Here is a 72,089-nt window from a genome sequence, read left to right as displayed (position 1 = left end):
AACCCAGGCACAGCCAGACTGTGCTGAGGAGGAGAAAGCTCAGATTCCAGGAAGAACAAGGCAGCTAGATTTCTCAGGACAGAGAACTGGAGATGAGAGATCTGAACAAAGCGGAAACCCCCAAGATCTAAATATATCTTATGCATTCAGTAGAGTACTGATTATCAAATACGTATGGGGAAAGAATTTGAGACTGGGGAAAGGTCTGTCCTATCTGAAACAATTAGAAAGAACAGTACTCACTGTTCACACAGGGCAAGGAATAGTGCCCTGACTGGAGCCACCACCCAGACTGGACAATCTCAAAATTGATAAGATATTGGGCAGAGGGTTCAGAGAGGCCATGCCTCAGTAGGAGATAATTAGCCCTAGATTATTTCTCTGGTTCTACCTAATTTCAAGCAAGACTCAGAAGGATTTCAAGTAACTTGTCCCAGGACAAAGCTCAAGAATATTTACAGAAATAAAAATATATATATATTCAATACCCAATAATGTAAAATTAGCAATGTCTGGCATTCAATCTGAAATTACTAGGCCTGGTAAGAAGCAAGAAAATATGACCCATAAGGAAGAGAAAAACAATCAATTAATTAGAACTGACTCAAAACTTTCATAGATGTTAGAATTCTCAGATAAGAGACATTAAGATGGTTATTATAATTGTGTTTCGTATGTTCAAAAATGTAAATTAGAGACATGGAAGATATGAAAATGAAACATAAACTTTGAATATGAGGTGAAAAATACACTAAATGTGATTAATAATAAATTTGACTTTGTGAAAGTTCAAGTTAATGAACTTGAACACAATTACAATAAAAACTACCCAAAATAAAACACAGAGAAAAAATTTAAAGACAAGAGCATCAGCAAGCTATGGGACAATTGTAAGCAGACTAATACAAATGTAATTGTAGGCACTAAAAGTGGGCCTCGGGAAGGAAAAAAGAAGTACTAATAGCCAAAATTTTGAAATTATAAATTGATAGGTCCAAAAATTTCTATGAACCCTAAACACAAAAAAGAAGAGAAAGAAAGAGAAGAAGAAAGTATACCAAAGCACACCATTATCAAATTGTTCAAAAACAGTGAGACAGAAAATCTTAAGAGCAGCCAGTGGGGAAAGCCCTATTATACACAAAAGAACAAAGATTAGGATAATGCCAAATTATCTTTTTGGAAACAAAATAAGTCAAAAGACAATAAAACAACATTTTTAAATGCCTGAAAGAAAAAACTGTCAACCTAGAATTCTTTTTTTTAATTTTGAAACATTAAGGGGGTACAATATTTTAGGTTACATGGATTGCTTTTGTAATGCTTGAGTTCCAGCTAAAGTTGTGCCTATCATCCAAATAGTGTTCACTGTACCTATTAGGTAGGCTTTTCCTCTCCCATCCTCCCTCATACCCCCTGGTTGATTTCCACTGAGTTTTACTTCCCTCTGTGTACATGTGTGCTCATTGTTTAGTTCCAATTTAATAGTGAGTACATGTGGTATTTGTTTTTAAACTAAAAAGCTGCATAGCTAAAGAAACAATCAACAGAACAAATAGAAAACCTGCAGAATGAGAGAAAATATTCACAAGTTACATATCTAATAAAGAGCTAATAACAGAATTTACCAAGAATTCAAGCAAATCAGCAAGAAGAAAACAAATAATCCTATTAAAAAGTGGGCAAAAGACATGAACAGAAGCTTCTCAAAAGAAGAAAGACAAATGACCAATAAACATATGAAAAATGTTCAATGTCATTAATCATCAGGGAAATGCAAATTAAAACCATAATGAGATATCACCTTACCCCAGTTAAAATGGCTTTTATTAAAAAGTCCAAAAACAATAGATGCTGGCATGGATGCAGAGAGAAAGGAACACTTGTACACTATTGGTAAGACTGCAAATTAGTATAATCTCTATAGAAAACAATATGGAGATTATTCAAAGAACTCAAAGTGGACCTATCATTCAATACAGCAATCCCACTAGAATTCTATGTCTAGTCAAATTACCTTTTAAAGGTGAAGGTGAAATAAAGACTCTTTCACATAGAAAAGTTCAAAGAATTCAGCACTTACTGCAGACCTGCACTAGAGGAAATGTTAAAGGAAGATTTAAAAATATACCAGATGGGCCGGGCACGGTGGCTCACGCCTGTAATCCTAGCTCTCTGGGAGGCCGAGGCGGGCGGATTGCTCAAGGTCAGGAGTTCAAAGCCAGCCTGAGCAAGAGCGAGACCCGTCTCTACTATAAATAGAAAGAAATTAATTGGTCAACTAATATATATAAAAAATTAGCCAGGCATGGTGGCGCATGCCTGTAGTCCCAGCTACTCGGGAGGCTGAGGCAGAAGGATCGCTTGAGCCCAGGAGTTTGAGGTTGCTGTGAGCTAGGCTGACGCCATGGCACTCACTCTAGCCTGGACAACAAAGCGAGACTCTGGCTCAAAAAAAAAAAAAAAAAAAATATACCAGATGGAAATATGGATCTACACAAAGGAAAGAAAATCACTAGAAATGTAACTACATGTATAAATATATAAGATATTTTCTTATTATTTAAATCTCTTTTAAATACAATCGTTTAAATAATAAGAGCAACCAAAGGTTTATGGCTAGTAAATTAACAAAAATGATAAAAATGGCATCATAAAAATATGTCATTCATCCAAAGGAAGACAAAAAAGAGGAAATGAGAATTAAAAAAACAGGTGGTACAAAAAATAAGATGGTTGACTCAAGTCTATGTCAATGTTATAATATGTAAATCTATGTTTTATGTGAATTATATGTATATCAAATGTAAACATATTCTATGTAAATGTGTTATTCATAAATATATGTGTAGCACATGTAAATATGTAAATTAAAAGATATTGTCAGATTAGATAAAAAAAAAAACCAAGACCAAACTGCTGCCTAAAGCAACACACTTTAAAGACATAACTAGGTTAAAAGTAAAAGGAAAGTAAAAGATATAGGATGCAAACAGTAAAGAAAAGAAAGCTTGAGTAGCTATATTTAATAGACAAAATAGATTTCAATGCAAAGAATATCACCAGGAATAAGGAGAATCATTTTATGATGACAAAGTATCAGTTTACCAAGGGAACATTCTGATTCTAAATGGTTTGTACTTAATAAATGAGAGGTAGCCAAGAGTTATAAAAATTGGGTGAGAGAATGTTTTCCATTGATTGTTTTGTTAGATGAAAATAAAGCATCCACATAATATGTATAGGATTCATAGTATCTGTTAATAACTCACTTAAATCCAGAATTGCCATCCATTGGCATTTCAAATACTTAGGAAAGACTTGAAATTTTGGGGATCAAACAAGAAAAAAAAGTTTTATTCCATGTAACCCAAGATAGCAAAGATAGAATCTGATTGAAGTTAGAGGCAGATATGACTTCACTGAAAATGACAGCTCTCTAACAATGAAATCTGATCAGAAATAAAGCCAGGTTTGTCTTAGGGAGGTTGTGTTTTGCACCTCTGTAGATAGAAGAAAAATTATAGCTGCTACTATGGATCCTGGAAATGGGCTGGTACTATCTGAGCCTATGATGGAATAAGTAGATTTTAAACTATAAACGTCAAATGTTATATAGAAATTAGCTAAAAAAAAAAAAAGTAAACATGAAAATGCTATAAGCTTAAGAAAATGTTCAACACGAATATTTGAAATTAAGCACTTTTCTCTTATACTCTAATCAGCAAGGATTAATGTCAATCAAAAAATTCAAATCAATATCAATTTATAGGATTGATGTTGAATTTTATTCATTGAAAGCTTGAAAACCCTAAGTATGGAAGGTAAGGAGAGAAACAACAACATAAAAGATTATTCCACCCTAAAGAATCTACCAACCTGGTGAAGAAGATAATATTTGTTTCAGAAAATAAGTGATTCAATAGAAAATAGTAAATGTCATAAAAGAAGCACAGATGAAGTGTCCAGGAAGGATATATGATTTCTAGCTGAGAGATTAGCAATGACATTTTTTTGGAAGATGTGGTTTTTGAATTGGGCCTTGAGGCTTGAGGATATTTGAACATGGGATGGGAATGTGACTGATATTTCAGCAAAGGAACAACATAAGCAAAGACCCAGGAATAAAATGTGGGGCCTCCATGACAGACCATGTAGTACCTTTCAACTGCAATGGATATATAAGGGAAAGAGTGGAAAATAATTTTTAAAGAGTAGAATGCCAGAATTGCCAAAATAAAAAGAATAGGGACTATACTAAAACCTGGTAAGGATTTGGAGAAACCAAATCTCTCATCTGTTGTCGGTGGTAATGTAAAATGGTACAGCCATTCTGCAAAATAGGTTGGCAGTTGCCTAAGAAATACAAACAGGTATCATACCACCCAGCGATTGTACTCACGGCTATTTATCCCAGAGAAATGAAAACTTATATCCACACAAAAACCTGTACACAATTGTTCATAGTTGCTTTATTTGTCATAGCCAAAAGTTGGAAACAGCCAAAATGTTCCACTGCATCATGGAATCTTGTTTAGCAATAAAAAGGAATGAATTATGTATACGTGCAATTACTTGGATGAATCTCAAGTGCATTATGCTGACTAAAAAAAAATCTCCAAAGGTCATATAGTATAATGCAATTTGTGTAATATTCTCAAAGTCGCAAAACTGCAAGCATGGAAAACAAATTAGTGGTCGTCATGGGTTAAGGATGGTGGTGGAAAGAGTGTTGGGTGTGACTTTACAGGGTTAGCATGAGGGAGATCTTTGTGGTGATACAAAGTTCTATAACTTGATTGCAAGGGTAATCATGTAATTCTATTCATGCAATAAAATGGCACTGAATGTATACATGCATTGAATCAAAGTCAGATTCCTAGTTTTAATATTGTACTATAATTATATAAAATTTAACTATTGGGGGAAACTGGGTAAAGAGTACACAGAACCTCTTTGTAACACCTTGAAAATTTCTGCGAATCTATAATTATTTTTTAAAACAAGTTTTTAAAAAGTAGATTACACAATCCTATGTACATTTAGCATAAGATCTAGCAACCTAACTCCTAGGTATTTATCCAATAGAAATTATGCCATATGTCCATACAAACCCTATAAGAGAATATTTATAGCAACCTTATTCATAATCAATAAAAATCGGAAACAATCCGAATGGACATGAACTGATGAATAGGTAAACAAACTTCGGTACACCCATACAATGAATTTCTACTCAAAAATATAAAGAAATGAACTACGATACCTGCTACCCCACGGATGAACCTCAAAAGCATTATTCTAAGTGAAAGGAGTCCAACTGAAAAAGTTACATATTTTGTGATTTCATGTATATGACATTTCTAAATTGACAAAATTATAGGGGCAGAAATCAGATCAGTAATTGCCTTGGATTAGGGATCAGGAGAGAGAGTGACTGCAAAAGTGCATATTGGAATTTTTGGGGGGTGATGGAACTACTCTGTATCTCCATTATGCTGGTGATTATATGCGTGATTATGTCTGTCAAAACTCATATAATGGCATACCAAAAATTGTGAATTTTGCTATTATAAAATTTATCTCAATGTACCTGACTCTAGGAAAAATGTATATTTAATATTATACTATTTTAAAGGATTTATATATGTATAATATGTATTAAGGAAGACAGAAATAGATTTTCCAAAAAAAATCCTGGTATTTTTTATCTCTGACTATTGGGTAGAATTATGATTTTTTATGTTTCTCTTTGTACTTTTCTTATCTGATAAATTTCTTGCATGTACTAGATATTATTTTTAAGAACAAAAATGCTATTTTTAACAAAGTAAATAGATATTTTGAGGGATGCATAGGACATTGAAATTCATCCCGCAACCCTTTTTTTAGTTTATAGATGAAGATAGGAGAGCTAAAACAGTGACTTTTCCTAATTATTTTAAATTTAAAAATAAGCAACACATGCCCTAAGTATCATATAGCTCTTTTCCTGAGCTATATGATTCAACTACTAAAATGTCATAACTTGTTTTAAGTGGGGCTAGTTGTGGTTCTCATCCTTCCAAAATTCCCACTTCATAATCCCAAAGCCAAGTACAGTTGACCCTTGAACAACATAGATTTGAACTGCTTACGTAGGTCTACTTTTACACAAATTTTATTCAATCAAAGGCAAATTGAAAATACAGTACTCAATGCAAAAACTTATTTATAAGGAGGACCAACTTTTTGCACACATTACACAGAGCCAATTTCAAGACTTTGCAATTTCGGTATGTGCCAGGGACCTAGAACCAATGCCCCACATGTGCTGAGGGATGACTCTGTTTCAGGATTTTCCTAGACCATCTCCTGTAGGTGGATGGAGACAGCACCTAGACAGAGATCAGTTCCTTAATCTGTACCATAGAAGACCAATAATAGTTTGGAAATGCATGATTTGCTAGCATTTTGACTTCAGGCAAATCACGATAAGTGTATCACCCACTTGACAGGATTATTGAGAGCAGATTGGGATGGTTGTGTGAAAAAGCTGAAGCAACAGTAGCAGTTCAAGTCATACATAGTGAAGGCTACTTGAGAATCAGAAGGAAGTATAACTTAGAAGTTAAGTGTTTGCCTTTGGATCAATGCTACCTGGGTTTAAATACTGGGTTCTTTGCTGTATAAAGATGGGCAATTTACCTAAACTCTCTCTCTCAATTTCTTCACCACTAAACTGAGAATTATAATCGTGATTGCCATGAGGATTAAATGAGTTAATTCATGTAAAGCCTTTAGATGGTACTTGGTACATGGGGAGTGCTCATTGTAAACTGCTGTTAGAAGTCTCTTGTTAGCCTGTTCATTACATTGAATTAGAGATCATAATGGGGAAATTCACCTCTATGCTTCTTGAAGAATTGAAAATTTTGTGGGAAGTGCCAAAAAGAAAACAATGCTTAAGTGTGAGAGTACAAATTAATAGCAATCTAGGCTTAAGGAGTCATTTACTTGTTAGTGTTCCTTCCTTTGAACTGCTTATTTTGTTCCAGGTGGTGAGGCCTTTGCAAGGAATTGGGTAACCCTCACGAAAAATAGCCACACGTGGCTGAATGGACTGATAGGTCACTTGAGTCATGAAAAAGTGACATCTTTTTAAAGAAGTCAGAAAATCAAATAGCTCACTCTAAGCTCTTAAATGTTTGAACATTTTACCTTCTTTTAAAGAAAGGAAATGTGATGTCCCCCAGCTGTAGAAAAAAATATTTTTTAATGCTATTATCAATTGATCTTATTCCCTTAACTCACTAGCAAGGTCATGAATGTAGTCGAAATAATATTTCATGTGGAGTTAGGAAGTCTGTGTTTTAATTCCAGCCCTCATCTTTAGCTGAGGCAAGACTGTGAACACAGAATAAATTCCTAAATTACTCATGAGGTGAGGCACATTGGGAGATGGAAAAAAGGAGACAGAAAGAAGGCAGACAAATTAAACTGTACTCATCAGGTATATCAGCCAGTGTAATAAAAATATTGCCTTAGGAGGCAACAGTACCTGGAACATAATAGTACTCAATATATATTGAATTAATGGATGAGCTCTCTGACCAGAACATTCCACCATTAAGTTACATAGAGAACAGATAGGAAAAACAGTAGGAAAAGTATGACATTTGGAGTCAAAAGACTGGACCCTTCAGCCTGTCTGTGTGATTTTAGACATGGTTGTTGACATCTCTGATCCCATTTTTCTCATTTATGAAATAATAATACCACCTAAATAACAGCTTTGTCATGAAGATATAACTAAGCAATTTACGTGGAAGCACTCCATGCGCTATACAATACTAAGCAAAAGCTAGTCACTGTTCCTACTAATGCAAGGCCTGATTGGGTACAAATTGGTATTGTGAGCATCAGGCCATCTCAACTGCTGCCATTATCAGGTGTACTCACTTATAAGTCTAGCTCATTATATCTCGAAATATTTTTTTTAAAAAAGTTGGGGGGATGAGAAGGGGAAGAAAAGAGCTGACACTTTTCTGCCCCTAGATTAGTTAATATGTGTGATTTTTCATTAAAGTGAATCTTTAAAAAATGCAATTTGTTGTCATCTGGGTGTGGTTGCATTTCAGATGCCACTGCTCTGAGGGTGGCTGGCAGCGGCAACAGGCCAAATCCTCTGTGGGTGTGGAGACGTCCAGAATGCAAGTATCGCTCCACCCTGTTGTCGTGTTGCCTAATTAGCTGGTATGCTATGAAGTCAAACTGGAAAACAACTCCTGGGAGTCGAAGTAATCTCTCATCTAGAGTTGTGATGCAATGGAAACATGGCAGCCCACCCATGGTGAAAATGCCCACTGCCCTCTGACATCCCGTTTTCTGAGAAGAGAGGCACGTGTAGAGATCTGGGCTCTACCATTCCCGTGGACGTTTGCCCTTGATTCTTTGTTCACTTCGCTTCTACTTCTGAGTTCATCAACAACAAAAATGCTTGCATAACCAAAACTGTTTAACCCCGGGCCTTCTCTCCAGGGGAAAAAATGAATATCACTGTAGGAAAAAGTAGTTGCCTTTGCCAGATCACACCTTCTCCCTGTGTATCTCATTAAGCAGTGAGGATGGTTGTAGGAATGAGCCTCCTCATGACCCAAGAAAAAAAAGAAAGAGGGAAAACCTGTTAGGCTGGACTCTGACAAAAAAAAACACACTCAGCCCTTTTGAGTGTATAGTTTTGAAGAGAGTTTAATATCCAAACGACCAGGCATAGATCTATGAATAGTCACAAACTTACCATAGCTTTTAAGCTGAATGGTCCTTAGTGTATTCTAGTATGGGATACTCAAGTCCTTTCATTTTATGAATAAGCTCTGACAAGGAGAAGTCGTTGATGCAAGGACAAACAGCTAGAATGTAGCTGGAACTGATTCCATTTCTCCTGACTCCCAGTTCTGGGTGCTTTTCCCAAACTATAATTTCTTTTTCAATTACCCATTCATGCCTGATTTGGGGATTGACTCTTCTCTCATCACCCTATATTTCAGGGAACAAACCCCAAATGGCATCATATACAGCATTGTATGTCATGAGTTTTACCTCTAGTTGCCTGTTTTTATTAGCTTTACCCCATTTCTCAACTAGAGGCAATTTTGCCCTTCAGGGGATACTTGGCAATGTCTGGGGACATTTTTGTTTGTCACAACTGCGGAGGTGCTATGGCATCTGGTAGATAGTGGCCAGGGATGCTGCTAAACACCCTACAATGCACAGAACACTCCCCTATCCTTCAAAGACTCATCCAGTTCAAAATGCCAATACAGTGGTTCGGAAACCCTTCTCTATGCTTGCTAACCAGAATAAGCTTTCAAAGCTTTGTGAACTATTTTGGTGATTAGGCAGTTGATTCTATAACAAGAGACTCTGCTATGATACTCAGAGGGGATGTGGATATTTATTGAAAAAGCTAAGTAACACTTATTTTTGAATAATCTACTAGATTGGCCAATTTCTCATCTCTGATTTTTAATATCAGATCCTCATTTTATTGAGCTCAGGATGCACAAACGAATCTTGAATCCATCAAGAAACCATTTCAGCCAGACATAGGACCACTTTCAAGAGAAGATAATAGAACTCTGGACTTTTCACCCTGGTTTTTCTATCCCTCTCATCTAAGTTTTCCAAGCATGACTATATCTTCAAGCATCTCCAAGGCTGAAAAGCTCTGAGATCTAACATACAAACCCTTTCACTCTTATAACCATAGTCTATCTCAAATTTCTGTTACAAAATTTAAATTCCTAACTTCCTCGCTACTTGCTCCTTTGGAGTCTTTCTAGGTACTGTCTGGTCTTTCTCTGAGACCTGCAATGCTTCTGCTTTTATTATATCTAGTTTAATGCTTAAGCAACAAAATTTGCTTAAATAGTGTCTTGAATATAACTATAACATACATGATAGATGTAAGCATTTTGTTTTCACATAGAGGTGAGAGGAACAGGGTGCTTCATCCAGCCTACACCTTTATTAGAAGTGCGGGGAACATACATTTTAAATTGTCAGTATATATTCAGCATCTAGCACAATGGGTATATGCAAAGAAGTATATAAATATTTATTAATGTATTGGTTTATTGATGAAATGAAAAAGGAAATACATATAAACAATCTGAAAATTACAATGATGCCAAATGTGGACAATTTCTCCCTGCCCCATTTTCCTCTATATCTCAATTGTTCTGAGGTATGTTATGAAGGATTGTATCTTTCCCCACTGAACAGACTTGCTGCCTCCTTCTTCATTTTTAAAATCCACTCTTCATTTTCCATTATCTCTGCCAAAAACATTCATTCATTCGTTGATTCAGTCATTATTAAGCATCAATTTCAAATTTCTGTGGAAGTTACTAGAGATGAATCAGATACAAGCCTTGCCCTCAAGGAGCTTACAACCCAGTAGGATAGAGAAGGCATATCCCCAATACACTTGAATAAGCATAAGTAATAACTAATACTACGTTGAAATAAAAAGTTATAACTGCCAAAAATTAAAGTCCCATGGGATTTAGGATGGGGAGAATTTACTATCAGCTGAAAGATTTAAAAAAGATCTACAGGAGAGATAAAACTTGAGAAAAGCCTTAAGAGATGAATGATCTAGACACAGATATGTAAGTGAGGCTCAGGAGGAAGATATTTTGAGGAAAAAAGTGATATTGTAGATTTTAATTATATTATAACAAAGGTGAATGAAAATAATGATAGAAATACTTAGAAAAGGAATTTGAGTCCAAAATGTGAAGGATAAAACACCTGGATCATAGATCTGATCCTGATTTATTTCTTATGGCATTTTCTACCTGACATTTTCTATTACCAAATATCTTCTGTATAGGAAGTTAGTATATTTTACTAATGTTATATTAAAACAAACATCTTGGTTAACTTCTCTGCTTTGAGTATTTGCTGAGTGTGGTCAAATTTTGGCATACCAAATTGAAGAACAAACTTTGTAAGTTACCTTCATAAGTTAGAGAATATAATCAGTAGAAATAGTTATCAATTGTACATAATCAATAAGGATATATTATTATTAACGTTTGGCCAAAGTTAGTACAAATTATATCTTAAAATGCAACTGCATAAACAATTTTACTGAAAATAAGCCGTTATATGAATAATAATTTTAAAAAAGTAAAATGAAAACTAATCAACATTGTTTAAAAAGAATATGACAAGGTTTTCATTTTTAAGCTATGTGTCTACATGTGTATCTATATACATTTGTATCTATCTATCTAGTCAAACATTCAGTAGTGATAAAAGTTGCTATGATGAATGCAATAACAAACTGGCACTGCTCACGAAAAGTATTTGACACAGGCTAGTTTTTCTTAATAAGGCAGATCACCATGCTGATAGTATCGGGTATAGGAAAAACACTGGAAGTGGGAATCCAGAGACATGAACTACAAGCTTGGCTATGAACCATCTGGCCTTAGACAAACTGCATTTCCTCTCAGGAAAGATTCCTTATTATACTCTATTAGGAATAAACCAAGACTTCCATTTAGGTTATTAAGTATGAAATGTCCAATTTCCTTAAGCACTTAAGTTTGACAGTTGATATCTCTTACATTTCACTTTGACACTTCTTGTTTTATTTTTATTGTGAAGGTACATGCTCAAGCTTTCAAATGCACATTTTGCCTTTCAAAATTTTTATGAAACCATGGATAGGTCAAAAATGCATGTTATTTTTGAAAATAAGTTCTGTCGTGGAACCAATGCAGCCCAGGAAGCTCAAAAAATCAATGAAGTGTTTGGGAAGGATGTGGCTATTGAATGCACAGTAAATTGATGGTTTGAGAAGCTCCACTCTGGTGAATTTAATCTTGAAAATGAGCCATGTGGGTGACCTGAGACCAAGGTGGATAATGATGAGCAGAAAGCTGTAATGGAAGCAAATCCATCTCAACCTACACCTGAATTAGCCGCAAGGTTTGACGTTACTCTTCCAACGATATTGGACCATTTGAAACAAATGGGCAAGGTAAAGAAGCTGGATAGATGAGTTCTGCATGAATTAAATAAGTGTCAGAAGAGAAATCATCTCCAAGCTTGCTTTTCTTTGCTGTCATGACGTAAAGGTGAACCATTTCTACACTATATTGTATGTATGATGGAAAATGGATTCTTTTTGACAATCACAAGCATTTAGCACAATGGTTGGATAAAGATGAAATGCCAAAACATAGTCCAAAACCAAATATTCATCAGAAAAAACTAATGGTGTCCGTTTGGTGGCCCAGTGCTGGTATTATTCACTACAGCTTCATGAAACCTGGTCAATCGGTTATAGCGGATGTCTACTGCACACAACTGGGCAAAATGATAGGATGGTTGTGATCCTATCATGCAAGCACGTTCTTCGACCACGTGTTGTACAAAGAATGCTGTTCAAACTACAGCAGCTGGACTTGGAAACTCTGTCATCCACCATATTCACCAGACCTTGTGCCAACTATCACTTCTTGTGGGCTTTGGACCACTTTTTGCAGGAAAAAATATTCAATTCTCAACAAGGTGTGGAAAATGCCTTTTCCTATTTCGTCACCACTTGTTCTCCAGGCTTCTTCGCTGCTGGCATAAACGAGCTACTGTTAAGATGGCACAACTGTGTCAACAGTTCAGGCATACACTTTGATTAATGGTACTGCTTCTTGTTCGAGATATAAACTGCACTTTTGATTTGAAATCAGACATTTTGTATTTAATGACCTAATAATTTCAAGCAATGACAATAATAGTAATTTTATCTTCTGCAATGCCTGACATGCCTATGGGAAATTACCTCACCTGATTTCATTGATGAAAAAGAAGCTCAAGGCTGCTCTTTGAGCATAAGGATGACAGCCGCCAATTGGACTAGAGTGGAAACGTGGTCCAAGGGCAGTCTATCCATAGTCTGGGGATGCCATGCATAAAGACTTCTGCTTAATAAGGGTGATGCATGTTATTTTAGCTACACAATCCCTCCTGCTACAATTTGAGTAGTGTAATATGGAGAGAATCAAGTGGCAATGGAAAAATAAAAATGAGACTCAGAAAAGTAGCCGAAGCTAAGGGAGTAGCAGAGTCAGAACTTAGTGAAAGGTGTAACAAAAAGCATCCATTGCTCCCAGAAATGAAGGCAAGGGTTTTAAGTATTGCAAGTATATTGATATACCCCTCTATGAAATATGGAGCTCAAAATTATAAATTACTAAACAACAAAACACATATAGAGCAGCTCAACACGTTTGAGTTTTCCCTTCATGACTACACCCTAATCGTAATGAGATACCAAAACCTTTTTCAAAAAATTCTGGTACCTCAGCTTTGCAGGTTTTTAAGCACATTCTCAGTCTTCCTATTGGACCATTTATTTGAGCTGCTTTAGGTCTTGAACCAAAGTCTTTCCCCAGAGTTTCCCTAAGATTCTTTTTCCTTCTTCTTTCTCCTCTTCCTCCTCCTTCTCCTTCTTCTTCTTTCTTTTATTGTGGTAGAAAATACACGACATGAGATCTACCCTCTTAACAAATTTTTAAATGTACAGTACAGAATTGTTAACTTATAAGCACACAGTTGTATATCAGATTTCTAGAACTTTTCCATCTGTCATGATTGAAATTCTATACCCAAGGAATAGCAAGCAACTCCTCATTCTACTTTCTACTTTCTGTTTCATTGAGTTTGACTACTTTATACACCTCATATAAGTGGAATCATTGAGTATTTGTCTTCTTGTAACTGGCTTGTTTCACTTAGTATGATCCTTCAAAGTTCATTCGTGTTGTAGCATGAGAGAATTTCCTTTTTTATGGCTGAATAATATTCCCTTACAGGTATGTGTATATCACATTTTCCCCTAGGATTCTTCTTTCTAATTGCCAAATGTTATCTCATAATACATTCCTATTACTAGAGGTAATTGAGTAAAATCTCTTCTCGGAACCTAGAGAACTAATATTTTGCACCTGCCTTCTGGCTTCATGTTTAGAATTAACATATGAGATATTATTATCCCCATTTTAAGATTAGGAACTGAGGCTCAGAGGGAAGAAATTTCTTACCCCAAATCATAAAACTAGAGTGTGCCACTGACAGGCTTCAAACCTAGAAAAGTGAGCCCACAAAGCCATGCCATCATGCTCCCTTCTAGCTTTAAAGTTCCAAAAATCTGTGATCCCACATCTCTAACTGAAAACAATAGGATAATATATTTCAAAGTACTGTCATATCTTTAGCCCATTGGATACTAAGACTGCTTTGCTTGTTCCTATATGGGAGACAAATGAGAAAGTCAATATCGTTCCTATTTTATAGATGAGGAAACCTAAGATCCCACCCTGGATACTACAAAGGAAATCAATGCATAAGAAAGGGCACATGCTTTAAAGCCTGCCTCCTCCACTTACAAGGTACATGAACTTCAGCATATCATTGATAGAGAAGGACAAATATGCTTATCTGACTTAGGAAAATAACATTAAAAATAGAAAAAAATTAAAAGAAAAGAACAAATAATGGCATTGTTTTCATAAAATAATGTGACAATTAAGGCTAAATGGAATTTGGCCTAATAATTGGCAAATAGAAAGTGTTCAATAAATAATTGTTTTCTTCCCCTTGTATCCTAGATCCCACTACCCCCATTTAAAAAATTAAATAACACTATCTTTAATATCCATCAAACTCTCCAAGGTCAAATTATAATGTGAATTGCATGAGATATGATTCATCCTACAGGATTTCCTTAGATTTAAAGAATGTCATTTTATCCAGGACTACTCATGTCTATTTATGCTCACTTACTAATTTATTTCCACCCCACCTTGTTCTAAAAAGCATTTGTGGCAGACAGCTCAACTCTTAAATCAAATTGCCTGGATATAAACAGTGATGTAAATATGATAGAGCTTACTATTTCAGCAGGAACCCGAGGAAGCAATGACTTATAGGAAAGGAAAAAAGTGCTGAGGTACAAATGATCTGGAAGCCAGATATATTTAGAATTGAGTACTGATTTTATCATCTAAAAAAGCTAGATTCTCATAAAATTACCCTCTTTGAGCTTCAGTTTCCCTATCTATGAATGAGAGAGAAAGATTAGTTTGCTCCATCATTTTCTTCCCAATTTTATGATGCAATGTTATTACAACAGCAGATTATCAATTAAGGAACCTGTCCATTACCCTAAAATTGAAATAAAATAGAGTTTCATTGGCTACAAGGAAACTTCTCTGTCCACCTGGCTTCGGGGACCATTTCCTCCCTCAAATGCATCTACCACACGTATATCAACTAGATCACCTATTCAACACACTATTTTAATGATTAAATTATGAATTGCTTTTTGTAGCTGTGCATCTTAACAGGGTAGATTCAATGTCTTATACATTTCTGTAACCACAATACCTAATAGAGTATCTAAAGATAACAAATCCTTCTTAATAAAAGAAACCTTTCATTTTTTGTCTTCCTAAGATTTAAAAATTTAAATACCTGAAATATATTTAAAATTGTGGATGTTGCCTGGTTCAGGCAGAGAAGCTTCTGTCATTAATGCTGGTCCCAGACATTGAAAAACGCTTTTACCTTAATTATTCATAACTTCAGTAGCTCTGTGAAGTAAATGTTTTTATTTGCATTTCACATATGAGGAAAGATAGCTCCAAAGAATTAAGTTTCAGGATAGAATTTCTAGGAAATGTCACAATCAAGACTAAGCCACATATATTCCGACTCTAGTCCTAGATTTCTTTCCCCTCCTAAGTATCCATATTAGCAAGTTAATTACTTTTAATTCAATATCCACTTTCTCATCACATTTCATTTAAATCTCTTCTATTTCTCAGGACCCAACTGATGCTTTCTCTACATTTTGATGTAATTTCTTACCCCAAACACTTAATACACACATTTCTTTATCATGTGCCAAACTTGCATTTTAAAAAAGGTGGTACAAGTGTCCCAGTATAGAACATTCAGAGAATTTCAGAATATGCCATCGCTGGGGTCTTCAAGGAAAATAAAAAAGCCAACCAGAAAAACTATGAGTTTCTGTATGTTCTTCCTTTGAAATGGGATTGATATTGGCTCTTTCTGTGAGCTGCTATCTCGTTACCCAGCTTCTATCACTCTCAAATCTGGCAGTGGTGTCTGATCTGCATCCCTATAACATTTATAAGCAGGGAAGCAAAGAACATGGGCTTTAAAATTAGGCAGATCAGGATCTGAGTCCTGGATCCACCGTTTACCAACCATCAGAACATTAGCAAATTATTTTAAATTTCTGAGCCTTAGCTGAGATTACACTATGTCATAGGATTATTGTATTAATTAAATAATAATTGAAAATTCGTAGAAGTTAGTAGGTATTCAACAAATAGTAATTACTATTAGTTCCTTTAAAAAAAAATCATTACTTTGTGACTTCCATTCACAAAAATTCTCCAATGACTCCTCCCAGCTTTAGAAACAAGATCTTTCCACTCCTTTCTGTTTTTCACAGCCCACTAATTTTGCTATTGCTTACTATTGGAATATAGTGAGTAATGAGGTACTAGAGTACCTTATGTCTGAGCCACATATACTATCTTATGCTCTTTTCTTTATGTAAATAAAACATTCACCAACCAGATGTCTTATAGATTTTCAATAGAATATAATGATTACAATGATAGACTCTGGAGGTAAATTGCCAGGCTTTGAATCTGCCACTAACTGTGTAAACTTGGGCCAAGTTACTTCACCTCCCCTTGCCTCCGTTTACTCATATATACATTCTGGATAGTAACAGTAGCTATTTCATAATTAAATAATTTAGATTAAACAAATGAATATATTTATTTTTTTTTCTGTATTTAACTTCTAACAAATGAATATATTTATATATATGTATGTATATGTGTGTATGTATACACACATATACATACATATATGTATACATACATACATATATATGTATACATACATATATATGTATGTATATAGTGCTTAGAATGGTTCCTGGCAATCATAAGGTCTCATTATATATTAGCTACTATTATTATTTCATTCTGTATTCTCTCTGATAATCCTCTCCCAACTCCCTACCAAAAATTCTGAATTAGTTAGGCAAAGAGAGGGTCCTCCCTCCGTACTTAATTACTGGAATTAGCATTCTATTTGAATTCACAAGACTTAAAAATACAGACACTGACCATGCTAGGAGAGTTTGTGAACTACCATTGTTTATGTGCTGAGGTGAGAGGGTGAATTGGTACAGCATTTCTGAAGAGCAATATACAGGATCTATAAATATTCTGAATGGGCATATCATCAATCCTGTAATTTAACTTCTTTACACTAATGGAAGAATAGAACAAGTGTGCTATCCTGAACATAGAAGTTCGGTAATTGCAGCACTCTTTATAAGAGAAAATAACAACCTTAAACATACACCAAAAGAAAAATAGTAAAATTAAACATAGAATATCGATGATACAGCTATTTATACTTGAGCCTATCACCCACCCTCCAGTCCTAACCTTCCATTATCATAGCCTATATTAAGAAATGTCTCCAGCTTTGATTCAATTTCTCAAACCAAAAACCAAGGATTCTTAAGTGAGTCCTTTTTGTCTAATCTTTTAGCAAGTCCTATTAATTCTTCCTCTACAACTGCGGTCTCCAGTGGCCTGTTAGGAATGCCGTGCAGCCCAAGGTGAGAAGCAAGTGAGTGAAGCTTCATCTGCATTTATAGCCGTTCCCCATAGCTTGCATCATGGCATAAAGTCCGCCTCCTGTCAGCTCAGTGGTGGCATTAGATTCCCATAGAGCACGAACCCATGTGCAAGCAAGCATGTAAGCGGTTGGTTGGCACAGCATCTGTACACCAGCTGCTGGTCTCATTGTTTGTATGGTCGCTTATGTGCCACATCACTTTCATCTCAGCATTTTTATTCAACTTTGTGTTTACCCTTATGACCATGCTTCAAGGCAAAAGTCCACTGCAAGCCAGGTGAGGGTACAGCAAAGAGAAAGGTGATTATAATGGAAACGAAAGTAGAAATAACTGAACATTTGGAGAAAGGCCATACGCCATCATTCTTTGGGAAAGCATTAGGCTTTTGTCGCTCAACTATCAGAACAATTATAAAGAACAAAGTAAGAATAATGGAACATGTGAACAGCAGTGCTGCAGTGAAAGCATCAATTATTACTAAGCAATGTAATGGATTAGTTATTGAAATGGGTAGAAGATCAAAATAAGCATAGCAGTCCTATTAACTTAGGAATTAAAAGAAAGAGCACACTAATTTCTGTAACTTATTATAGTATAGGGGTATTATTACTATTATTGCTATTATAGTATTACACTGTATTATTATTGCCACATATGAGCCATTATAGTGTTGCTATTTTTATTAATGTTATTACTGTATCCACGCTGTTCACCAGGGATCTGAGTTGCATACAAATCCAACCTAAAGACATTCCCAGGAACATATCTCATCTATAACCTAGGGACAGCTTGTATATGCCAGTACCCTCACCCCTATTCCTGTTTCTCCAACACACCAACCTCATTTCTACATTAGCATCTTACACCAGGTGCTCCTTCTGCCCAGAAAGCCCCTCCCTCAATTTGTGAGAGGCTGTTTCCTTTCTATTATACACAGCTCAACTTAAATATTGTTTTTTTGGAGACTTTTCTTTACAATCAAATCTAAAGCAGATTCTCCACTGCATCCCAGTCACTTCCTATATTACATGGTTTATTTTCTTTCCTTTGTAAAATAATCATTGCCTGTAGTCTTCTTTTTATTAACCTGTTTATTTCTTTATTTATTGTTATTTGTCTTTTCCACTAGAATGTAAGCTCCATAAAGCAAGGACCTCACCTGAGAAAGAACTACTTTCCCTATATAGAGCAAAAATAAGAGCATTCCTTTACATAGATATTAAACCATAAATATAACTTCTCCCACTCATTTTTCTCATTCTTTCATTTAAAAAATAGCAAATCCATTAATTTTCTATTGATGATTTTGATTTTGCCTCCAATCTTGTCATCATATCATAACCTCGACCACTCTTTCATGAAGTGCAATATTTATATAGCATAAGGCTTGAAGTATTAGAATCTGTGCCAGTCAGTTAACCTATCTTAGTTCATCTAAACATCTTCAACAACCTGAAGAGGTAGATAACATCATGCCCATTTTGTGAATAATAGCTAGCATTTATTAACTGATTATTCTGTGCCAGGCACTGTTAAAATTTTTCTTATGTTAATCTACCTTTATAGCAACCCATTTTACATGTCCTGAAGCCAAGGAGCAGAGGAATAAATTAACTTGTCTGCGATTTTATAAATATTGTTAATGACAACATCAGGACCCAAATCTAATTCATCTGAACACAGATCCTTTTCTTAACTTCTGTACTATATTGCTTTCCCATATGAGAAATCTAGTGGGGGAGATCTTGAATTTGAGAGTAACTGGCAGAACAGGGTTTGAATGAAGAAAACATACAGTCAGCCCTTTGTACTGTGTGTTTCTCATCCGTGGATTTGACCAATCACAGGTGGAAAATATCTGGAAAAAAAATTGCCTCAGTACTGAACATGTACAGACCTTTTTGCTCGTCATTATTCCCTAAACAACAAGAATAGCAACTGTATACATAGCATTTATATTAGTAGGTATTATAAGTAATCTACAGATGATTTTAAAGTATGCAGGAGGATGTAAGTAAGTTATATGCAAATATTATGCCTTTTTTTTTTTTTATGACAGACTTGAGCATCCATGAATTTTGGTGTGGGGGAATCCCTGGAACCAGTCCCTCCTGGATACCGAGAGACAAGTATACTCTAAACCAGGGGTCCTCAAACTAGGGCCCACGGGCCACATGTGGCCCGCTGAGGACATTTATCCCGCCCGCCAAGTGTTTTTGCTGCCTCTTCCTGTCCTGCTTAGCAGCCAACTCCTCCCGGGCCCACAGTGCGCATGTGTGGAATGTGTGCCGCACTCTCCAACGGTCTGAGGGACAGTGAACTGGCCTCCTGATTAAAAAGTTTGAGGACCCCTACTCTAAACCATTAACTATTTAGTTTCTTCCAAAGAGATTTAGTGCCACAGTCCAGGTCATGAAATATTTCCTTACTAGGAAAGTTGTTGGAACCCAAGGCTCCCATTCTCCAGGCCATGCTCAGTCTTCTCATTTAATGGCCCTACTCTATTCTCTGTTGAAAGTCACCCTCTTCATAGGATTGGTTAAAAATCCTGTGGCTGTTCACTATCACTGCTTACACTCACCTTTGTCCCAGCAAAGGTGAACAAACGGGACGGGAACAGAAAGGACATTTCCATGAGGAATTACAGTTACAAGCGCACAGGATGACAGATTTTGCTGAGAAGCCACAGCCAGCACTAAGAGCCATCCTTGGCTGAGCACCACCCATGTTCCAGGCACTGAGAATACTTTGCATGAGTTATCTCGTTCAATCCTTCACAACAACCCTGTCCAGTAGCTGCCGTTGCCTCCATTTGCAGGTGAGGAAACACAGACTGGGTGAATGTAAGTTTCTTGCCTACGGTTTCTCAGATAGAAGTGAAGTACCAGGATTTGAATATGAGTCTGTCTGACCTCACAGACTATTCTTCAACACTACACATATAGCTTGCCAGACAAAATTATGTAAGAGCTTTGCATAAAGTCTTCTTGCAAGCCTGTTTATCGATGACTTTTAGAATCGTGATATAGGCAATTCAATTAGCAAGTCACATGGGAAGAATGTTGGATGTGGGAGGACTCAGAAGTCAACGAGGTCATCCTGAGCTACAACACAGGTGCATGAAAATGTTCCCTGCCCAGACATGCAACGTCATCCTCTCACTGGATTACTCATTCAAAGCTGTCCTTCCCAATATTGTTATGGTACCATGGCAACCGATTCAGGTCAGAATTCCTGCATTATAATTCTTGCAAAACAGTGGAAAGAGCCTCTCAGTTACTCTCAGAACTCAAAAAGCTTTTAGAGTGCCTTCCAGCCCAATCCCTTTCATCATGTAGGTTACGAAACCGAAGCCCTGCCAGCATTACAACACTAGGTAGCAACTTGAATGAATCTCAAAGACATTGTGTGGAATGAAAGAAGCCAGAAACAAAAGACTACATGGCATATAGTTTTCTTTGTAAAAAGTTCCAGACAGACAAAACAAGTCTGCGATGATAGAAGTTCAAACAATGGTAAAATTTCTGTGGCTGGGAAAGAGACATTAACTACAAAGAGGCTCAAGGAAAATTTTGAGGCAACAGAAGAGAGTTCTATTCTTGGATCTGAATGGGGATTATACAGATATATGTATACACAAAAATTCATCAAACTGCATGCTTAAGATCTGCAAATTTTAGTGTATGTAGGTTATATCTAAAAACAAAATGAAAAAATAAAATAACTGCATGTGCATTAAGATGCTTGTCTGAATCTCATCCTTTATTAAATAATACCCAGAGACTCCATTTGTGGTGCATTTAGAATTACATTTATAATTTCAGATGGGAAAAATTCAGATACATAGCAGGGAGGAAATTTACTCAAGATCATGTCATAAGGAAAGAACTAGAATTAGCTTTTTATATTTCCACTCCATAATGGCTTAGAAAAACCTGTGTTATAAATAAGTTTTGATGAAGACCCTTGTGATATAGTAGAAAAAGCACAGTAGAAAGGGTATTGAATTTGAAGCCAGATAATTTGTATTTAAAGATAACCTCTACCATTATCTGTATAAATGACAATATCTGGCACATGGTAAGCATTCAACTGATTGTTAGTAGGGTGAATGAATGATTGAATGAAATATGATAAGTTATCTAACCTTTCTGAATTTAGGAATAATAAAAATGAAAACCATTTGTGTATTCTAAATCAGTAATCCTCAAAATATATTTAATAAACCACTAGATATTTATAATTTTATCATTAGAAAAATAGTTTTTAGAGTCAAATGTGTTTGCCAATCTTAGTTTAAATAAATTAAATAAATAACTTTGCTTGACCTGAGGACTTCCTTTAATTGCTAAAAACATGTGAAATTCCTAGAGAAAAACAAAATAGGAAGCATTTTCTAAAATAATTTGATCAATAAATACTCTTCAGATTGAAATATTTATTAAAAATTCACAAAACTAGAATTATTATAGAATATCTTGGAAACTATGCTCTGAAATTTCAGTTTGTTACTCTTACTGGGTTAATAAACCATAATTTGCCCCTTAAAAGGGACCATTTCATCTTTCATTGGAATTTTTCCATAGACAGGTACTTCAAAGTATAATTTACATATGGCAGCAAAAAATTAAAGTTCATTAATTTATGAAAAGCTTTTTGTTGAAGAACACAAAGTTTAAACATTATATTTTATTATTAATAATTTAAAAAAATGTGATGATGCCTTAAAGCAAAGATAGTTAAATATATTTTGGAGTTTCATATATACAGAAAAATGAAATATATAACCACAATGGCACAAAGGATGGGAGGGAGAAAATGAAAGTATACTACTATAAGATTATTACATAATAAATAGAGTGGCATAATATTTAACAGTAGACTGTAAAAAGTTAATGATGTACATTGTAAACATTACAGTAAAACTTACAAATTTTAAAAAGATATGTAACTAATAAGCCAATAGTGGAGATAAAATAAAATCATAATAAAATATTCAATTAATCCAAAGACAGCAAGAAAGGGAATAAAAAATAGGTAAAAATATTTATAAAATATTTAGTAAGATTCAAATCTAATGTTACAGATATTTACTTTCAATGTAACTGGTCTAAATAATCCAATTAAAAGGCAGAGACAGACTGAATAAAAAGCAAAGATGCAATTTTATGATGTTTATAGAAAATCCACCTGAAATATAAAAATATAGGTAGCTTAAATGTAAAAGGATGGAAGATATATACAATATAAATATCAATCAAAAGAAAGCTGTGGTGGCTCCCTTAAGTGGGACAAAGGATATTTCAGAACTAAAAGTATCACCAAGATAAAAAAGGACATTACCTTAAGAAAAAGCAAGAGCTGGATGGAGTGTTCTATAAATATCAATTAGGCCAAATTGGTGATAGTGGCAAGGTCTTCTATAGCCTTCCTAATTTTTATTCACTTGTTCTATCTATGACTAAGAAATGACTGATAAAATCTCCAAGTCTGATTGGTATTTCTCTATTTTCTTTCTTAGTTCTGTCAGGTTTTGCTTCATGTATTTGTTATTGTTGTTAGGTGCATACAAATTTAACATATGTCTTCTTGTAGACTTAATACCTTTTTCACTCAGATGGATCATATTATGTGCTATCAAAGGAATCTCAACAAATTCAAAATTATTTGAATTCTGTAAAGGATTTTTATTGGACTACAAGATAAAATTTAAATGGATAATCTTTGAAGAAAAGAACTTGATCTCCCTCAGTCTTTCAAGGCAAATACCCAGTGGTCTCTCAATCAAAAGTACAGAATGGCTATAATAGATTCCAAATATAGAAAGAGTTTTACTGAAACTGCTTAATCTCAACCAGCTTAATCCCTAATTGGATGGATGTGCTTAGGCTCTCACCCTATTTGTCTAAAAGGGGAGAAAAAGTAGGAATTGGACAGTGCTGGTGGAAAACAACATCATCTGGATAGAGACTTTATAATTACATCATATACTATGTCCAAAATACTATTTTAAATATACTAGGCAAGCAAAGTAGCAACAAAATATAATCAATGATCAAGAGAAAAAATACGAAAAAGGAGTAGATGTAAAAATGATCCAGATATTGTAATTAGCAGATGAAGAATTTTGGTTACCTGTGATTAATACATGTAAAATGTGAAAGAAAACATGGACAAAATGAATGAAAGTGTGGGGATTTAACCAAATAGATAGAGGCTTTAGAATTAATCAAATGGCATTCTAGAATAAAAAAGAGAGCACATGACATTATGAAACTGGTAGACACAATAGAATAAAGACTTAGTAAAGTAGAAGACTGGACTATAGAGAATTTCCTAATTCTGAAAAAAAAAAACAGTATATTCATCCTCCCCCCCCCAAAAAAAAAAGCAGTGAAAATGTCACATTCAATGGTAAAATATTAGCACTTGCTCCATAAGGTCAGAAATAAGAAAAGGACATCAACCAGTATAATTTCTATTCATCATCGTAAAGTAAGTTCTACCAGTGAAATAAGTCAAGATAAGATTACAATATTTAGAAATGAGTTTGTAAACTGTCTTTTTTTCACAGATGACATGATTGTGGACATAAAACATCAAATAAAAGATGACAAACTATTAGAATCAGTAAATTAATGTAAGTAAGGTCACTGGGTCCAAGGTCAATAATCAAAGGCCAATTATATTTCTGTATACTAGCAACAAATAATTGGAAAATGAGAAAAAAATGAGACCATTTACAGTAGCATTATTAGAAAACTAAACACTTAGGAATAAGTCTTAAGAAAGTAGTACCAGTACCAAAGACTATAAAACATTGCTGAGGGACAATTAAAAACCTAAATAAAGAGAAATTCCACACTCATAGGTCAAAAAACTCAATATTCAAGATGTCAATTCTCCTAAAACTTATCTATAAATATGTAATTTAATCCCAATCAAAGAGGCCAGAATTTTTTGTATGTGGAAATTGACATGTGATTCCAAAGTTTACATAGAAATTCAAAGAACATAGAGTAGCCAGGAAGATATTAAAGAGGAGAAATACATTTGGATGATTTAAAGTACAAGATTTCAATACCTTGTAGAAAGCTACAGTAATTAAGACAGTATGGATTCAACGCAAGAGTAGAAAAACAGACCAATAGAAAAGAATGACGAAACCAGAAATAAATCGCACAAAAAACAAGTCACTTGGTTTAGGTAAAAGCACCAGTGTTCTTCTGTGGCAACAGTATGGTCTTTTCAATAAAGACTGAAACAATCACATATTCATGTGAGGAAAAAGATGAGTCTTGACTCCCACCTTATAGCAGACCCCAAAATTTGTATGAGGCGACTCATAGCCCAAATACGAAAGCCAAAACAACTATCCTTCCCAGAAGAAAATGTGGGCGAATACCTTCATGATCTTGGGGTAGGCGAAGATTTTTTTAACGGAACACAAAAAGGACAAACCACACACAAAAAAAGATTAATAAAGTAGACTTCATTAAAATTAAAAATTTCTGTTTATCAAAAAATATCATTAAGAAAGTAAATAGATAGGCCATGGCCTGGAAAAACTCCTACGATATATAAATTGTGACATAGCTGACATATTTAAGATACACAATGAATTCTTATGCACTAACAACAACAACAAAAACAACCAATTAATAAATGGGCAAAAAACTTCACCAAAACTTCAAAACAGAGGATATTCAAGAGGCCAATATGCATAATAAAAAGTACAAAGATTCGTAAGTAATCAGACACATGCAAATTAAAATCAAAATGGTATCACACCTACCTAAAGAGTTAAAACGAAAAGGACTGACAATGTCAAGAACTGGGGAGTATATTGAGCAAGTTGAACTCTCATACATTCCTGCTGGGAGTATAAATTGTCTCAACCACTTTGGAAAACTATTTGGCAATATTTCCTAAAGCTAAACATTTGCCTGCCCTGTGACCCAATGATTAAACTCCTAGGTATAAACTCAAGAGAAATCCATGTGCATGTCCACTAAAAGACATGTATAAGAATCTTCATTAGCAGCTTTGCTCACAACATCTCAAAAACTAGAAAAGCCCAAATATCCATCAACAAAGAGTGAATAAATAAATTGCAGTATATTAATACAATGTAATACAGGTTGTGTATTCCTTATCTGAAATGCTTGGGACCAGAAGTGTTTCAGATTTTGGATTTCTTTGCATTTTGGAATATTTGCATTACACCACACTTGAGCATTCCTAATCTGAAAATCTGAAATCTGAAATGCTACAGTGAGCATTTCCTCTGAGTGTCATGTTGGTGCTCAGAAAATTTCAGATTCTGGAGCATTTTTGATTTAGGATTTTTAGTTTAGATATATTTAACCTGTACTACTCAGCAATAAACAGTAATATACATACATTCAAATAAACAAACTTCAAGGCCGGGCGCGGTGGCTCACGCTGTAATCCTAGCTCTTGGGAGGCCGAGGCGGGCGGATTGCTCAAGGTCAGGAGTTCAAAACCAGCCTGAGCGAGAGCGAGACCTCGTCTCTACTATAAATAGAAAGAAATTAATTGGCCAACTGATATATATATATAAAAAAAAAAAAATTAGCCGGGCATGGTGGCACTTGCCTGTAGTCCCAGCTACTCGGGAGGCTGAGGCAGAAGGATCGCTCCAGCCCAGGAGTTTGAGGTTGCTGTGAGCTAGGCTGATGCCACGGCACTCACTCTAGCCTGGGCAACAAAGCGAGACTCTGTCTCAAAAAAAAAAAAAAAAAAAAAACTTCAAAAACATTATATTGAGGTGAAAGAAGCCAGACGTTAAAAAATGAATCTGCTATCTGATTTCATTTATATGAAATCCAGTAATAGTCAAATATATTTATCAAGCTGTTCATTTGTGATTTGTACAATTTATTGCATATAAACTATACTCCCAAAATATTTATATACAGCCGAGAAAATAAAGGTAATTAGACAAAACTCAATTACCTACAAATATAAATTAATTTCTAAAGAATACATTGGTCAAATAAAAAATTCACACAAAACATAAAAAGTATTTATACTTAAGAATGCAGGAATTAAAAGAAATTTATAGCCTACACATATAATTGTTTTAAAAGAGAAGGCAACAGAGCATGTTGTAAGCTTCAACTTCAAAAAGCTAGAAAATCAACAGAAAACAAATCCTAAGGATACTAAAAAGGAAAATAATAATAAAGAACAGAAATCATTCTACTATAATAAACCTCTATACAACAAAAGAGAAAAAAGGAGAATAAAACATCACTAAATAGTCTATTAACAGAAAAAAAATATATATAATGAACTGCTACATACGAATAAATTGTAAATGAAATTAACAAAATCAATTGTTGCTCTATAATAGCAATAAACAAACAAAAAATAAAATTTACAATGACATCAGAAACATCAAAATTTTAGGAATAAATATAATGAAGGATATGTAAAACATCTACACTGAAAACTATGAAACAGTATTTGAAAAAAATTTTAAAAGAGTGAAATATATGGAGAAATATAACACACTCACAGATAAAGACTCAACAATATTTCAAATGTCCCTCAATTTAATATAAATTCAATAGCATTCAAAACCCTAGCAAGATGTTTTGTAGAAAGTGAGTAGATGAATTTGTGTTACATGTGGAAGTGTAAAGGACAAAGAAGGGCTAGGGAGATCTTAAATAAGAACAAAGCCAGAGTACTTAAACTACCAGATACCAAGATCTATTTTAAAGCTAAAATAATTAAGATAGCATAGTGTTGGTGCAAGAAGAGTCAAAATGATCGATGGAATAAAATCCAAACCAGAAACATAATTACCTGATTTACAAAAAAAAAGCAACATTGCACTCTATTGCTGTATTAGAGAAGATAAAGTCTTTTTAATAAAAGGTAATGAACAATTCAAAATGCAAATAGAAATGAATATATATGTATTAATATATATTTACACACACACAATTTCATACCACATACAAAATAATTTTTAGATTGGAGATCAAAAGTGAAAGGTAAAACAATAAAGTTTTTAAGGAAAGCATAGGAGATTTCGTTCTTGATATTCAAGTCTTAGAAAACAAATTACTAGCCATAATTTTTAAAAATATAAGTGAGACTATATTAAAATTAAGAATTTCTGATCACTAAAATGCCTTTAAGAGTTGTAAAGACAACTGATAGGGTGAGAAAATGTATTTATTCAACAAAGTATTATTTAATAAAATAAGAAAAAATAACAGCAACTCAATTTTTAAAAAAAAATTTGTAAACAGATGTCACAAAAAGAGATATCCAAATGATCAGCAAACATGAAAAGGTCATGCAATTAGTCATAAGGGAAGTGCAAAGTAAAATCACAATGAGATATAACTCCACACTTATCAGATTGTCTGAAATAAATAAGACAGAAAATACTAAGTGTTGAGGATGTGGAACAACCAGGATTCTTATACGCTAGGAATGAAGGCTGGTATAAACACTTTGGAAAATTGTTTGATGGTATCTGAATATAGGCATCCTATTACTCAACAATTCCACTCCTGATTATATTCCCAACCCAAATGCATACATGGTGTCGCTGAAAGACATGTACTAGAATGTCTGCAGACATTATTCACAATATCCCAAAGCTAGAAATTACCAAATATCCTTTAGCTGTAGAGTGGATGTGGCATACTCACACAGTGGAATACTGTACAATGACAAGAGTAATGAACAATCTACAAATATAAGCACCAATTTGAATGCCATAAACACGATATTGAATAAAAGAAGCAATATACACAAGTTGAATAACAGTATGCTTTCATTCTCATGAAATTCATCATACATCAAAACTATCCTGTAAGCCAAGAGTGGTCACCCCTAAGAAAGGCAGTGATTGGAGAAAGTACGAGGAGAAACTGGCTAAATAAGTGTACTTACTTTTGAGAACTTAATTTAAAACCTGTTATATGCACATTTTATGTGTGTTATAAACTGACTAAAAATGTGCAAAAATCATCATTACGATAAATAAACTGTAACTTGGGAGACAGGGCAGAGGATACCCGAAAGGACATAAAAGATAACTAAAAGGATAACTGTTATGGTGGATAACTGAATCAAAAGTTTAATTTTTCCTTCAAACCATAATAATTTTGTTTTTAATTTAAAATATTTTAAAAGTAAAAATAAAAACTGGAGAAACACAAAACATTGTTAAGAAGTTGACTTAAAATCAAATTAACAAAACAAAATTAAATAGGTAATGTAGAGCTCCTAGAATGACTGTATTTTATGTGAATCACATAGTTTTCCAACTGAAACTCAGAGTCTCTAGAGGTCATCCTTCCAAGTTCAGTAATTATTATCACAAAGTTTTTGATGGGCCTTTATCAGATATATGGGTTTAGAGGCACAATTGTTATAGAATTATCGCAAGAAACTCAATCATCCAAACTTGTAATTGACTCTAAGCTCAATATGAATCAGCAATGGCTACCCCAAAAAGTCAACATGAACTTCACAGTGGTTCATCATTGGAACAAAGGAGGGATAGTTGTATTGTGCTCTGATCCATTGAACAGAATACATCTATGGTACCATGCTCAATTGTACAGTCCATGTTTTAGAAATATGATTAGTCAAATAAGGTCCAGAAGACAGTGAATTCCACAAAAGAGACCAGCAAAATATGTCCCGTACAATAAAATTTTAAAGTAGTGACATTACACCCAGCGGAGAATACTTGAAAATATTGAAAGATTATCTAACGAAAATAGGTGTTGATTCCTTCAGTGTGTGGCTGCAGAAGATGGACTGGGGCCCATGAGTAGAAATTATACCATAACCTATTTCAGCTAATTTTAAAGAAAAGCAAATAATTCAAGATGGACCAACCTATCTCAAGAGGTAATGTACTGCCTACCTCTGCAAAGATGTAGAGGGTGGACTTTAGCACTCAAATTAATGGAACGTTGAAACTGATAATGCCTAAAGTTTTTTCCTTTCACCTTTAAGATACATGTATCTATGAAAGGGTGAAGCTCTTGAGAGTGGTATTTGACTTTTGAAGAGAATGAGGTTTTCACAACAGCCACCTTTACTTGCTAGGAAAGAATGACTTTGGACAAGTCTTTTGACCTCTCTCGTCAGCCAGCAAATTGGAAATAATTCGGCTTTCTCACATTATTGGCGTGACAACCAAAAATGTGCCTAGGGAAGCGTTTTGGAAACTGTAGCCTACACTTGTTTGTTATTGTTCTTATTATTTGAGGAATTTTCCTTGTGTTAGAAAGAAGACAGAAAAGCCAAACGACAAGGAGCTATTTATGGAACTATCAAGAATATCTGAGTAGGAGGGAAGCAGCTGGGACTCTCAGGTGGAATGTGGGTGGGGACTTCCCGAGATGTATGTGGAGGAGGGAAAAGTCTATCAGGCGTGGTGGAAGGGAAGCTCAATTGAGACATCACTAAACAGCAGAGAAGGTTCTTGGGAATCTGAGGACACCTGCACCTTCGGGCACCATACCAGAGAGGTATACAGCCAGGTTGGCCACAGGTAGCAAAAGAATCAGTTCAACAATTGGGATTCACACATTTAGTGAGTACAAAGGGAATAGGAATAACTCTAAAGAAAGTGATATCAGTGAGCCAGTATCTTAGAGAATATGTTACTTAATATGGTCAAGATTTCCGAATAATTGAGAATTTATCCTCTACATGTTGTATGGCTTATCAATGTCCAGGAGGAAAACATTTTACAAATCTATACACACACATTTCGTCTCCCTGAATGAAAAATAATTCATACAATGTAATCTATCCTCAACAACTGAACAAAACACAGTTATACCCTCTGGATTTTGTGGAGGCACACGGGGTTGTTTATCCTACATTGTTTTATCCCCAAATTGATGTGTTCTTTGAGTTCTCCTATAACGTTTGTTGAATTTTTCTACCTTAGCAACCTATACATGTAGCCACACCAAAGCCCTCATCATTACACAGAATTCCTACACCTCGAGACTCAAAACCTGAAGTCCCATTTTGGATCATATCATCTTCCTTCCACACTTCCCACTCTCCAACTCCCACTCAACTTGCTCCCCACATCAATCACACCCAAAGTCCCTTCCTTCCTTCCTATTATCTCTGGCTAAATATGCCCCTTTCGCTTTGCTGTCTCTTTATTCCAACATAAATTCAATGATCAAACATATTAAATAATGTACCACATTCAGTACCACAGGATCCTAACTGCCACAATTCTCTTTCCAAATTCCAACCTTAGTCAATAAAGGCCAGGAACCTCCAACTGGGTGCATAGCTTATTGTTAAGAAAATAGATTCTGGATTCAAACACACCTAATCCTGAATTCCAATTCTGCCACTTTTTATCTCCGTGACCTGAGGCCACTTATTCAACTTCTCTGCACCTCGGTTTTGTATGTATGGGGTATGCACTGCTGTGTCTTCAGCACCAAACATACTGCCTGACAAAAATCAGATACAAAATGAATATTTGTTGAATGAAAATTAAATTAACCTCCTTAATTTCATGGAAAAGGCTATTAATTTCATGGACAGTCGTTCCCCCCCTCCCCAACTTCAAAATGTGTTTGCAATTTCAGTCAACTTTCCTTTCTCCATTTTACCTCAGGAGAAGAACAACAACAACTCTCCAAGACTAACCTTTCACCTCCCCTCTGTGTTCCAGGCACTCCCACATTTCAGTTTATCAGATTTCCTTACAGTATTCTCACCCCAGCAGGATGTTTTTCCTTGAATCCACAAACTTGCTTATCTTTCTCCGGTGACTTATTACCTCAGCTCTCCTCTCCCTCCTGTCAAGCTCTGGTAAATGGCAATGTCTGCTTAAGGCTTTTGCTTCCTTGACTCTGCTTCATTCATTCATTACCATTAAACAAATCTGACTAACTTTCTTTACCACAGTTCTACTGAAGATCATTGGGCGTAGCTAAAGACAAATTCTCTTTTCATCTATTTAATTTCTCATCAAAATTCAACATAATCACTGCACTTTCCTCTGTAATCTCTCTGCCTTTCATTTCGGTGCATTCTATACCCAATTGCCATTAGCTTTCTAAAACATAAATCTATGTCATACACAGTTCATAATTTTTTCTGACACTAATATCTAAAAAAATCATTGAACAATTATTACATGCCAGGATTTTCACAACAATCTTGTGAGGAAGGTATTATTGTCCCCCATTTTACTGAAGAGGAAACTACAATTCATAGAAAGTAAGTGACCTACAGAGTCTCACAACTGATAGATTCCCTTTACCTACAGAATAAAATCCAAATGCATCAACATGCGGACTTACTGCACAGACTCATTCACCTCTTCTTTTCCAGCTTCATTTTCCAACAGTCTTTCTAAACAGGAAAGTCTGAGCATTACTTATTGCCATTCCAAAAGACTTTGGGAAACAACTTGACACTATTCAGTAAAGTTGCAAATATACACACTACATAAACAATGCAAATCCTAGGTGTACATTCAGAGATACTTTGTACCTCCGCACTAGGAACCTGTACAAGAATATTGATATGAATTTTTTTTTGCAACAGAGGAAAAAAGAAAAACTAAATCAGTAAAAAAAATAATCCATCAGCAAAAGATTTAGATAATTGCATTGTGATTTATTCACACAGTACAATAGTACATAGCAATACGATGTGATATATGTAGATATAGTCACATCAGCATGGATAAAATCTTGCAAATATAATGTTAAGAAAAAATGCCAGTGACAGGAATGTAAGTAACGTTAATAACATTGATATGCAGTTTAAAACACATAAAAATCTAAAAAAAATATTTAGATGACCATGTGTAAGAAGCAAACATTTTTAAAAAGCAGAGGAATCACAAACAACTTTCAGGATAGTAGTTACCTTTAGAAGAAGAGAAGGCTTGAGATCTAGGAGCTTCAATGTATTTGGTAATAGCCCACTTCTTAAGAGGAACAACGGATACATGAGTACTCATTATATTATTCTTTTTATTCTATAAAAGCATGGTCTATGTATATATTATTAGTAGTATTATTACTATTATTCATATGCAGTAAAAGTTTAAATTTATAATATACAATTATTTTTGAGTTTATATTTTAGTCTTCACTATTCCTTTTACCTGAAATGACCTTCCTCCTTTTCTACGTGGTGGAATCTTACTGTTTTAAAAATATTATGGGAGTTTGGAGGGGGAAGTTTAATTCAGGCAGGGAAACCAAAGAAAGCCACAAAAGTGAAAGTGACATGTAACCTGGGCTTTAAGTATTAAGAAGTAGAAACAGGTCAAATGAGGGTTGTTGCAAGCAGAAGAAACTGCTCAAACTAAAACATGATGGATAATCCTAAGTTTAAGAATTCCATTGTTGCTGAAGGGAGAGGTAACAATAGAAGAGGATGGATTGATGGATTGGAAATGTAGAGAGATAATGAGACATTTTGAATGTTGTCCCAATATCCTGGTAAGACAGCCTTTATCCTAATAAGAGAGCTACTGAAGATTTGTATCATTTAAAAAAAAGAGTTGTTTAGGGGAAAGAATCATAGAAGCAGAACAAAGAATAGATTGGAATGGAGACAGTGGGGGAAACCATTTGGAAGATATGGTAAAAGATAAAAAGGTATGGACTGAGGCAGTAGCTTAATCAGACTAATTGGATATCTTTTTAGTTTTTCCTAGTCTGGTATTATTAAACATGAGCTAACTTACTGAATCCCAGAGTTATAGATTAACTTAGGACGGAACATGCTCACTTGCTGATAGCATCAGAAAGACATGGGAATATTTTAAAGAGTTATTTCTAAGAATTAAGTATTATAGCTTAAGAAATTAACACACATTATTCTCCATTCAGCTACTTTTTTATGAAATGAAATTAGTCACACTAACAAATTGCATTCACTCAAGTCAAAAGAATGCCAATTTGGTAATTAAATTATATTACGAAAAACCCTTTATTTACTGTAAAGAATAAGTGTAGCTTTTCAGGATGCTTAAACAACTTTCCAGAAGCTATTACTTGTTTCCATAGTAGGCCCCAGAGTTGGAAGGGTCAAAGACATTCAAAGTTGGAAAAGAAATATTAGAAGTTATTATTATAGTTTAATACCTTCATTTTACTGATCAAGAGATTGAGGAGAAGAAGTACTTATGCAAGGTCACAGGACAAGTTATTTCATTCATTAATTAAGGTAAATATTCATTGAATTTCTACCTTGTACTAAGCACTATATTGGTATCAGAGCCAGGAATAAATTCCAGGTTTCCCAGCTTTGAGCTCTTATGTTACAACATGGGCAGCCAAGTATTTAATAACCAAACAGCTCACCAGGAACAGATTTTAGCTCACACTTCTGTAATTGAGGTCTATGGTCCACCAGTATTGGACTACTGGCCCCTAACCTAGACCCACTAAATCAGAATCTTTTGGAAAAACGCTATAAAACTGCATATCAACAAGTTCCCCCAGGTAATTCTCATTAATATGAAATGTAAGGAGCACAGTTCAAAGACAATAAACAGGAGAAAGCAAAGATTTAGATTTTTAGTGGAATTTAGGAAGGCTAACAACTAATGCTAACCAACATAGTTCCAAGACTAGGAAAGAGATTGATCCTCTAGTCAAGGTTTATGATCTCAGAATCTTTCCAACTGATTAATCATTTACCTATAAATTGTACTTTACCAGTACTTTCATATATTTGGTCAAAACAAAAGCCCTGAAATATATTGGTGCAATTATCTTCTCCTTCTTTCTATCAAAGGACTATAGTTCAGAGAGTTTAAGCAGCTTGCAAGAGGTCACACACATATCTAACAGACAAGGCCAGAATTCTTTTCACTGCACCACAATTTGCTCATCTGTTAAATAAACGGATTGTACTTGGTGAAAATTAAAACTCTCTTTATCATGTATAAAAAATGGGACATATATTTGTTGGTACCTGTCTACACAGTTTAATTCACTAGAGAGTCAGAGTCAATGTTTCCTTTAAGGAAACATTGGAGAGGAGACACGAAGGCCACACAACTCTCACCAAACTGAGACACTGAAACTACCTTAGAGAAGAGTATCATATGGTAGTCCAATCTCTGGGGCCTCAGGATCTCATTCCCATGACTGACATCTGGGTCTGTGTAGATCTTTTTTCCAACTGATGCTTCCTTGCAGGGGGTTGGATGATGTCACAGTATTGCCAACACTCCTCTTTCTCCTGGGAGAAAACCGAATCTGCATTCCTTCCACGAACGTAATACCATTTTACATTATTACATTGATTACTTTGCAGTTTTTAAAGGATCTTCAAAGACTTTCCCCCAGACTCCAGCCAGTTCTTGGTTGCAATGTTCTTCTACCAGCTGTCGAGGCTCTGGGCTCCTGGTTTAGATCCATGTCAGCCTCATGCTCCAGAACTCCCCATGAGTCACGCTTCTGAAAGATTCTGCTTCACCCACCAGGGCCAGTGCAGCTAACTAGACTTCTGCTTGGTCCTCTGCTTTACTTACTTGAATAAAACCCCATCCCTTCTACGCCTGGGCTTTTGCACTGCTTTCTCCCTATCTCACCACAGCCTAGAGCCAGCGTCTGAACATCAGGTGGGACCAGATTCCTTGCTGGTGGAGTTCTTGGATGCTGTGTGCTTGACTGGATGCCCAAATAATGCTCTCTCTCAACTTCCTATCACAATGTTCAGCTTCCTCCATGAGAAACCACTCCCCCAAAATTTAATGCTAAACTCCTCTAATGCCAACAGCTTAATGATAACAGCCATGCAATTTACTGTGTCCAGGAGCTCTTTAAGTGTGTTATATGTAATATCTCACCACAACACTATAGGGAAAATATTATTACTGTCATCTTTCAGAGGAGTGAATTGAGACTCACGGAGATTAAGTGCAGGTTGAGTATCCCTTATCCAAAATGCCTGGAATCAGAAGTGTTTCGGTATTCAGACTTTTTCAGATTTTGAGATATTTGTATGTGTACTTACTGGCTGAGCAGTACTAATCTGAATATCTGAAATCTGAAATGCTCCAGTGAGCATTTCCTTTAAGCATCGTGCTGTAGCTCAGAAGTTTCAGATTTTAGAGCAAGTGTACTGACTTAAGTTTATACAGCCAATAAGTAGAACTCAACCTATTAAACTTTAAAATCCATGTTCTTAACTAGACAGCTAGACAGGTTAATTTCACCATCACATGCTTTTCACCATAACCTTCCTATAAATATTGAAGTGTATTGGCTGACCTAAAATTCCTAACTGTACCATCTGCAAGTGAGTTCCTGCTTGCCACTGTCCCATCCTAGTGGATGAATATAGTTCCATGTTCCAGCCTCTCTTAGTCATTAAATCCCACTGAAGTTAACCAGGCTATGCCTAGTATCAGCCCAAGATATGGCACATCACCTATTTGATCTTCCCAAAAGCTTAGTAAAATTGGCATCATATAGATCATAAGTCACATGCTCTCTAGATGAGTGTGGCAAAGACAGAGATAATTACTTTGACTATTCTGGGTTTAATATAGCTAGCCAATGGCAAAGCCATGACCAGACCCAGGTTTCCTGACTCAAACATGAAAGCACCATACATTAAATTCCTCTTAAATGCATTTAAGCTAAGCAAGGAATATGGAAAAACACAGGGTTCAATACATCACCATGTTGAAGTTCATATAAATTCATCTCTGTATGATTGCTTGAGGCTAAGATGTTATCAGTCCCTTCACCCTTACTCATCACCTCTTTGTACCATATTAGCCCAGATGCTAGAACAATAATAATCCAGTCAGTGTAGGAAGTAATCATATCCAATGATCCAGAGCCTATGACCCAGTATATCTGAACGACATTACATAATTAATGGAAGGAGAGGAACAAAGGAATGAAGTAACAGTGAAGTGAGTAAGATCCCTGGGTGGTGGTTCTGGACAGGAATCAGGAAAGGAAAGATTCTGTTAGTGGGATTGAAAGCTTCCCATGGTAAAATATTAAATAGATTTTTCTCCACGGCTAGCCCCAGTTTCCCAAACTAGTTTTGGCTAAGCATATCTGGCATTGTCCCAGAGTAGCAGAAAGAATCGACACCATAGAAGAGAATTCAATAGACATGGAAGCTTCTGCCCAGCCCTTAGCATTTTTCACTGAAAATTATAAGTGGACAAGAACCCTCCAGAGACCATTCACTCTATACCCTTGCTTGGAGACACAGTCGCCTCCACGCAGCTCCTCAGAGTGGTATAGAACCTTTGTGTAAGAAGGACCTCAAGGGTCATCTCTTCTACCTCTCTCACTTTACAGATGATGCAACTGACAGACACACAGGAAGAATAAGTGACCTGCCCAAGGTCACACAGGGAGTCATTGTCAAAGCCAAGACACTAGCACAGTGTACTGTCCTTCCTCTCAGGAGTTATGTAATGAAAGTTTTTCTTATTGTATTTTATTTTATTAGCATGCTATGAAAACTTGATTACTTATGAACTACAAGAAATGATATCAAGAAGGATTATTGTTTTTAGCGTTGTGAATATTTTTTAAGTGAGAAGGGACAGTGAAAAATTGATATAACCTATGGGCTACAGTTTTTCTGTTTTCTTTTCATTTTCTTTACACTGTAAAATGATGGCCTGATCAACTAATTAATCAAGTGGAGAACTAGTCCTTAAATTAAAGATAATTTAAAGTCCTTAAATTGAAGTTAAACGAGGACAGTTTAGGATCCCTAGAAGCATAAAACTCTATCATCCTGGATAGAAAGTAGAATGAACCTTGGACTCTGAGTCCAGAAATGTCAGTTGAAATGTCAACTCAAACCTGACCAGTTTTGATAATACTCTTTCGTAAAAAAAAAAAAAAAAATACTCTTTTGTAAAAAAAAAACTGACCAGTTCTGCAACCTTAAATAAATCAGTTAATCTTTCTGAGCTTGTTTCTTTATTCATGTGAAAGGACCAATAATGCATATCTAATCTAAGACTCAGGCTTAAAGGGAACATATGAGGTAGTGTATTTAATAATAGTTTATATTCTGTATTTTTAGTTATATTAATATTGGTCTACATAGTAGTTACAAAAATTCCAAGTACTACATATATGTGTATGTATTCATGTATATGTATATATTTATGTCGACATTTGTGTGTGTGTATATATATATATGTATGTACATATGTATGGATGCATAGATGAAGGTAATGATGTATACATATATATATTTCTGCTTTGGCTCTCTGAGCCCAGCTTGATTAAGCTGTACTCTTATCATAGCAGTACTCTTACAGGGTGTATTGTACCTGTCCTAATTTCACTTCCTATGAACAGTCATCTCCTTCTCCTACCTGCATGCATCTGCCAAGGTTCATGCACCTGACGTTTGTGAAGGTGAGATGGCTCATCTCCCAGGCCTATAGCTGTAAAAGCTTAATATTCTGTTTTTCAATATTCTGGTTTCAGGTAACATTTTTTTTGAGACAGTCTCATTGCCATGAATAGAGTCCAGTGGTGTCATCGACAGCTCACTGGAACCTCAAACTCCTGGGTTCAAGTGATCCTCCTGCCTCAGCCCCCTGAGTAGCTGGGACTGCAGCTACTCCCACAACACCTGGCTAATTTTTCTATGTTTAGTAGAGACGGGGTCTTGCTCTTGCTCAGGCTGATCTTGAACCCCTGACCTCAAGCAATCCTCCCTCCTCAGCCTCCCAAAGTGCCTCAGATAACTTTGTAAAAGAACAAATTAAGTTTTGTATTTTTTTCCCCAAGACCTGCCAGAACATTCTGTAGAAAACATGTGTGTATCTTTCCACTATGGGATTCAAGTACCAACCCTAGATATAAAACCTGTGAATTAGAAGTCTTTGAACTGAGGATGTGGTCATTTTACCTAGTCTTTAATTTACAGGTAAACCAGGGACAATCAGCTATAATCCTCTGGGTATATACAATGTCTACATAAATTAGGGGTTCAAGATTTGAGGAAGTGACATTTTCACACTGAAGTACCATTAGCATTAAAAGTAAATAGAAAAACTGGCAATATAGAAAGTTCCTCAAATTACTACCTGAATAGCTACGGCAAAGAACCAATCCTAGAGATGAGTGGGGATGGGAGAGCACAGTAAATGGATAAATTATTAGCCTTAGCTAATAATCACTTCTTATTAACAAAAACACCTCTCCCCTGTGGAATGTGTGTTTTGTTTTGTTTTTTTTTAATTTTCAAAGCCCTTTTATTTGCTAATCTCTTTTCCTCCTCACAATATCACTGCTAAGGAGCAAGTAATGAGACATTTTTCTCATTTTACAAACAGGTATCTAAAGTTTGATAAGGCTAACTATTTTTCCTGAGGTCCCCTGTGTAAGAACTAGAGAAGTCCAGACTAACAAGGAAGGACCTTTTACGAAACATACATTTTATTTTGTAGGACTTAGTATCAGTTATTTCATTATTCTTTTATGTTCTCAGAGCACTCTGTTTTAAAATTATCCAATAATTTTGTAGAATTACACAATTGAAAAGTTGTATCTGTATTTATGCAGCCTACCACCGATACCTGATGTGCACATGGACTCAAGCAGTGTACAAAATCTCTCCGGGACCCCTCCCCACCACAGAAACTGGATCCCCCTTACCGGAACCACTATGTTAGCCTTGCAACACGACCTATTTGAAAGGAGCCTGTCTCAATTATTATACAAGATCTTAATCAGCAAGAGATTTATTATCTCACATATCAAGAAGTCCAGAGGTGGAGCGACCTCAGGAGTGGGTGACTCAGCAGCAGGGTTTGCATCAGCCTCGGGCTGGCGGCCAGCTGGCTCTAGTAGTTCCAGGCGTCGGGTGCTAGGAGGAAAAGACCATTTCTGCTTCAGGAATTGTTATAGGAGAGAGGAACTTTTCTCCAAAAACCTATGGCAGACATCCTTTTGACCTGTATTGAAGTTAGATCATTCCTGAGCTAATCACTGGCAAGAGGAATAGGATTTCCCTTAAATCAGTTGGCCCAGCATGGAGCTTTGGGTAAGATCGACAGATTCTCCAGAGTCACCAGGGCTCTGGAAGAGATGCATGGAGAACAAAATCAGCCTCTGTTAGAAGGAGACTGGAACACACGCGGAACAGGGACACAGCAGAGCTCACCAGGGGACACGTGGGCCTATCTGCAGTGTAGGGACAGAACCACGTGAAGAAATGCTTGTGTGGAAGTCCTCAGATTGGATGAGACAATTTGCTTCATAAATTCCTTTAACATGGAAGTCAATGTCTGACATTTTAAGGTGGCAGTACAATAAGTGCATTTTCACGGTGTGTTAACTTGAATGACAGAAAATGATCATTTGTAAAACGACGCAAGAATTGCAATAGTAGCATATTATTTTAATTCATTCACAAAGTTAGTTAATCAATTTAGCAAACATTCATTGAGCAAGTGTTACATGCTGGGCAGTATTCTAGGTTCCGAGTATACCGACGTAATTTAACCAATATATGCACGCTAGCGGCTAGGGGGAGACAGACATGTAAATGACTATAACATGTTTCTTCCTATAATGTGCAAAGCAGTAGGGGAGCCTGGCCCAATACACTGGGTCAAAACTAAGGAACAGCTGCATACAGGCTGCCTATGATGAGAAATCATGAATAAATGTAATGTATGCATATGATGGAAATTAGAAATATTTTACCCCAAAATATATTTCATTGACATATTTTGAGATGGTTGCCACAAGTCTCTGAGACAGAAGTAACACTGCAGAGCTGTTTTCAGTAGGGAGGAAATTCACATCCATAGAGACTCTGCATCAACACAGCCAGGTCTGTCCTTACCAGATCTGGGAGAGATTGACTACGAGTCTGAGAGCTGCTCCCTGTAAGGTTTCATTGACGTAACAAGACAACCTTTGCTAGCTAGTCAAGCCTCTTCCTCTCTCCCTCCCCAAAACCTATTTTACGGCTTCCAAACCCCCATTCTTTAAAGACGTCTGTATGTCATTGAAAAGTTGAGTTTTCATTCTGAGGGCCCCCATATATACACATTAAATAAAATAAATTTGTATATTTTTCCTCCTATTAATAAATCTGCCTTATGTCAGCGATTCTTCAGCCAACCTTTATGGGGACAGGGGCCTTTGCTCCCTACACTCTGGCAAAACTTTGGGGGGGGGGGCCAGAGGCCATTGATCCCTACACGTGCTTTCATCTGAGCAGCAGTGGAATGGAAAATCTTTATTGTTGACCCTCTTATGTTACTTCAACACTCTTAAGAATATAGGTTTTAGGCCAGGCGCGGTGACTCACGCCTGTAATCCTAGCACTCTGGGAGGCCGAGGCGGGCAAATTGCTCGAAGTCAGGTGTTTGAAACCAGCCTGAGCAGGAGAGAGACCCCATCTCTACTATAAATAGAAAGAATAATTTATTTCTATTTTAATTAGATTTCTTTCTATTTTAATTAAATTAACTGGCCAACTAATATATATATAAAATATTAGCTGGGCATGGTGGCACACGCCTGTAGTCCCAGCTACTCAGGAGGCTGAGGGAAGAGGATTGCTTGAGCCCAGGAGTTTGAGGTTGCTGTGAGCTAAGCTGACGCCACGGCACTCAGTCTAGCCTGAGCAACAAAGTGAGACAAGAAAGAAAGAAAGAAAGAAAGAAAGAAAGAAAGAAAGAAAGAAAGAAAGAAAGAAAGAAAGAAAGAAAGAAAGAAAGAAAGAAAGGAAGGAAGGAAGGAAGGAAGGAAGGAAGGAAGGAAGGAAGGAAGGAAGGAAGGAAGGAAGGAAGGAAGGAAGGAAGGAAGGAAGGAAGGAAGGAAGGAAGGAAGGAAAGAAATAGGTTTTATACTCAAGTTGAAAACTGAACTGCATAAAGACACAGATCAGAAGCATGGCTACTTTCCCAAATGCAGCTTGAGCAAGACCAGTGGCAATGACAGTTAAATAATTACAAGCTATATTTGTTGAAGATATGACAGACAACTCTCTGTAAAGAATACTCTGATAACTTAAAGATGGAACCCAGAGCTTAGATAGTTAAAAATTAATAATAATAAATATGATTCCTTATATTAAGTACTTAGGCACTTTATAAATAAAATCTTAATTATCAGAAAGCCTCTGAGGTAAGTGTTATTATTATTATCATTGCTATTTTATAGATGGGAAAACTGTAGCTCAGAGGAGGTGAAGCAATTCGCCCCAGGTATATAGGTCATGACAGATTAAAGAACTGAACTCAAATTCTTCTCTCTCCAAAGCCCATACCTTTAATCATTCAACTAGTGTTTTTCAAAATGTGGTTCGTGGCCATTTTCTTCAAAATCATCTAAGATGTTTGTTAAAAATGCAAACTCCTCAGCCCCACCTAGTTTGCACTGAATTAGTATCTCTGAGATGGTGACAGGAATTGTGCATTTCATTGTGTTTTTTGCCTACTGCCTATTAACACATTGCTAAGCTACTTAGCCTTCTGACATTTAAGACACCATTATAGAGAAAAGGTGAAAATCTTACTAATAATCACACATGAACACAGTCCTTCTGAAGTTTATCCTATCTATTCATTGTATAGATAGGAAAACTCACTAACTAGCAAGTTTAGAGCCTAAGTTTTACATAAAAATTCCCAAATTACACCAGGTGGGAGTACCTACTGGTACCCAAGACTCCTGGAGCTTTTCTCCTCCTTCCTGACTTCAGTCGGCTCTCTGTCTTTAGAGAGGTCACCTTTTGTCCCTGGACATCGGTTTGGTTAGCTGTTGGTATGCTAATCTGAACTTCATGAGGATGATCCTGAGATCCACTCAGGAAAAGAAATTTTCCAAAGGCTACAGTTCAACCAAATGCTCCCAGGATTTCTAGCTCACAACAAAGAAATGTCCATGGAGGCAGATAACATGGTTCCACTTCTCACATCTCTGTCCAAATGTCCTTGAAAATATTTCCTCATGATTTCCCACCATCCCTAAATTCTTTCAGGAGCAAGCCTGGATAAAACATCTCTCCTTATTTCTTTCAGATGGCAACAAAAAGTAGCAGGTTCAATAAGGTTTCTCCAAATAATTTAAAGTGTAAAGGTAGAAAGGAACTTATATAAATATTTATTTTAACCCATTCTAACTTTTACAGGTGATAAAACCAACTAGTGATGTGCAGAGGTGGGACCGTGGAAGACTCCCATGGTACTGCACTATTTCTGATGAGTGCTTCTGCCTCCCAGTCTCTGCTTCCTCAAAACGTGCAAGTTGTGATGGCTGACGCACCTTGAACCATGCATTATTATTCACAAATCATTTGCTTTGCTAAAAAAAAAAAAAAAGAAGGAGGAGGCTAGGGACAAGGAGGGAGGAAAAATATTAGCTTTCAATCATTCTAACCAATCTTTCTTCTCTACACAAGACATACAGGTAATTCAAGAAATCAAATTTTCATTTGTTTTAATTTATTCCATTTATATAAATGAATCATCCTGAGAAAGGGATTGTGATATATGCAAGAGAGTCCATAAATCAGGCTGCAAATGTTTTTATCTCCTCAGAATTAGGAGACAGTTACCCAATCCATGACATACCAAAAGACCAGAGAGGTTAAGTTGGCAGTGGAGCCATATACAGATCCAAGGCATTCTTGCTTCCAGTTTAATGTGCTCCCCAGCACTCAGGGCCAGAGAAAACAGAAGATAGTGGGAATGGTGGGTGGACAGAGAAAGAGAGAGATAGGACTGGGGAGAGTAGAGGAAGAATGCATTAATAATTTTACATTTAACAAAACATCTCCATATAATCTTTATTCATTCCCACCCCCCCAAAAAATAAACTCATGATAATGTAATATTATCAAAGCTGTCTTGATGAGGAAATTAAAAAATACCAAAAACATTAAGTGATATGTCCAAACTGGTGTGGCTGCAAGGATCAGAGCAAAGTTTTAAGCTCAGGAAGTCCAGTTAAGAGGCTGCCTCTGGCCTTGGCCTTGGCCTTAGCCTCCCTCAATTCTTTACCAATGGACTTCGGACTCTGATCTTCCTGATGGAAAGACTTGACCATACCACTCGGAGCTTCAATATATTTCAAAGCTTTGGGGATAAGTCCAGAACTTGAAAGTCGATCTTGGTCTGCTACGGTTTACTTTTGGTATACTAGACTCAGCTCCTACTGGCCTTTGAGAAACACTTGCTAAATATGTAGAAATTTTGCAAGTCAGTCCATAGGCCATTGGTAGCTTAAATTTGGCTGTGGTGGAAATATTCATACCACAGAAACTGGCAAAAATTATAAATGAAATTATAAATTACCAATACACCACGGATCCATACTACACATCATTTAACCATGCCCTCTCTCTTCTTTTCAACCATGCTCAACTACTTTCTGTTCTCCAATAAGTCATTCTATTCCTTTGCCTAGAACATCATTTTCCTTCTCTGCTCCTGCCCGTACTCCTAATAATCCTCCCAGTTGCACATTCTGTGCGCCTTTCTTTTTGACATTCATTGCCTCGTAACCTCCTCCCTGAAAGCCTGGGTGAGATGTTCCTCTTATGCCCTCAAATGGCACACCATGATTTCCACTCACAAGGTAGTGCTGGCATTGTCCTGTCTTTTGCCAGCTTATGTCACTGGACTGCTCGCAAGCTATGTGAGGGCAGAAACTCCACCTTTTCTTTATTTTAATCCCATTTACTCTCTTATGTCTGGCGTCCAGTGAATGCCCAATATTTGGCACCTGAGTAAAATAAATAACTAGAGTTAAGAAAGTCTCAGCAGAACAAAACTCCTGAAAAACAGCACTTATAACTTATTCCTAGCCAGAGGTGAAACACCACAAATCAGGAAAATCATTATCAAACCAGAAAAAAAAAAAAAAACTTAAGGAAAATAAAAAGACAAAACCAGAGTAATAAGTGTTGTCAATTTATTTCTGGTTCTAGCCCAAAGATGACAAATACTTGTCCAGGTAACACCACTTCCCCTTGTCTAGGGCATGAGAAGCTTCCCTGCTCGGTCCCATCAACCCTTTTCTGCTGAGCCCAGGAGATTCCTCCATGCCAGGGCCACTGCTGTCAATCAAAGCTGGCATTTAAGTGGAAACTCATTAGCCAACCTGGAGGAGGTCATGAGACACGATGACTACCGCCTTCCTCCCAGAAGCTTCTCTGCCCTACTTTGAGTGTCTCACCAGCTTGTTCCCTTTCAGTGTCAGGTTCGAAACTGAGAGAAGTGAAGAAGAGAAGGAAGAGGAAGTGAGGAAATGAGGAAGCTGCGTGGGAGGGGAAATTAAAAGAAGAGGAGGCCAGGGAGGGCCGTTTGCATTCTGTTCTCACATTCCATCTCCTCCCTTTCCTTTCTTTCCTTGAGTTTCTTCTTTCTGCTTCTAACTAATTTTCTCTGCTACTATTCTCCCACCTGCCTATTTCACTTCCAGCTTCCAACTCTAAGTGCCCTTTTCACTCTGTGGCAGCTTCTCATTTCTTCCCTTCTCCCTTTTATGGCCCCTCCAGCTCACCTTGTCCTCCGCTATCCTCTCTTTCTCAACTTCTCCTTCTTTCTTACATTTCCTCCTCCCTTTTTAACAGGTTCCATGTCATCTCTTGGATTGTTTTATTATTATTTCTTGTATCTCACTGCTATCTCTCTCTGTCTCAACTAGATTCTAGAATTACCTTGATCTTAAACACTATTTTCCTCCTCTTCTTTCCCTGACCCCACTTATCTTTCAAGTTTCAGCTTCGGTATCACTTTTTTCCTGACATCTATCCATCCTCCTCTTACCCTCAATTTCCTAAAAGGTCAGGAAGAAATATTTTAGAGCACTTTTTTTTTTCAAATAGATTTTTCAACTAAATATCGAAGTTTTTTATTTGTATCACATACATAGTACTATGAACTTATAATTATTTTCTAACTGGCTTTCTAAATCTTGCATTCCTTCTAAATTGATAATTTTATCACACATAGCTCTCTTTAAATTAAAGCCAAACAGCAATGGCCATTTTTTTAATCCTGTCATTTCTGTCATAGTGTCAATTATGTACACATTGTTCAATGTATTACTCAAGTTCTTAAGCCTTTGCTTTTTTTATCCAGCCCTACATTTAATCTGGTTTCTAAAGACATTTCACGGGAAGCTTCATTTTTAAATGAGCACAGGGTGATTAGAGCATCTACATTTTTATTGCCTTATTAATGAGCATGGAATGTCTGTAGGTCTTGAATAGAAAAAATTATGCATATTTTCCTAGAAGCCTTTACATGGCTTTCTTTTTTTTTATTTCAGCATATTATGGGGGTACAAATTTTAAGGTTTCAAATAATGCCCTTGTCCCCCACTCCCTCCACAAGTCTGAGCTTCCAGCGCGACCATCCCCCAGACAATGCACATCTCACTCACTGTATATGTATATACCCGCCCCACTCCCCCCTCCCTTCTGCCCAATACCCAATTACTGTAGTACCTATGTGTCCAATTAGGTGCTGCTCAGCTAATACCAGTTTGCTGGTGAGTATATGTGGTGCTTATTTTTCCATTCTTGGGATACTTCACTTAGTATTATGGGTTCCAGCTCTAACCAGGAAAATACAAGAGGTGCTAAATCATCACTGTTTCTTAGAGCTGAATAGTACTCCATGGTATACATATACCACATTTTATTAATCCACTCATGAATTGATGGGCACTTGGGTTGTTTCCACAGCTTTGCAATTGTTAATTGTGCTGCTATAAACATTCAAGTGCAGGTGTCTTTTCTGTAGAGTGTCATTGGATCTTTTGGATAGATGCCCAGTAATGGGATTGCTGGATCAAATGGTGTCTGTATCTTCTGGCTCATTAACTTGGAAATATAAAAATGTAATGCTGTTTCTTAAAAAGTAGAACACACAAGTTTAGAGTTGAGGTCCAAGTAAGCATCACCACTAGGAAGAGGTAACCAGTCATCGGCAAGGTGCTCTACAGAGGGTGGGGAGGTTTGGTTAACCTTGTTCTTAGCAAGGAGACATCAGTGTTTCCTTGCCAAAGTCTGGCATTCCAGTGGCTGAGCAAGTGCGAAAACAAGCTTATAACTAACAAATAAAACAGACAAAACTCAGCAAATCTCTTAAGAGAAGCCCTAAGCACCAGACCAGAAAAAGATGGAGACACACCCCACAGAGAACTCTCTTTCTTCTTCCCCAAATTTACTGACTATTAGCTATGGAAGAGCAATTAGGGAATATTAAATCCCAATCTGCCACTTTACTGAAAAACAGTGTGGTTGTAATTAAGAACATTTGCTTTAAAGATAAACAGACCTGGGTAATTTTAAGCTGTCACTTTGAAACTCACTAGCTATGTTCTAAGTTAATAATAGTACCTGCATTATTGGGCTCTGAGCAGTCAATAAATGAGGCTTATAAAGTTATGACAATATATGAATTGCTCATTAAATATTAACTGTGAGTTTCAAAGAGGGAAAGATTTCCTGAAGTTACACTCTTACCTTGGGGCAGGATTGAGATGAGGCCACCATCAACTTGATTTTTATGCCAGTGCTTTTTCGACAAACTATGGCCCATAAATTAAGTCTGGCCTGCTGCATGCTTTCATAAATAAAGTTTTATTAGAACACAGCCACACTCATCCATACATGTATTGCTTATAGTTGCTTTAGCACCAGGACAGCAGAGTTGATTAGTTACAATCCACAGAGCCAAACATATTTATTAAATGGCCCTTTACAAATTTGCTGACCCCTGTAATTGGGACACTGGTGTCCTTTTAGGTGGAACAGAACACTCCTTGTCTAGATCTCTTAGGGAAACTGAGTAAGCTTTCCTCAATCTTTCCTGTGCCTTTGGGAGGTTCGTACCCAAAAAGGTAAAAATTCCCTGATAATCTCTGACCTTCCTGGACCTTAGTTTCGGCAGTTACAAAAACAAAAACAAAACAACTACCATAGCAGGAGGGTGATCTGTGTCCAGTAAAGAATAGATTTGGGATTCAGTAGAGTGTTCAGAACCAAAATCTTCATCCATCAAGGCCTTCTTTCCATTTCCACCAACATCGCAAATGTCCACCCTGTTGTCTTTCCACCAACTTGAGAGTCTGAATGCACATAAAATGCCCCCTCCCTCTACGTGCTACTTAGTTGTCTACATTGAGTTCAAGGAACACCTGTGCCAAATCCGTTCTAAGCCCTCTCTTGTGAACAGACAAAGGAATTAGTGTTCAGACAGGAAAAGTCTCTTGGCCATAGAACTCCTACACAGTGCTTTTCTCATTAAACTAAAACTGCTCCTGATTTACTGTATGTTTCTGAACTGTTTAATTTCTGTGATGGCAAATAGATCACAGATTCAGGATTTTAAAATAAGAATTTTATCCTTTTTTTTTTTCCCCTAAAAAAAAACCCCTGCTTTGCTGGAAGAAAAGAAATGAGTGCTCATTAACTAAGTGTAAGAACTAAACACCTTTAAAACCTTCTTTAAAACATCAAAGTTATAGGCTTTCATTTATACAAAACTATAATCTAACTACTCCTCTGAGGTTACCTCAGAGATGAGAAGTTTTGAGGCAGTCACATGGAAAGGGGACCTCATGAGGCTGGGGTGAGAGAGAAAGGTGGATCATGTTGTCATGAGTGGTAAACTCCCAAGAGTTACCTGGAAAGGTGCTCACAATATGCATTTAGAAGGAATTGTGACTTTGATAAAAGACTATGATTTATACGGAGATCACATATTTTTTTTATAAAGGCTGTCTTTAGTTGAGACTTTAAAATCCACTCTTCTTCCTCGCCATGCACCCATCCCCCATTAACATAAGGCACTGTCATATTCTGGAGGGCTGATGGGCTGATTTTGTCATTTTTGCCTTCCCAGTCTGTGGATATACAATCAACACATTTTTATCATTATGACCACTAAGTTATAAATTTTGTAGTGGTGGCATAATTGTTCACCATCCCTATAAGAGACAATTGGAGGACATGGGCCAGGTGAGAAGTGAAGAAGAAACATCTCCCTTGGGTGTAGTTAGCTTTGTGGTTATCCTGGTCAATACCATAAGTCCTGAGGTTATTTGTTTTGTCACCAAGCCTTTTTTGGCAGCTACCTTGAGGTCAGCTGTAAAAACCACAGAGTAATATATTTTTCCTTTAGATTAAAATTGTCTCAAGCAGTAAAAATTTAGAGGTTCCCTTTTAAGCAGGTTAAATTTAGTTTGAAAATCTTATTGTTGCTTTATAAGACATTTTAACTAAATTTTACTTTTAAAAAGCCTCTGAAAAACATTGGATAACTTTTTAAAACTTAGTTAGATGCTCTAAAACTTCTAAAACTACAGTTATAAACTTAATTTCTCTTCCAAGTATTTCAATCGGCTGATTTAATAAATAAGCATTTTTGAGTACTAATGACTTTTTGTAAATTTAGTAAAAATCACAATGCTAAAATTCTCTTAGATATTGCAATACTTATGCTAGCATAGCAGTACCTCAACCTAAAGGTGTAACGGCAAACCAATTATTCAATTAGCCATTTCAAATTCATTTGCAAAGTTATTTAAATTAACTAAACTTCCTTGATTATTATAAATATATGAAATAAATATTCATAGGGACCATCTTTCTTATTCAGGTATAATTGATACATCATAAACAAAACATAGTAGCCTTCATTTATCTGTCATTATGAGTAAGTACCACAAAGAAAATGGCCTTCTTTTTTGTTATTTGCTTTGTTTTGTTTTTCATTATGTTTTGTTTTATTATTCAAAAAACAAAATTCTCATTTATTGAATTGAATTATCAGGGACCTTTATGGTTCATAGATATTGATTAGGAATCATGCTTCTCCTTCATGTTGTTCACCAATTTTATTTACCTGTCACATTATAGTCTTTTCTGTCTTTTGCTTACCAGGGGTCCTCAAACTTTTTACACAGGGGGCCAGTTCACTGTCCCTCCGACCATTGGAGGGCCGTCGGAGAGTGCAGGCCGCACATTCCACACATGCGCACTGTGGGCCCCGGACTAGTCGGCTGGTCAGCAGGACAGGCAGCAGCGGCAAAAACACTCAGTGGGCCAGCTGGATAAATGTCCTCGGCCAGCTGCATGTGGCCCGCAGGCTGTAGTTAGAGGACGCCTGGCTTAGACTATACCTAAGTTAACTAGATCCTGTTAACTCTAACTTTAGAATCTCTGTGGAATTCATGATCTGCTCTTCATTGCCATCAACACTAGCTTCATTCTCATATTCATTCTTCTCAAACCAAGCCCATTCCCATTGCTTCATTCTGATCTCTGGCCTTACAGTTTCTCTCTTTTTAGTGCCGCATAGGATCACCTGGGTTATCTGTTTGATATGCAAATGCTATCATTTCACTATTCTGTGAGTAATAGGGAACCGCTGATTTCTTTAAGTAAGGGAAAGTTTGTAACCATTAGCGTTGCATAAATGTTCCTTCAAATCTAGTCCAGCAGACTTTACCAGTCTTCCCTCCAGTAGCTGCCCTTCACTACAACCACCTATATTCTCACACACCAGACTTTTTTATTTCCCTAAACATGGTCAATTCTTACATGTCTCTCTGCTTTTCTCTGTGCTTGCCTGTGACTGGGATGTCTTCCTTCCCTTTGTCCACTTTACTAATTCCCACTTAACTACTCAAATGTCTTCTATTCTCTGACTTTTTGAAGCAGAAACATCTCTCCTTTCACATCCATAAAATTGTGTATTTTCTCTAATGTGGTATTAGTCAGATGATGCATGTCATTCAATGGTAAAATGTTCAAGCGTTTTACTGGTTGAGTTTTCATAGGGGTCTTCTCTACTAGAACTAACTTCTCAAAGTCTTTATACTATGCTCTTTTAATCTTTATATACTCAATATATAAGATACCCAATGTATATTATATAATGATAGGCATATGACAGATACACTCAATATATATTATAGCCAATGCCTTATCAGTGGCTAACAAAGAATGGATACAAGATAAATAAATTAAGGTTGTTTGTGGAAAAATTGGGGTCTATTGTATTAACCAAGGGGAAAAAAATTCAGATTATAAGGATCTTTATTTGTCATGCTAAGAAGTATAGGGTGCATTGGGGGCATTTAAGAAACTTATGTAAAAAAGAGACCTAATTTGACTTATTTTCCTCAGAATATTACTTTGACAACTTTGTCAAATATGATTTAAAGAGTGAGAGCGAGGCTGGAGGCCCAGTTGAAAAGCAGTAAGACCAGACCGTAGTCAATTAAGTCAAGTAACCATGGAAATAGGCAGAATGGAAACAATGGTTATTCAGAATGTAAATTTACAGGATTTAGTGACTAATTGGATGTAGACGGTAAGATGGTAGAAGATAGAAAGGATTAAGCCTTCCAAGATTCTGGCATGTGGGAATGAGTAGATGAAGATCCGTAACTGCACTAGGAATGTATTATAAAAGGGCATATTTTAGGGTTAAAATTATGACCAGTTTTAAACATATTGAATGAGTGCTTTCTAAGGCGTATCTAGTTTCTACATTCAAGAAATTAAAATATTACAGGTGCTGTACTTAGAATAGGAATAAGAAAGGTTTGTTTGTTTGGTTTTTTGTGCATAATAAATTAAATATGTTAAACTATCCATAATAGCATATAATAAATGCTACTCTGGCAGAACAAAGTGCAATGGTAAGAAAGAAGGCAATAATTAAATTAAATCTGATGAAACTTCGTGGTTTAGTTTAAGTCAGAGCTGGGCTTTGAAGATTGCATTGATTCTTACAGGAGACAAAAGAGACTCGGTCTTGGCTCCACGGGGCTTTCCCCCCATATCTGATGGAGACCAAACTTGCAAAGGGCACTGAATTTTCTCTCGAGTTGGGAAATCATGACAGAATTAAAGTTCATTGTTCACTCATTTTCTAGTAAAACAAGGTCTGATTGTTCACTCATAAGGTAATCTGCTCTCAAGTAAGAAAAGAGAATGAAAAGATCACAGGGAATAAGTGCCTCTTCTGCCCTTCTGTCTCATGCCCTCTGCTGTGCTGGCCATCAAGGGCAAGCTCTTAGGCTTCCAGCCTGTGCATATCCTGGTAACGTGAGTAGTCCTTCGAGTTCACATTGCCCAAGTTCTGGGGCCAATCTGGCTTTGATGAAGAGAATTATAAGGCTAAGTGCTCAGCTGAGCCCTCCTGCTTCCCCCAACTCTGGCCTCTTCCCTAGTACTATACTGTAGAGGCAGTCTGAGCCTCACACTCTGGCTCTGTCATAGGTTGGTTCCCCGTGAACCTTAGGGCAATGACTTTTGCCTTTGAACTTCAGTTAGCTCTTCCCCAGAATCCAGGGAATGGACTATGTAGCCTCTCCGTCTCTTCTACTTCTGAACTCCAGTGTTTCTAGTGGTTAATAGCAGAGGTGCTGCAATAGATTCAAGGCTAACCTCTGCTACTGACTGCATATATGATGATGGGCAAGTTATTTAAAATCTCTTCCCTTTGCTTTTCTTGTCTTTAAAGGAGGAATAACAATAGCACCTACTATAGAGTTACTGTGTAACTTAATTGACACGATGTGTACACAGCTCTTAGCACAGTGGCTGGTATATAGCAATTACTCAATAAATGCTAACCATTAATATTATAATTGCTTATCCTCCAGGGTCATGTCCCTGAATCTTGATTCATGTGGATTAGCCCTATTTACTGAAGCCATCCACAAACCTGACTATAGTAGTACATATTGTATGTAGCAAGGCCACCGACACATTTCATAGAGCCCTCTTTTAACTAAATCCTGGGGCCCTCCTATATTTTCTTACTTCTCCTTATTTGTATGTCTAGTCTCAAAATCCCACCCCTTCCTTATTTACCCCATCCTGCTGGGAGCATTATTAGCCTTGGTTCTGAAACAAGTCTGTGATGGATTCATTCACTGGGCTCCTTGTAAAGACATCTACCACAAATTTGCATCATATGGCTTTGCACAGAGACAGATTCCAGCTGCCAAGTGGAACTGCCTACTTCAAACTGAAAGCCTGGGGTTTCATTCCATGCTTCCTGAACCATGCATTTCCATTCAGTCTTTTGCACTGTAGCTCCATGCTCATTATCCACCCACTGCTCTCTGATGTTGTGCCATCTGCTTTAGCTCACCGCATTCTCTCTGTGCCATGGGAACCTTCCCATCAGCTCCTGTGAGTACTGTCAGTAGGGCTGTCTTCATTGCCCACTAAATCCCCAAATTTCTATTACACAATCCTTTCAAAGGCTACTTTCCTCTGATGGGTTAGATTACTGGCACATACTATTTCTGCATTGGTTAGATTATAAGCAACTAAATTCTCAACACTTTTCTTGTCCATCATGACCAGAAAATCCCTCACCCATCATCATCAAAGTATAAAACAAATTCATCTAGACTGCCTCTTTCAGAGAAAGTTGAAAATATTGATAATGATTACACCTAAAATATTAGCAGGTGGTATTTATTGATCACTCAGTATTTTTACTATTTGCCAAACACTGTTTCAAGCACTTTTCCTGCATTTTTATTGGCTTCTTAATACTGGGGGCGGAAAGTACTATATCCCCATTTTAAGGATGAAGAAATAAAACTGAAGGATAATGAGTGAAAGTAATTTGCCAAAGGTAAGATAACGTAATTTGCCAAAGGATTCAAACACAGGTCTGTTTAACTTTGAATCTCATACAAAAGGGAAAGCCATATGTACACATGCCTAAATCTCATACAAATAGAAATTACTAGGAGCCATAGGGGTGGTATTGATAAAGGGCTGTGAGGGTCTAAAGAAGGAAGGAATCCTTCCCTGCTTGTGGAAAGAAGGTGAGAATGTGTACCTATAGTATTTGAGCTCAGCTTTGAAGGAGGGAGACAAATCTAATGACTATATTGAAAGAAGAATAGGAACAGCTTGGAGACAGGAAGCCATAAGATATACAGAGTGAACATTTTTTTTCTTTTTACTAGAGCCAAGCTTATTCAGAAAAAAAGTGATGAAAACATCCCTGTTGGAAGGAATAGTGAGATCTGAATGTGGAATACCTTTACTATGAGGCTGAAGATATATTTTTGAGTAAGGGTGTAAGCAAAAAGAAATGCATTATCACGCCTGTGTTTTAGGAAGAATCTTCAAATAGGCAATAAATCACATGGTTTGAATAGGGGGACACATAGGCTAGCTAAATTATTGTAACAGCTTAGTAAAAATTATGGGGACCTAAACTGGGGGGAGAAGGGGAATGCAATGACAGTAGGAATGAAGAAGTGAGCACACAGGTGCAAGATGCTGGCTTCCCACACTGTGATAAATGGAAAAGACTTGGTCTTCAAAAACCTTATAAGTTTCTTGGGAGGACAAGATGTATACAAAACAAAACTAAAAATATCATTTAATATTTGGGTGATATATGGCACAAAAATACAGGGGAAGGATATATCAACTAAGGTTGGAATTTCTGGGGAAGATTTTCAATAGAAAAGACCACTTGAACTCAACATGGGGACATTTAGCAATGTTTGGAGAACTTTTTGATTGTCACAGCTGGAGCAGGGGGTGAGTCCTACAAGTATTCAATGGGTAGAGACCAGAAATGCTGCTAAATATCCTACAATGCACAGGAAAGATTCCCCCTCCACACCTCGCCCCAACAAAGAATTATCTGGTCAAAAATTTGAATAGTGCCAAGATGGAGAAATTCTTCTTCACACATTTGTTAGGAATTAAGTAGACATGGGGAAAGTTATTTTATCTCTCTGATCCCGCTTCCTCATTTGTAAAATGGAGTAATAAGTGCAATAGTATCTCTTTCACAGGATTCAGGACGAGAGTAAATAAGATGTTGATGAAGCATATATCGTACAATAACTGCTCAATAAATCTCTATAAATATCAATTTTTTTTCCAAAAATGTGAAGCTGAAGGGAGAATAATTGAATTCAGAATGAAAATTTTCAGCTGATCTGAAGTGACTATCGCCAAGCCACTTAGTCAAAAATATGTAACCCCAGCTCTGACCTCCCTACCAGACTCCCACCACCTGTTAATCTGCCTGCCGATTTTATTGGAATGTCTCACTGCCATTCCAAACTCAACCTGTATAAAACAGAACTTATGATACCCCTTCTAACTCACCTCCATTATTTCTGGCAAAGACATATTTTCTTCGCTACAGAGTGAAAAAGTACAATAAGCACCATTCGGGAAGACAGGCTTCATGATCCCACCTGCCACTAATGTGCCTTATGCCATGCAGCATTTGCAACTTGATTCCTCTTCTTGGTCTCAATCTCCCAAACTGTAAAGGACACTACATTACATGACCTAACCTAATAGGCCCCTTCCAGAACTAATATTCTATTACCTAAGGTGACTCTCTCTCTTTCTCCCTTTCTCTGTATGTGCATGTATATACATACATACAAATAAATGAACAATGTCAACTTTTTTCTGGAAACACTTCACATTCACTCACTTTTTCCCATTTCCAGCGGTAACATACTCAAGCAGGTACTCAATAGCTTTTAAAGGAATGTTGCAATAGACTCTTAACTGGGCTTCCTGCCTCCTGCCTTTACACTGTACTCGCCACAGGCATCCTCTTAACACACACTTCTTTTATACACCAGGGCTGCTCGGAAGTCTTCAATGGCGTCCCGTCCCACTGTGTGTGTCATTTATGAAAACTCTTCCACCTGCTGTCTGAGACTCTCTGTGATCAAAGCCCCCTTTCCAGTCCCACCCCCCTAGGCTCCCCTCCATACACTGCCTTCTAGTCTAGACACCCCTGGCTCCTCACCAGAGAGGAGCCAGGGGTGATATTAATAAATTGGGGTGCTCTCTATAAATTGATATTTATAGAGATTTATTGCGTGTCACGCACTCTGGCGTGACACGTTCATTCCTGCTTCTCTGTTCCTTACACTGTTATGTCCTCTGACATGGTTTGACACATACCCAACTAGTCATTCAAGTAATACGGACTGAGGGCCTACTCAGACACAGTGGCATGTTGAACACTATGGTGAACAAAAATAAGCATGGCCTCTGCCCCTACAGAGCATGTGGTCTAGAGCGAGGGAAAAACTTTTATCAAGTAACTACATAGGTAGATGGGAAATTATAACTGTGTTGAGTGATAGAACAAAGAGGCTCACAGTGCTAAAAGAGAATAATGTAGAATTTGACCTAAACAAAGAGGTGTGAGGTAGAGGCCAGGGGAGGTAGGGACCAGCAGAGTTCCAGCAGAAGGTGGATAGAGCTGCTGGCTGAGTAATGAGCTCCTTGGGCCAGAAGGGGTGAGAGGCCCACGATGAGCAACCACAACAGGCTCTAAAGCAATGGTGGCTTACTTTTTACATGTCTACATCTCAAAAATTAAAAATACTTGGAACTATATATATACAACTATTTGAAGTACATTCCATATATTATCTCAACTCTATGAGGTAGTTACTATTATTATTATCATATTAGAGATGAGAGGGTTGAAAGACAGAAAGTTTAAGTAACTTTCTCCAGGTCATTAATCAGAGTAAAAACACCTGTTCTAAAAATCACTTAGATGCTCTTCAGCAGGAAAATGTAAAGTATCCATATTTGACCTCATATTATAACTCTACGGAAAGATTCATGGGCAAATGTATTCAAAATACTGCTATCATTCAGTTTCTAACATTTCTGATTTTTTTTCACTGTTACAAAGGCGAATAGTAAAATTAAAGCATGTAAAATTTGAAACAATAATAGAGAAACTGTTAAATAACTATAGTCTCTCTGTGTGAAAAATTATCATTCAGCTTCCCAAAATAATATGGGTAACAAATTTTTGGCTATCATAAAAAAATGTTCCAGAATATTATTGAAAATGTTAAGGAATAAAAATCTTCCAAAATCACATATAGTATATGATTTCAACTTTGTTTTTAAAAAGTACTCAGTAAATCTTTGAATGCAGCTGCAAAGACAGGCAATGATACCCTTGATTCACTGAAAATAAATACATTATATGTAAATAAGGAGATGGTAAATTCTCTTTGAAGGAGCAGCTAAAAAAGTTAATTTGAGAACATAGGAAGGATCCTGTTTTAAAACAAGAATAGGAATTTACATTACATTATTGTCTTCATGAAATAGCTCGGAGTTTACAAATTGAAGGAACTTTACCTCTGTTGCATTAACCTAAATCTCTTTAAAATGAATCACATCCTTGAGGCTTCCTCAGTATTACAAGAACAAAACTTCACTAAATCTGAGCTACTTGGCCAGTGAGTGCTTCTGCTACTGCTCTTCAGGTCTGGCCTGTCTCCTTGACCCACTGGGGCTAGGTCCAGATGACCCTTTTGAACTCAGGAAGTCAGATTCAGGTATCCTATTGACTCCTTGAAGTATATGAGTTTAGTAGAAAGAACCTCACCCTCTGGTCCACCCAAAAGAAAACCTCAACTGCAGCCATCTGCAGATGCTCCAAACTCCTCCTGCCTCCTTTGAGCCTATTCAGTCCCCTGAGATTCCAAAGATAACTACTATAAACTTTATTTCTCATCTCTTATTCAGAGCCTGAATGTAATCCCCCATTCCTCAGAATGATCCTCTTTTGGTATTGGAGACTGAATCGTATTAACACAATACAAAGGGAGCCTGGCCCAGCTCAGACCCTAAGCCAAGAGATCAAGAGCAAGGAAGACTCAAGCTTATAGGAGCTGGCAAAGTAACAACAAATCTCTGCTTTCTCCTGCCTAACCTCACAATAGTCCGGTTACCTTATCTATGTTTCTCCATTTTCTCATCTGAAAAATGGGTATAATAATAACAATACTCATCTCATTAGAAATACTCCATTAGAAAGCCTTTTAGCGGAGGTGCCAAGTCCATAAATGTTAGCTACTATTACACTAATGATATGATGATAAGGAAGAGGATGATGATAATGATGGTGAAGATGATGGTGATTACCAAGAGGTGTTAGTCAATTTCTAATCACATATTAAGAATAGAAACAGCCAGACTGTAAACTCCAGGCTGCTTATACTTATTATTTATTTTCTCTTCAATATCTAATACAGCAAGTAGCACATAGTTGACACTGGACAAATACGAATAAATGAATAAATAAATGGGTTTTGCAGTTACTTTCCAGCTGCCCAGAATTGGGGCATCCCTGGGAAGTAGTAATCACTAACACACATGGGAAAAAGAGGCTTTAATTTTGGAAGAGGCATCTAGGTTTTCCAGCCATGTTCAGAACCAATAACTGGGCATACATTTTGGCAAATGGCTGCCTCTTTTCCTAGATCTTTGTGCAACATTAGGCGGAATGAAGATTTAAACTGGCTGCAATTTATGGCAAACACTGTCTGAGGTCAGTCCCTTGGTTTGCGCAAGACTAGTTAGCATTGTCAGAGTTGGAAGTGTGGCAGTGCAGACACATCCTGCCAGACCCTTGCTGGCAAAGGGGGGACAAATTAATTGCTCTCAACCAAGAAGCCACTCCCTATAACAACCATCCGAGAAGCCCTGCAGTTTCTCTGTACAGGATGAGCCTCATTAAACTTCATGAAGCAATAGACACAGATTCAAGCAATCAAAGCCTTAGGTTTGTACAACAGAGTACAAGGAAGGGATTGTACATGGGTGGAGAAGGCCATTTCCAAAACAGCCCTCCCAGGCCACCTCCTTCTTCTCTAGTTCTCACCTCTTCCCACTTGTCTCTCAGAATAAGGTGAGGAATTCAACAATACCAACTGGTCCCATTGTCCCTAACTGGAGATCTCAGAAACTAGATTTCTATGTTCTCATTCCCAGAAGACAAGCAATAGCACCTGTTTAGCATCCTTAGTTGGTTGCCTAATTTGCCATATTGTTTGTTTATGCTATGGAAATGGATTTTTACGGCATCAATTATCCTTAAGAAGCAACCTGGCCCATTGGTTTCATTTCCTAGTCTCCCGAACTGTATACATTAGAGTCATCTCGGCAGCTTATTAAAAATTCAAATGTCTAAGCCCAAAATCCAGATATTCCAATTTCACAGTGCTTACATTAGGGCCCAGATATCTCTTTTTTTTTCTTTTTTTTTCTTCTGTCCTCTTTCTTTTTTTTAAAAAAACTATCTTCCCAGATGATTCTGATGCTCAGTCAAGGTTATAAACTCTCCAAATTCTTCCAGTCTCCAGTCTAACACTTGAACCTTCTCCATAATATTCACAGCAAATAATTCTCAAATCCATGTTTCAGAACTACTAGTGATAGGAAGCTTGACTTCTAGAACAAAATCATCTTTTTAGATAGCTATCTAATTTACTGTAATTTTATCCCTTTGTTCTAGTGTTAATCCCTTTGGGACCTTGAAAAATATGTATAATCCTTCTTTTACATTCCAAGTTTTTTCATTTAACATGGCTCCTTGTATGAAGGTTAAAGGATTATTTGTGATTCAACCTTTTGAAAATTATGTTCCAGAGGACCATGCGCTAAGATGTGTTCCTTGAAAAGGGTTCTCTGTTGTCAAAGAGTCAAAAATATAAACTACAATCAGTGGTAGCAAGTACACATTGTACAAGCAAAAACAAGGTGGTCATTCTCATACATGTATTGGAAGGGATTTCCATATTGGATGAGGGAATTGACTACATAACCTAGTCAAATTTTCTCCGGTCCCTTCAGTACTGTTAGTTTTATTAAAAGAATATAGTAATTCCTTCTTGTTCATATGATGCAGTTCCATTTGAAACCTCATAGAAGAGCAGGGAAAAGTGAGCATTCTGCACTTAATCCATCCCCAGTCATCAAGGGTCAGCCCTAGGTCACACCCAGTCAGGAGATTTGGCCAATTAGTCATTATCTTGAGGGAAGGGTTGGGTCTGTCTACTCCCAATATAATTCACCTAGTTCTCACCAGTGGCAATAGAAGAAAGATTTCACCCTTCACTTAGTAAAGGCTCAGCAAATTTAAGATGAAAGAGAATCAGAAGTTGGGGAAGTCCACACCCACCCTTTTCTAGACACTTGGGAATCTGACCTAATTTTGTTTTATGTATTGTAGAAATCTTTTGGTGGCCTTAATTAAATTGTTTAAAAATTTATACATGATATGCCAATCTGATACATCAAATTTTTCTAATATCCTATCAATTATTCCAGTTTTACTGCAACTGCTTACATATTTTTCACAGTTATAATTATAGTGCACACATAATTTTGTGTTCTGTATTTCACATACATTGTATACATTCTTTATACTATTATGATATTCATAACACAATATATATCTAGAGGGCTCACTGTAAGTTCCTTAACATTCCTCAATTTTTAAATTTGAGGTTACTTCAAATATTTACTATGCTATAGTGTGAAGATAAACTTTTTTTATGCAGAAATATTTTTTGTCTTCAACTGTGTTCTTAGTGTTGATTTTTGTGAGTCAGATTGTTGACCCAAAAGACATATTTAGCAACAACTTAAGGCAAATTAATCCTTTATAATACTATACTAAACTGTAATGATACCAACAGATGTTAGAATTAGAATCAGATAGTGTATTAGATTACACATTTCATTACAAATTTACCAATATTATTATGGTATCTTTTTTCTGCATCTATCTAGATATACATCACTTTTACAAAACATTTAGAGATAAAGAATGCATCATGAACTAGTTCAGCCATTGTGCAAAGCAATATAGAGATACCTTAAAGCAATACAAGTGGATCTACCATTTTATCCAGCAATCCCATTACTGGGCATCTACCTAAAGAACAAAAGTCACTCTATGAAAAAGACACCTGCATTCCAATGTTTATAGCAGCACAATTCACAATTGCAAAGATGTGGAAACAACTGAAGTGCCCATCAATACACAAGTGGATTAATAAAATGTGGTATATGTATACCATGGAGTACAATTCAACTATAAGAAACAATGGTGATATAGCACCTCTTGTATTTTCTTGGATAGAGCTGGAACCCATTCTATCAAGTGAAGTATCCCAAGAATGGAAAAATAAGCACCACATGTACTCACCAGCAAATTGGTATTAACTGATCAACACCTAAGTGGACATATAGGAATGACATTTATTGGGTGTTGGGCAAGTAGGGGGGAGGGGGTGGGTATATACAAACATAATGAATGCGGTCCACACCAACTGGGAGATAGACAAGCTTGAAGCTCTGACTTGAGGGGTGAGGGGGGCATGGGCAATATACATAACCTTAACATTTGCACCCTCACAATATGCTGGGAAAAAATTACCAATAAGAATGATCTTAAAGAATAGCCTTTTTTCCCTATAAATGTAAGTAAAAAAATATTTTAAATGAGTATACATACACAACTTTATGGTTAATAATGCCTGAGATGATATTAGGAAATAACTAATAGCATTAAAAAGTCTCTTTACAATTAATTTTGAATGTAAAATCAAATAAAACATAGTCCATATATTAATAAATAAGAAATCAATGAATATAAATAAATCCAAGGATGTATACAAAGAGATACAAAAGTCACATTATAAAAAATTATTAAATAAATATAAATGGCCTAAATTTTCTTAATCAAAGGTAATAAGTTTCCAACTCTTTCTTAAGAGAAATTTAGCAATACTGCTTTTAAAAGACATTTTTTAAACAAAATTATGACATTTATTTAAAAGAATGGGAAAAATGAAAAAAATGTTTATATAAAAGAAGAATAGGTTTACCAAGATCAACCTCAGACAAGGAAGAATTTAAAAATATATGTTAAGCAAGTTACAGAGGCTTATTTTATAATAATTCAAGTTATAATTAAAAATATACAAAACATTATGAATCGGCCGGGCGGGGTGGCTCACGCCTGTAATCCTAGCACTCTGGGAGGCCGAGGCGGGCGGATTGCTCAAAGTCAGGAGTTCAAAACCAGCCTGAGCGAGACCCCGTCTCTACCATAAAAATAGAAAGAAATTAATTGGCCAACAAATATATGTATATATAAAAATCAGCCGGGCATGGTGGCGAATGCCTGTAGTCCCAGCTACTCGGGAGGCTGAGGCAGGAGGATCGCTTGAGCCCAGGAGTTTGAGGTTGCTGTGAGCTAGGCTGACGCCACGGCACTCACTCTAGCCTAGGCAACAAAGCGAGACTCTGTCTCAAAAAAAAAACAAAAAAAAAAAACAACATTATGAATCAAATGAATGAATAATGCAAAATGTGTTAATATATTTAAAGAATGATCAGAAGTACATAAAAAGTTTTATATTAATTTAACAAAATAAATCTATTGCAGATAAAACACAGAAATTTCTGACAAAAGTACACCATTGAAAAATATTAAACATAACTAAAGATTCAATCTTACATACTAGAATTTGAAGAATTATTTAGAGCAAAAAATAAAATCATATATATGAAAAGAAAATAGAAGAAAGTAAATTATATAAAAACTGTTATATCTAATTTAGAAATTATAGTCACATTTAAATTACTCAAGCTCAGTCATTAAATATTACTAGTAATATACACCAAATCAAGAAATCTAACCAAGAAAATAGCAGTAGCATAAATTTTGTATTATTGTAGGGAGGATACATTCGTAAGATAGTCACTTGAAAGAGTATGTGTTTTTGAAAAGTTCCATTAACACGGATGATGTTAAATCCAAAACAACAAAAAAGTCAATGCAGGAAGAAAGCCATATAACTTCCCTCAAAAAAACAATAATAAAGTAAATATAACTTAATCAAGGTGATTACCTTTCATCTTTTTTGTATTTTATGACAGGAGTAACCGCCATAGTTAGAAACCTTCCTAAGTTAAGTGCCTTTGTATGTTAAGCCTATTGCAAAGTTTATATTTTTCTCTAAACTTTTACTTTTTTATATGTTCTTTTTAACACTACGAAAGAATTTTGATTATATCCTCTTGCGTACAAACACATACACACATAAATACATATGTGTCCATGCATTCTTGTCATCAGTGGAGGAAGCAAGGAGATGTTCTCAGTGTGTTGCCAGTAAAGATCCTATTTCTTCCACAAAGTAAATTTTGTCAGTGGATCATATAGATTTTTATAAGTTCAAATATACTTTATGTAGCCTGTAATGAAAAGTTCCCTTTATTTTTCCTGTGTGTTTAAAGGCCTATCTCAATATCACGGATCTAAGGCTGAGGGATAATGGCTTTCTTTTTTTCATTTATTTATTTTTCTAAAATATACCTAGGGAGTAGTACCATAAATAGCATGAATTTAGGCATAAGGCAGACCCAAGGTGTTGAACTTCTCTGAGCTTAATTTTCTTATCGGTAAGATAGGGCTAAAAATACCTGTGTGTCTGTTTTGCTTTGAGATGTAAGAGAAACAAAGACTGCATCTGGAGTAACACCTGGCAAACAAGAGGACAAGTAACTGACCTTCCTATTTCCCAAAGCCTAACCCTAGAGCTTTTAAATTCTATGCCACTAACTATGGAAAATGACAGAGTAGACAGTGCCATCAGGATTTGGGTTAGGTTAGATTTTTCTTAATTGTTTGCATTACTAATGAGAGTGTTCTTTTATATTTCTTCTTCTTCAGAATTGTTTTAAGAAGGGTAAATCCAATGCTGCAACTTCTCTCTCTTTCTCTCCTCTCTCTCTCTCCTATCTCTCTCTCTCTCCCTCTCTCTCTCTCTCTCACACACACACACACACACACACACACACTTCACTCCCCATCATTTGAAGAAGAACACACTCATGCTTACCTAATAGCTGATGAGGGAAACGATTACCAACATGGGGTATGAGGGAAATGCTTACAAAATGGGTAAGAGCTTTGGTTCAGAACTGCCTGGACTTGATTCTTAGAGCATCTACTTACTTACCAACTCTGTGAACTTGGGCAAACTCCCTAACTCCTCTCTGCATCATATATAAAATACAAAATATAATCGTAGCTACTCATAGAGATGTTATGAGCATTACATGAATTAAGATATATAAGCACTTAGAGTGAGGGTGACACATAGTTAATGTTCAATGTGTTAGCTATTATTATTGCATAAGTTGTCTTTGAATGTATGTTGAATAAAAACATCCATAGCTAAATCTAATCAACATATTTCAGACCTCACCAGGATGTGACAATAAAGTACAGTCAGACTTCCTTCTTATAACCAAATAATGAAGGGGTTAATGATCCTCTGGTCAAAAACCCACCATGCTCCACAGGTCCCTCCAGTTTTTCTGAGATTTTTCCACACTACTGCTATTTATGTATTAGGAAATAGAACTTCTAGTTCTTTTACCCTCAACTCTTTATCACGCCACCATTCCAAAGACTCTCTTACCAGTGACCCTTGGAAAGCATTGTTTGGTTGGATATAGTTATTGTCCAGAGATCACCACTGCCATTCTCTTCTGGCATCAGCTGGAAATGGTGGTTTCCCCAAACTGGTTTGCCTTTGTTACTCAAAACATCTCTGAACAAAGCCTCTTCTTTTTGACTGGAATTCACAGAAGATTTGTGGATAATGAAAGGAAGATACAATACTGAGAATAACTTTTTTCTTTTTCTTTTTAACTCTCAGGTGGAACCAGACTGAGAATAACTTTAAAAGGCTCTTTGCATGGCTGGCTTTGCTTAATTTGGGGGTTGTCTAAGGTGTCATGTCCCAGGAGAGACCTTCCCAGATCATCTTCCCCTGTTCTGGCTGTAATTTTCTCCTCCTCCTTCTTACTCTTTACGATGACCTGAAATTACCTTATATATTTGTTTAGTTATTTATTTGCTTTTTTTTTGTTGTTTTAGAAAGAGATTTCCTCATTGTAGAAAAACAATATATATGTATCATAAGAAAGCATGAGCAAATATAGGTATTATTAATAATTAGTGAATGCACAGAATCAAATCAGTCTTAGGGTACAGCTAATTTTTGTTCATCTTTTAGAACTTTCAAGCAAGGTCCTCCCTGGCCCTGGAGACAACATAAGCTTTCCCTGTGAGATGGTCCCCCTCTACTCTATTAATCTGAATTCATTCATTTAATTATTTGTCTTCTCTGCTTAGTTGTCAGGACAAGAATTATGGCTGTTTCATCTCAACTCCTAGAAAAGTATATGCCATATAGTTGATACTTAATAAACTATTATCCGATAAAAGAATTGTTAAAATCCAGTCATGTACTACATACTGACATTTCAAACCACATATATGATGGTGGTCCCACAAGATTATAATGAAGATGGAACATTCCTATCACTAGTAATACCTTGATCTTTCTGACCCCGTGTAGGCCTAGGCTAATGTGTGTATTTGGGTCTTAGTTTTTAACAAAAAATTTTAAAAAGTAAAAAAAAAATCAAAAAATAGGAAAAACCTCATAGAATATGGATATAAAGAAAGAAAATATATTTGTACAACTGTACAATGTGTGTTTTAAGCTAAGTGTTATTACAAAAGAGTCAACAAGTTAAAAAAATGTATAAGGTAGAAGTGTTATAGTAAGCTAAGGTTAGTTTATTATTGAAGAAATAAAACTTTTTAATATAAATTTAGTATAGCCTAAGTGTACAGTGTTTATAAAGTATATATTAATACTAAGATACAATAATGTCTTAAGCCTTCACATTCACTCACCATTCACTGATTTGCCCAGAGCAACTTCCAGTCCTACAAGCTCCATTCACTGTAAGTGTCCTTGCAGGTGTACCATTTTTCATCTTTTTTTTTTTCTGTAACATAATTTAAAGAGGTTTATTCTAAGCCAAATATGTGTGACTGCAGCCCAGGGAACATGGTCTCAAGATTTCTTGAGAGAATGCGCCCAAGGCAGCCCAGTTAAAGTTTGGTTTTATACATTCACAGAGATAGGAATTATAGATAAAACCATAAATCAATACATGGAAAGTATATATTGGTTCAGCCAGAAAAGGCGGACATCTCAAAGGGGAGACTTACAAGTCATAGTTGGGTTTTCCAATTTTCATCTTTTATACAGTATTTTTACTGTATCTTTTCTATGTTTAGATACACAAATACTGACCATTGTGTTACAACTGCCTACAATATTCAACACAGCAGCATGCTGTGCAGGTTTGTAGGCTAGGAGCAACAGGCTACACCATAGACTCTAAGTGTGCAGTAGGCTGTGCCATCTATGTGTAAGTGCACTCTATGATGATCACACAAGGAAAAAAAATCACCTAGTGATGCATTTGTCAGAGTATATCCCTATCATTAAGCAATGCATGATTGTCTATCAAATTGATGATGAAATAATATCAAATTAAAAATAATTAATGGAAAATAAAAAAATGGAAAATAATTAATGAAAAAAAAATCATTCTAAAGTAAAGTAAACCTGCCCAAGAGATCGTACATTATTTTGTATTGACTCTTTACATCTCTCACGATGAGTCATTCTGTTCCCACCATTACTAAATATTACAAATTCTTTCACAGCAATTATAGGAACCTTTCAGAATAACACTTAGCAATAAATGCATCGTTTAACCCATAGAGTGCTAATGCCTCCCATTAGCAAATCTAATGACTAAGGAAATAGTTTCCCCACGTGTACTTTCACATCATTCCGTAAGGGAGAAAAATCACAATAGTCAGTGCTTCCATTGTCACATCTGGTGTCATCAGGAGAAAGCTGCATTCAGAGTGACTTGTCTAATGAAGTCAACCTGCCTAAAGGCTCTCAGCCTTCAGGAATGTGAGAACGATAGCACATTCCCACCTCAATTGCCACGGCCAAAGTGGGTGAAGTGGCCACTCAGCTGTTTTGGAGCTTAGACTTTAAACCCTAGTTTCTGTGTGTGATCATACAACAGCAAAGAACACCACTGAATTAAATAAAGAAAATTACAATTTTTAAGTAATTAGATGTAATTGTGTTAAAAATCACTGAGCCTAGAAGCAGACTGCTTCTCATTTGAAAAAAAATTATTATTTTTTACAGTGCAGTTTCCTTATTTGTAAAGTGAATATATTAATGGCTATCGAGTCCTGAGTATTGTCTTAAAGGTAAAGGGAGACAGTGATCATGAACATGATAATTAGAGCTCCCATTTATGATTTATTATGTGCCAAGTATTGTGCTAAATATTTCACCTGATTTAAACTTTACAAAAACCCTATAAGATTGACAGATTTAAAAAAAAAAATCAAAAATAACGAATTGGCCAGGTAAAGTGGCTCATGCCTGTAATCCTAGTACTCTGGGAGGCTGAAGCAGTAGGATCACTTGAGATTAGGAGTTCAAAACAGGAGTGAGGACCCTGTCTCTCCCAAAAATAGAAAAAATTAGCGAAGCATCGTGATGTGTACCTGTAGTCCCAGCTACTCAGGAAGCCGGGCAGGAGGATCTCTTGAACCCAGAAGTTCAAGGTTGCGGTGAGCTATGATGATGCCACTGCACTCTACCCGGGTGACAGAGCAAGACACTGTCTCAAAATAAAGTAAAATAAAATAATAAAAATAAGGAACCAATGCACAAGAGATCAAATAACTTGCCAGTAAGAACCACAATATAAAGAAGCCACAACATAAAATTCTAGGTAGCACCATCGGCACTGCAGTCTATGTGTATGGCACTGCCTGGAATCATGCATTACTGCAGCCCTGCCTGTCAGAGCTCTTAAACATAACACTCTACCACTTGGTTAGCTATGAAGTATAGCACAGATGCAAAACAGTAGCTTAGGTCTTCATAAACAATTATAAATATTAAAATAACTTTATTTTTAATTTCTTTCTTAGGATAAAGCATGCTAATTAAGTATACTTAAAAGAGAAGGCTGGTTATTAAGTTTACCAGAAATACTAATTCAAAAGAAAGACCATTTAATCAGGCTTAGAGGAATCACCAGATGGACCCAAATAGGGAGAAGAATGTAGAACACTAGCTGAGTTTAAATTAGCATGGTGGTACCGTTGCCTTCCTTGTTAACACCATACGGTGAGATATAATTACATTCTATTGGTTCAGAGTACACAACAGATGTAGAAGCAGCAATATTACATATGCTTTCTGCAAAGAAATACAGATATTCAAGTTATACCTTTATAAGAATCATATCCCAAAATGATCTTTTCACTATTGTGTTTTCTGAGCAATGTATAACCCAAGTTTCATGAAATTGGTCTATACTATAAGACACATTAGACAAATCTTAATGAAATTCAAATCTTCTCTTTTTGTCTCCTTAAAAATAATTCAGAATCATCTTAATAATAATAGCCACTTACATTTATTGAGGGCTTACAATGTTCCAGGCCTTGTGCTAATAATGTCACATTGATCACCTAATCTAATCCTCCCAGCCACTGTAAGAGTTAGCAATATTATCAATATCATGGTCCCATTTTCCAGATACAAAAACAGAGGTACAAAGACATTATGTAACTTGCCATAGGTCATGCAAACCGGTTAAAAAATAAAGCCGAATTGAAACAAGGAGGTCTAGACTCCAGTGCCAATGCCCCTAAAATGCAAAATACATCAGTATTTTGACAAAAGATTAATTATGGAATTCTTCCTAAGAACTGACCCCTCCAAGATGAACTACCTCCTAGTCTTTGTAAGGATTTAATTCACACTGTAACATAGCCTTTGAGTTTCTCTCCACTGCACTGTCTTTTTCTGAAATTTGATTTTTATGGTCTATGTATAAGAAGAGTTCTATAATTCAAATTCTAACTATAGACCACGTTTCTTCGTGAAACTCTGAAGCACTTTTGTTGACCTTTTTCCTTAGGTGTCTTCTCTCATGCTGCCTTGTAGTTTTGGGGAGACAGAAATTATAGTCCTCTTTGTTTCTCCCAATGTCAAGAATTGTCATTATTCAAAGCAGTCATTTAATAATTATTTGTAGAACAAAGAAAATAAAATGAGGAACAGAAAGAGAAAAGCGACTGATCAGGCAATGATTTATTTAGTTAAATCAGACTATAACCATTTCCAAGCTTTTAAAATCAAGGTGCTCCAGGCATGTAATCTACAGATGAGGTATGACTATTGTAGCAGCCTTGACTCAGTAGTCCAGAATTCTCCCTCGCCTCTGGGGTTTCTCTCTCTAATATCCCCCTCTATTTCCATGCCCAGGATCAGATAGACCCTGCCTAGTTCCTCCATTCACAATTGTGTCCCCCCTTTGGACCAAAATTCTTTTTTTTTTTTTTTTTGGATGATCTAACCTAAAAAGTATAGAACAGCATTTTCAAAATAAACATGGATCTATGCCAAATAGAGCAATGAGATAATAATTTTAAGGAATAGAATTAAAGAATTTCTAAAGGGGAGATTTCTGATTCACAGTTATGAAAAGCAGCAAAAAAACAAAAAAATCATTAAACAAAAGTATTTGCCAGATACTTTCCATACATAACCTCATCCCATTGAGAAAGGTATTATTTTTATTTTCATTTTGTATTTTACAGAGAATCTAAGTAACTTGCCCAACTACACAAGGTTAATGGTAGCACTAGAATGTAAACCCAGATTAGCCTGATGTTAAAGTCACTTCTGCTACCTCTTACGTCTTCCTGAGCCTCTCGACTCCTTCTTCCTAAGGACAGTCCCAGCCGCTGTCCCAGCCATGCCTGTGTATCATTCCCTCTGTGCCTCTCCCAGTGGGCTCCATACCATCACCCTCCTCGCTGGTCTCTCCAACTCATCTTGCTTCATTCCCTAGGTGATTTCAGAAGCGGTAATAGAAAACTTTTCTTACATTTTTGTTTTCCCCATTAAAAATTCCCAAAACCCATCTGCCCCTTCCATTTTTTTTATTTCGGCATATTATGGGGGTACAAATTTTAAGGTTTCAATACGCCCTTTCCATTTTTGCAAGGAGCTAGGGAAAAACAGAACAGAGCATCACACCCTAGCACTGAGGATGTGATGGAGACTTCCTTCACGAACCAGGAGAGGAAGACTCACGAAATGATGTTCCTTCCTCACACAGGGGACCATCTCTGTTTCCCTGTCCTAGTCCAGGGACTGTCACTTAGGCAAGAGCCTCCATCTACCCACACATAGGCATGGAGTGGGTTTTATTATTGGTAACAACAACAACAGGAATGACAACAGTTAGCGTTTATCAGCCTTTTCTATGTTGCTCAGTACTTCCTAAATGTGTCCAATTTTTTGCCTTATTTAATTCTCACATCCACAGTATTAAATAGATATTACTATCACCATTTTGCAGATGATGAAACAAAAGTGACAAAAGCTCATATGAATTAAGTAATTTTGTCTAAAGTAACCAAGCCCGTAAATTGTAAATCGTCTCTCTGACTCCAAAGCCCTTTCTGTGAACCTTTGCCCCATGCAGCACCTGATCCCACCCCATCAACATTTAATTGGTATTTGAGCATGGATGTAGTGCGGACGTGTACACACATGCATGCACGTAAAATCATCATATTTATGCATTATGCAATGGTATAAATTTCCACACCTACAGGTATTTTCTCACAGTGTCTTTCAGGTTTCACTTAGCAGTGTTCTGACCAAGCAAGCTGTATGAATTCCACAAATAGTATTGACAGTCTGATGCAATTCAGTAGAAGCCTTATTGTTAAAATCGGTTTGTGGCTTTTTATAGTTTATAAACATTTCTACCGAGATCTCACTTGATGCTTGAATTAACCTGGAATGTGCAATGATCCCCTTTTGCAGCCCCCGATAATCAGACAACAATCTGAAGTTAGAAGCTAGCAGAGGAAAGAGAGCGGAATTGAACCTTGGCTCTATCTCAAAAATCTGGGCTCTACATCAATTCCCACTGCCTCTGTTTGTGTATCTCATGAATTCTTTTCTTATCCTAAATTATTATCAATGCAGTTGCTGATATTGGTCATCTGTGGAGTGGAACATTTCCCCAGATAGAAATCTCCAAACAATTGTGTTACCAGAATGCTTTTACCTGGGTGGAGCCCTTACTTTTTTTCCTAAGTCTTCTACTTCTCATTGAAACGCCTGGCTGCAGTCCAGGGTAAAATGGGTTGAGTGGCTCCATGCCCTCCATGCAGAGTCAGCTAATGTGAGCTCTGCGTGACTGAAGGCAGTTGATCCCCGAAGGCAGGACTCTTCATCTGCTCCGTAGACCCAGGGCTAGGAGTCCAATAAGCCAGCACCTTGCCCGGGATGGCTTTTGGCCTCTTTTCTGCAGCACTCTTACTTGCCACCTTTGTTTTCTAAGTGGAAGAGAGAGAAAAATAAAAGGTCTTTCCCATCTGAACCCCGGCATCAGCAATTCTGCTTTGCCTGCACCTTTTCCGATTCAATACATTTATATATGTCTGGGATATTGTGCAATAATTCCAACATGTGAATTCTTGTGAATTAATGTTAACTCCTACAAATTGCCACTTATAACCCCATGAACAACTGTAGTCCCAATCCAGCTAAGCAAAGCCACATCTGGGACATATATGCAATTCCGTACTAATATACAATTCCGTACTAATATACAATTCCGTACTATAGCACTGTCAAGGCTGGTGAATAAGCTAGATAAGAATATGATAAAGACTTAGTCTTTGTGTCCCATAAGCCAACCCATCATTACAGGCTACCTCCACTACTGTAATAGCTTCCCAAGTATCTCTGTATACATTCTTGACCCCTACAATCTAATTGCCGAAGTTCAGCCACTGGGACATCTGAAAATATCAATCATCTCATGTCACTCCCTTTCTTAGCAGCATCCTATGGCTTCATGTTACTCTTTGAATAAAATTCAAACTCCTTACAAGGGCTGGCTGCTTAGATTTTATTCAGAGGACATCCTCAGAAGAATCCTTGGCAAATTCAAGAAAGCCATCAGTCCATGAACACCCAGCAGAGGAAGACTTTTTCTGTAAAATATTAGCATTCAGGAGGAAAACTTGAGAGCAGCAGGAAAAAGAGATGGTCACAGTGAAGGATGATGGATGGAAGATAATCATCCAAAGAAAATGACATGCTTCGTATGGGGGTCTGGAAAAAACAGTCAAGGTCTAGGCTATGAGTAAGCAGAAAGCAGGATTATCAGACTCAAAATCAAGCTAAAGAGTTTTACTCAGTTAATTTTTGTTTAAAAAAACTTTTTTTAAGGATTCTTGGGATTATGTCATCTTTAAAGCTAAATAAAAATTAAAAATAAACTATTCCAAGACTCTGAATCCACATAAAAAAGAAAGTAATTCTCATAAAGGAGTCAGTAGGTGCTCCACTGGCGCTAGTAGTTAGCACATGGTACTTACACAGACAGGAGGGAGTTGCCTGGGGTCTCAGGTGAGTTGGTGTCAGAGCCAGGATGAGGAGTCATGACTGCGCCCTCGGAC

Source organism: Microcebus murinus, chromosome 21 (genome assembly GCF_040939455.1).
Source record: "Microcebus murinus isolate Inina chromosome 21, M.murinus_Inina_mat1.0, whole genome shotgun sequence".
NCBI classification, from domain to species: domain Eukaryota; kingdom Metazoa; phylum Chordata; class Mammalia; order Primates; family Cheirogaleidae; genus Microcebus; species Microcebus murinus.
Note: the sequence above shows the minus strand (reverse complement) of the source record.